The 70,565-nt window shown below is 39.6% G+C and overlaps 6 protein-coding genes and 2 pseudogenes across 7 annotated transcripts in view; 5 read left to right on the top strand and 3 right to left on the bottom strand.

Moving 5' to 3' along the window:
* Positions 1-1,223: 1,223 nt before the first annotated feature.
* LOC144635220 (uncharacterized) lies at positions 1,224-18,611 on the bottom strand. The gene is made up of 6 exons (XM_078494311.1): positions 18,066-18,611; positions 15,114-15,403; positions 14,672-14,786; positions 11,144-11,180; positions 9,949-10,081; positions 1,224-2,003 (listed from the first exon to the last, which is right to left on the bottom strand). Exons 1-6 carry the CDS (start codon positions 18,163-18,165, stop codon positions 1,503-1,505), a joined length of 1,176 nt encoding a protein of 391 aa, XP_078350437.1. The 5' UTR covers positions 18,166-18,611; the 3' UTR covers positions 1,224-1,502.
* On the bottom strand, positions 7,333-9,405 carry LOC144635609 (uncharacterized; annotated as a pseudogene).
* A 1,160-nt stretch (positions 18,612-19,771) lies between the features above and the next one.
* Positions 19,772-26,705, top strand: LOC144635227 (2-Hydroxyacid oxidase 1-like). Its single transcript, XM_078494318.1, has 6 exons — positions 19,772-20,026; positions 21,696-21,847; positions 22,963-23,465; positions 24,519-24,677; positions 25,889-25,958; positions 26,626-26,705. Exons 1-6 carry the CDS (start codon positions 19,893-19,895, stop codon positions 26,694-26,696), a joined length of 1,089 nt encoding a protein of 362 aa, XP_078350444.1. The 5' UTR covers positions 19,772-19,892; the 3' UTR covers positions 26,697-26,705.
* A 7,621-nt stretch (positions 26,706-34,326) lies between these two features.
* LOC144635257 (uncharacterized) lies at positions 34,327-38,915 on the top strand. The gene is made up of 4 exons (XM_078494362.1): positions 34,327-34,713; positions 36,434-36,500; positions 37,557-37,654; positions 38,579-38,915. Exons 1-4 carry the CDS (start codon positions 34,369-34,371, stop codon positions 38,750-38,752), a joined length of 684 nt encoding a protein of 227 aa, XP_078350488.1. The 5' UTR covers positions 34,327-34,368; the 3' UTR covers positions 38,753-38,915.
* Positions 38,916-43,337: 4,422 nt separating this feature from the next.
* LOC144635243 (uncharacterized) lies at positions 43,338-46,999 on the top strand. The gene is made up of 3 exons (XM_078494341.1): positions 43,338-43,736; positions 45,172-45,317; positions 45,922-46,999. Exon 3 carries the CDS (start codon positions 46,102-46,104, stop codon positions 46,981-46,983), a length of 882 nt encoding a protein of 293 aa, XP_078350467.1. The 5' UTR covers positions 43,338-43,736; positions 45,172-45,317; positions 45,922-46,101; the 3' UTR covers positions 46,984-46,999.
* Positions 47,000-50,282: 3,283 nt separating this feature from the next.
* On the top strand, positions 50,283-61,543 carry LOC144635162 (pecanex-like protein 4). Its single transcript, XM_078494226.1, has 7 exons — positions 50,283-51,430; positions 54,953-55,123; positions 55,887-56,374; positions 57,112-57,218; positions 57,558-59,380; positions 59,810-59,996; positions 60,579-61,543. Exons 1-7 carry the CDS (start codon positions 50,730-50,732, stop codon positions 60,840-60,842), a joined length of 3,741 nt encoding a protein of 1,246 aa, XP_078350352.1. The 5' UTR covers positions 50,283-50,729; the 3' UTR covers positions 60,843-61,543.
* Positions 61,544-64,006: 2,463 nt separating this feature from the next.
* On the bottom strand, positions 64,007-70,048 carry LOC144635610 (TNF receptor-associated factor 5-like; annotated as a pseudogene). Its single transcript, XR_013567384.1, has 7 exons — positions 69,874-70,048; positions 69,437-69,488; positions 68,600-68,698; positions 67,800-67,965; positions 67,222-67,298; positions 65,453-65,530; positions 64,007-64,885 (listed from the first exon to the last, which is right to left on the bottom strand). The product of XR_013567384.1 is annotated as a TNF receptor-associated factor 5-like (transcript).
* A 467-nt stretch (positions 70,049-70,515) lies between these two features.
* LOC144635260 (pecanex-like protein 4) overlaps positions 70,516-70,565 on the top strand; it is a 3,127-nt gene continuing 3,077 nt past the window's right edge. Inside the window, exon 1 of the mRNA XM_078494365.1 lies at positions 70,516-70,565. This exon is cut by the window's right edge and continues 588 nt beyond it. The gene's annotated coding sequence lies outside the window, so the exon portion shown is untranslated.

Raw genomic sequence — 70,565 nt, forward strand, 5'->3', positions numbered from 1 at the left:
TCAAACGGAACATCTTTAGTAGATGCTCTAGAGCGCAGAATTGTTGATTACAGTTTACGAAGTCATTTATACGATTACCAGTACACTAAACGTATGTGAGGTATATTGTTATTGTTACTTATTTTCGCGGGTACTTAATTTCGCGAAAATGCAACAGGAATATTTCGCGAGACTTAATTTTCGCGATTTGGCCAAAAATACGTAATTAGCATAAAAAATACAATAGAAATCGTTTAGAATTAATTTTCGCGGGTCTTTAATTTCGCGATTTTTTGAAAATCGCGAAAATCGCGAAAATTAAGTCCCGCGAAAATAAGTAACAATAAGGTATACATATATTTATACCATGCCATAGAAAATACAGCCAATCAGAATACAGGAAAGCCGTTGTATATTCGACGGTATTCAACCCAACCTTCCCATCGTGCGCTGCGATCTTATTCTCGATGAAATTTAGTAAGCGTATTTTCTATGGCATGGTATAAAATAGTTACACAACACTTTCTCGTGGTATACTATGGAATATCCCACTTGTCACTTGTATTTTCTTCGTATACACACTCGCCTAAAGGCTCGTGTGTATACCGAGAAAATACAAGTGACTCGTGGGATATTCCATAGTATACCACTCGAAAGCGTTGCATAACTAGTATATATATACCTGATTGAAGAATCGTTGACCCATGAAAAGCATAAACCATGAACGATGCGACCCAAATGTTTACTGTGAAATCAAATAAAATAGTCGTCGTTTGTGACAGAGTAAACATGATAATAAGACAGGCCGGTTCCATACATCACCCGGGGGGGGGGGCACTCAAAAAAGTTTTATACGGGGAGGCTCCGCCCCGAGCTCTGACCCCTTACCCTTTTATATACCATTTTTGACAGAAATTGTACCCCTTTCGTATACCTTTTACTGAAAAAGGGTACCCCTTTCATATACCTAAAAGACATGGCATAGACTTAGAACAGGACGTTTTCTTGTCATTTTCACGTAGCGCTTAATACATTAAAATAATACAGCCGTAAATTGCGTCTGTTCGAAATATTTTAATTAAAGGTCTTTTTAAATACCTAAATGACAGATTTCCATACCCTTTCGTATACCAAAACTTGTAAAATCCCTACCTTTTCATATACCTTAAGCCTGAAAAAGGTACCCCTTTCGGGCGGAGCCTCCCCGTATAGGCCATCATAGGGAGTACCCCCCCGTTTACATCACTCTCCAAGAAAGAAAATATCTTGATTAACAACAAAAGGAACATTACTAAACTTACCAAGGCTGTCTACCCATAATACCATTGGGTCTTATCGTTCATGGTTTATACTTTTCACGGGTCAAAGTTTCTTCAATTAGGTTTATGCGATTATCAGTCCACTTAACGCGTGTGAGATATATAAGTCAGCACCAAATCTAACTGTAAGAGTCTCCCCGTTTATAACACAAGACGCACACAAGTGAGAAGACATTCATTAAGGTGAGAGTAGTTCATTTCTTGTCACTGAACCAAAATATACCCCATGGCTTTGATAGAAACATTCGGAAATACAGCCTCGTTTCCACACGTACTGCCGCGCCATGAGTAAGTACCAAACGCAATCCTGGTGTCGCATGATAAGCAGTCATTCTGGTCGTTTGCTATGATACCGATTCTTGCTTGACCAAAATCATTGATGCCAGTATCAAAGTTAAACCCTTCCAAGTTACACTGCGTCTGCAGGATGGCCTGGGAGCCAATCAGCGTCTTCCACGTGTTTCCTCCCAGTGAAGTAGCGCGGTATTGCCCGTCAGCGATCAGTGAGTACAGAGACTTGGCCTGCTTGTTGATGACAATGAAGTTGTCCTGTTGGTCGATCTTCATACCAAGACAAATCTTGGAGAAGGGTGTGTTCCAGTAGGTAGGTAACTTGGTCTCTTGTAAGTCAAACCCAGACTCCCCTCCAGGAAGGTTGTATTCATTTTTATCACTCCAGTACGTCGAGTCATATTGAAATGTGGTCTGGGAAAAATATAAATAAATTTTTGATAATTCACTTCGGAATTTATGACAAGGGCATAATTATCCCCTTATTGTTGATCCCAGGGAGGGAGGAAGGAAGGAAGGAAGGAATTAGGAAGGGGGAATGAAGGAATGAAGGAATGAGGGAAGGAAGGAAGAAAGGAAGTTAGTAAGGAATGAAGGAATGAAGGAAGGAAAGAATGAATGAAGGAAGGAAGGAAGGAAGGATAGACGGAAAGAAGGAAGGAAGGAAGGAATGGAGGAATGAAGGATAGTTTCCCAAAATTTCTGTTCCTTCCCGTGTGCTGGTAAAAATCTCTTTTATGTAGATACGTCAATCTGCTTTTAGTCGCTTGTTGTGATAAAAAGGCACTAATATTATACTTGTTCTGTGTTTTGTTTCTTCTTGTTGTGAAAATCTGTTTTCAGAGAGCGTTTTTAAAGAAACTATGGGGCAATGAAACAGAAAGATAGGCCCAACAGTTCCCAATCTTGTTATTTCCGCAAAGTCCGGGAAATCCGCCGTAAAATAAATAATCTACCAACTAGCCAACTGCCATATCAAACCGGAAGTTGAAACAATTTCTAAAAAGATCCTAGTAGTGTGGAATTCACGGATATTGCGGAATTACTTGCCAAACTGTAATATCAAACTGGAAGTTCAAATCCTTTCGAGAAATGCTCATGTAGGGTGGAAATCACGGAACTCACGGATTCTTACTTATATATAATAACATACATAAATATATTATTATTATTATTATTATTATTATTATTATTATTATTATATAATAATAATAATAATAATAATAATAATAATAATAATAATAATTATATAATTATATTCTTTATAGAATAAAATCCGTTAAATCCGTAAAAACCGCTGCAGTGAGGAAATATTGGGCAACTGTAATGTGAAACTGTAAGTTGATTTGCTTTACCAGTGATATCCGATAAATCCGTAAAATCCACTGCTTATAGAGAATATTATCAACTGGCCAACTGTCAAGTCAATCTGTAAGTGCTCTTTTAAAAATCTGTGATAAGGGCGGTTTTCACGGATATTGCGGAAAGGCACGACAAATAAACTTCTGTTTTCTTTAGCTTGTTTTCTTGTAATAACTTTTGCATTTGTGAATTTTACTGTCGTTTCAGAAGATATTTTAGCGGAACAACCATTAAAGTTCCGAGAATGCTGTGTTTTTTACGGAAAGATCAGTCTATACACATTCTCTAATTAGGTATTCTCTCGTGTACAACATTGTTCCAACAATACATTTTACCAGTGTTTTTTTAAGTGTTAACTAAAGCCGCCATACCGAAGTCTTGATTATAAGGACGCATTTGTTTCATTGTTTATCTTTGCACAGTGATCTTGACCTTGAAATAAGGCAATCAGCCTCATCTGCTAATCGAGTCACAGCTTTTGAGCTTAAATGAGCGTCACTTGTTTCATAAGAAAAGGGGCTACCTAGTAGTTGTCAGTGATATGAATGCCTTTCATTAGGTCGTTTGTTTTCGCTGTTCGCATGCTAATAGCGAGTGTAACTCTGGACTTGAAATGATGTAATCGCCAAACAATCCTATTATCTAGATGAAGAACTGTTTGAGAAAATTAATGCGATGAACATGAGAAGAGTATTTTTAGATCACAGCCGTTGACGGGCCGCTCCAAAGTCATTGTTGGACTCAAAATACCCTCATACATTCGTTAACCAAATTAGCACTGCTTGTTTTCTCTTTGCATTTTGTGCGACTTTCAAATTATTCCCCGTGATATCACAGCTTTGAATCGTATAAATAAGAAGCATCATGTTCTGGCCAAATCATTGTCAACATGAACAGGACCAGAACTAGACTTCCGTGTAGACAACTAAATAGTCAAGCGATAAAGAGTTCGGTTTTATGCTACATCAGCCCAATAGTTGCTGGGAAGTGCAGTATTGTAAGTGCAAAATGCGTTTGCAAAATTACAGAGGAAGGATTTCAAAGGGCGTGGAAGAACGTGTGCAAGATACGAGAACTTTGCGACGAGGCAATTTTTGGTGGGTATTTGTTTTCCATGCGTTCTCGCAGATTTTTCGGTTGACGAAGAAGTGTCTCACTGCTTTCTAATTTCGTTTGTCTTTTACTTTTAACAGGAGTTCAAAACGTGGCATTCTTTTTTTCGGCAATAAGTGCACAAGGACCTCAGAAGAGCAGGGGAAAAAAGCAACCAAGCGCCGTGGAGCCCGAAAGTGATGACAACAACGAAGAACTCCTAACATCAAGTCAAGTTGCCAGCAATGCAAGTCAAGAGTGGCTTTCGAATCACTCGACTGTAGTAGACGAGAAACTTCGTCCCACAATCAACTATTGGATAGCATTAACTTCGCCAAATGGAGCCCCGGTAAACCCCATCCACATACACCGTGCGCTTTTAGATTGTGACGTGGAAACTACGGCAACTCAGGTACACATGGGCTTTAGAAGTGTTATAAGACACTGATTTCTAGGGAATAAAACAGGATAGATCTTGCACGGTATTGATTTCTTACTTAATAGCATACCGTACTTAGATTGTAAATCCACTGATATATGATTACAAAATAAAATGACTTATGCTCACAAAACTTGAACATTTCGATGAGCTTTTTTTTATCTAAACGAACAAAGATATGATCAACCGTAAAATTATAAATGGCGACTAATCATTTCAAATGTAACAGTAGATGCGTTAATTGCTGACACCTAAATTTCTGTCGTAGGTGCCCTGTTACGAAGGCAGAGAATCAGCGGCAATGAAGTCATTGTACAACGTTCTGAAAGATCATAAGAACCCGATGATACAAGACTTGGTTAATTCGTCCTATGAACATTGTTGCACAGAAGAAATCGAAATGTTGGTTGGAGACGGTGATTTGTTCGATAGTGAAAACTGTGGTACAGAGAGCGCCGCCAGAATTTGTCTTGTAAATCCTTCATTTAACACGGTTGTACAGCATGCAGTGAAAAAGATGGAAGATGCTAAGTTTGTGATCGACCAGTTTGGCTTTAGCATTGATCATCCAGACAGTGCACCAACGAACGATCGCGATGAAACGAGGCTTTCAGATAAACTAACGGTGCTAATAAACGACATTGGGATTGCCATGAAACGACTTGAATACGCATTGTACCGTGGCAAAATTTACAAGAAATGTCCAATGGCCAAATACACGTTCGCTTACAAGTGTGAGGTTAAAGCCTTCATCAATTGTTTAGCAGCCAACGAGTCATTCAAAGCGAGACTCTTGAAAGACATGAGGAAGATCATTGATGTTCTGGCCGACCCCGATTGTGAAGTAATCCGTCCAATATGTGTCGATTACAACTTGATTGAAGTTAGTGAAGGCCAATGCTGGTCCGTAAAGGACAGGTGCTTCTTATCAAATCCCATCCCAGAAGAGAAAATCGGACTTGTCACTCCGAGAGCGTTTGCAAAGTACGATCCGCGTAAACAACCAGATGGAAAGTATTTCAGGGAAATTTTACAGACCAGCCTGACTGAAGTCGAAATTGGTGCGTTCTGCGAAGACTTTCTGCGACTTCTGAACGTCAACAAGAAGTGCCACAAGGACAAAGTGCCTTGCCTCATTGGCGATGCCAACAGCGGCAAAACAAGTCTCTTCCAGCCAATCCTAGGCTTAGTTCATCACAGCAACATCGCCACTGTTACCAAGCAAAGAGTATTTAACAAGGCGATGATCTCTAAATCTACTGAAATCATCTTCATCAACGAGGCCTCTACGTCGACCATGGACATCCACGACTGGAAGATTTTGACGCAGGGAGGCTACACCGCTTGTGATGTGAAATATCAAACAGCAAAATCTTTCATTAATCGCTGCCCGATGCTCATCACTGCCCAAAGGAAACTTCTGTTCAGTGACGAAGACCAACCTGCCATGGATCGACGACTACGAAATTACACTTTCAAGAGCCTTGCAGCACCAAAAAAAGAGCAGCTGACTGGCTGAGGAAACACCCTATGGAATGTGTCGTCTGGGCCGCTGAAAACGCTCGTAGATTGGAAGATGAAGACGATTCGTCAGCTTCTTCGGATGAAGAAGACGATATGGAGAATGAGGATGGCACCCTGCCGCAAACCGAACGAGAAGCTCTCAGAAAGATGGTGCTCGCCGATGTTGTAATCGACCCTACTCAGGATAGTGGTGACGAGCTAGAGGATGTCATGGAGGGTGAGCAAAACAGCGTCGAAGATCACGATGACTCGAACGAGTGTCCAAGCATTGCAGCTCTGAAGAACATCATCGTGGAGTGTTCTCCCGTGTCGATAAGACACCGACAAGCCGCTAGAGTTTTAGAAATGCGCTTGGAAGAGAACGCCAGATTGGAAGAGTGGCAAAGGCAAGACTACGTGAGAAGACAGGAGCACCTTATCAGACGCGGAGTAACAAGAGAACACGTAGAATTGCTACCCGAAGAGGCAACAGATCCACTGCCCACGCCGATTGTCGCCGATCTATCCGAGTTCAGGCGACAAGCACTTCGAGACGAGTTGGTTGCGCGACGAAGGAAAGCAAGAGACGCATTCCAGCTGCCTTGGCTACAGTCGACAGAACGAGAACTTCACGAGACGACAACAAAGTTGCTGCAGGTAGACCTCGACGGGCAAACGAGAGCGTCTCTGGAGGCTTATCAAGATGTGCTCCAAGAAAAGCTGAAGAATCATCACCAGAATCTTGGCTTCAATCTTGACTGCACCATCGCGTTGGAAGAGAGAAAGAGAGCATGCGTCGCCTTGGGAATCTTGAGTAAAGAGCACAGAGACCTGGTCAAAACCCTCTTTCAGACCCTGCCCACAATTCAAGAGGTTGGCGAGCCATCGGGAGTGACCAAGGAGAACGACGCACCGCCTCTATCAGAAAAAGACGGGAGCAGTGACGAAGAGAATGCCATTTTCATCACACAAGTGCCAACGTCGCAGGTCGGCGAGCCGTGTGCCACGCCAGTCAGAAACACAGCTCCAGTACGTTCTTGCTCAGCCCCTAAGAGAAAGCGAAGGCTCGCAGCTAGCAAGGAAGGCAATTCAGGAAAGAAAGCTTGTAACGACATTAGGAACTATTATATTTCCAGTCAACGTTGATTTGTATTTATCGCTCACTGAAAGCAGTTAAGTTAAACAAAGTGAAGTGATAGTCGTGTAAACCTTAGGCAAAGGAACATTAAACTCTTCAGACAGTGCATTGCAATGTGGTTGTCATTTATTTGAGACAAGTTTACCCCTTTCATGGAATTTCAACTCGTTTTGCTTAGGCAAAGTTTCACGTACATATAGCAGAGTTCTTTAGTTGGTACACTTAAGCGCTGTAAATTTGAGTCCAGCCCTTTTCTTCAGAGAATCTGCCGATCTTTCTTTTTGAAATTTGAAATCGGAATCTCTCAAAATTGCCGTCCACTGTCCATATCCATGCCTGTGAATGCCTTTCTCGAGAAACTCGTCCTCGTTTGCAGTGAATTTCAACACCGAGCGGTGATTTCTTTGAATTCGCAATTGCTTTGTGGGCGGGGAATCCGGTCTTTCAAGAAGCGCGCTCTTTGTTTCTGTTGTTTCGACTGGTGCTTCAATACTTGCGGTTGAACTGCTAAACCTCGTTTGCACTTCTCTATCCACCTCCGAGCCTTTCGTGCCTTGTAGCTTTTGTAGACACTCGTGAGCCTTGACAGCAACTTCTCGCGATCTTTGCTTTTGATAGTGAACTTTCGCAACGGCAGAACTGTGTTTTTGGTCTTCTGACAAAATTCTTTGCTCCTTGCTTGTGAGCAATTCGAAGCTTTGCGTTTCCACAATTTGACGATAGCGCGTTGGGTGAATGTACTTTCCGATTGCATCGAACACTAGTTTACTCATGACGTCGCCCAATTTACTGTGCTGGCCTCCGTTTCTAGTGACAAGTACGAAGTCGCACTGGGGTTTCAGCAGTGGCCTTACGAAATTGATGTAGCTTTCGAGCACCTGCATGCTTGCATCGGTCAGAATCAATGAGTCAAATGCATATTTGCTGGCCGTCTTGAACTTTTTCTGTCAATGAATCCTCCGTTTACCTTAGCCGCTCTAACCATGTCCACTGTCAAATACTGATATGTCATGGGCCGAGATCCTTTCACCTTGATGAACAAATACACCGCAACAAATTTCGTGGAAAATGTTAAGTCCGAAGGATTCACTTGACCTGGAAGGGTTTTGCACGTCTTTACAGTGTTCTCGAAACGAGGCAAATGAAATGTGACGACTTCTAACAGTTCCTCCATAGTCGCCCAATGCCCTCTAGCATCCAAAGTTTCAATGTCTAGATCTTGTGTCCATTGCAGTCTCATCATCTTTGCAACCGTCTTGCGTGCTCGTTTGAGGTACAGCTCCGTTGAAGACAAATTTCGAAGAACTGTGTCAGATGCGCCGTTTATTTTTCTGAAGTCGATTAATTCGGAGATCGCATCAATGTAGCCCAATCGGCCACCGTGTCCGAGCTTGCATTCATCTTGCAGGTAGTCGATAAACTTGAACAACAAATTATGTGAACACAGGCTAAAATCGAGCACTTCAAAACTTAATTCCTCCTCGTCTTCGCAGCAAAATTTGAGAAATTTGAAACACCTCTTGACTATCTGCTGGGCTACGTGATCTTTCTTGCAACCTCCACCACGTCCAGTTAACCATCTCGTGAATGATTCGCCAATTTTGCTGGAAACGGAAAATGAAGGCAAAACTCTGGCAGTTTGTATTGTGATCTCACTCGATTTAACATCACTGGCACCTTCTTTTGCGCATGCAGCGATTTCTCCCAGGTCAGGTTTCTCGTCAAAGTAATAGAACCAACTGTGCTTGATATTCACATGTTTTCTGCACCCTCTCTGACTTTGAAACCCATCATGGTCACACACTTGTATTGGGCAATGAAACAATTGATCGATTTCATCTTTTTCCAAGTGAAGCCTTTTCGGTTTGGGCGAAGCTCCATCAATATTTGACCAATTGATTTTGGACTTCTTGTTCATTTTGCCCTTTAAATACAATGGCCAAAACAATCTCCTAGATTTGAATTTTTGCCAGAAACAAGGAACGAGTGAAAAACTAAAGGAACTTCATTCATGTTTAAACTTGGCAAGGCATGCCTCTGCTTGCCTACCTTTATTACTATTGTGCAAAATTCATGACATGTTGAACTTGCCCAAGCGGGTCTATGCGCGCCCCATTGTTTGTCTTCATTTTAAAGAACATTTTAATTTAGGAACAAAATGGACCAAGAAGTGAAAGGAATTCGGAACTGAACAGTCCTTAATTCGTTCCTAAATGAGCAATTTGGGAACAATGTGTTCCACTCACAGAAAGGAACTCGGAACAAAACAGTCCTAAGTTATCAATTTGGGAACAATGTGTACCATTCACAGATAGGAACTCGGAACAAAACAGTCCTAAGTTATCAATTTGGGAACAATGTGTTCCATTCACAGATAGGAACTCGGAACAAAACAGACCTAAACTATCAGTTTGGGAACAGTGTGTTCCATTTAGATTTGGGAACTCGGAACAAATAATTCCTATTTTATCTTAGAGTGAACGTTTTGTTCCTAAGTTTATAAAAATCTGATCCTCTTAGGTTCAATAGGAACACAAAAACAAGGAACAATCGATATTAAAGGAACGTTCCTTATGAAAAGATCGGAACATGCTACAAAACTTAAAACCAGTTAAAACTTAAGCAAAGATTCAAGTTAAAAGTCAAAAAATGGTAAGATGCACCCTCTAGTGAAATGAAAACAATCTTAAAAATTTGATCAACTTTAACGCACTCAAAGGCAATAAAACATTCAATGAAAAATATTGGGAAACGTTAAGGAAGGAAGGAAGGAAGGAAGTCGACAGTTCTTTTGAAGATCTAGGACTTGCACGTTAGCTGAATACCTTGTTTCCGTTGATCTTCATGACAGGCGTCCATCCACCACCTCCACAGTCTCCGAGGTCATCCGTCATGTGACAAAAGACCGGAAGTATAACTGAACCCATTTTCAGCGGATAGGCTTTGTTCCCGTCAGCCCTGTAAAGATTCAAGAACTTTAAACGCTTCAAAACGGAAGGTTTAACAATAAGGCGCTTCGTGGGATTGTAATATGTTACCATTTGTTATTCCCAGATACGTATACCAAGCAAACCTGTCCCTGTCATGTACTAAATATCTGATTTATTGTATGCTAGCCACGTGAGTGGACAAGAAGAAGTAAATTGTACGTTGTGATTGGGTAACCGATCGGGCAAGATAATTATATGTAGCCCGCTCGGGATTACCCGTTGCCTATTGTGCTGTTCTCAAAACGGCTCAATTCTGTTCAGCGCAACGTCTTTGTTTTTGTTGTCAGTGAAAAACTCGCTTAATCTTTAGAAATTTTGGGGGGGATTTGGCCAAAGAAAAGGACATTTGGATAAGACTGGGTGTGTTTTCGTTAAACTGTTTTAAATCGGTCAACATTACTTCATCCGAACATGTTTGGTCAATAACCTATAAAAAAATAATAGATTCAGACATTAGGTCGTGAAGAATGATCGTCCGGATGAGAGTAGTTCTGAGAAGAACTGTTGTTGGTGACTGACGTTTCGACAACCTGAGCGGAAGTCATCTTCAGAGTCAAGTGAAAAGTTGTTGTTAGTCGATGTTGTTATAAGTCTGGTCCGTTGATGTTGATTGGTCAGTTTAGCCGTGATGTTATTGGCTGTAAGACTCGTGTAAAGTTTGTCAACAGTCCTGGGTTCAAACCATTTACTAGATTCAGACATCTCACTTCATACACCAACACCCTTATAACGGGCCTAAAATTGTAATGAAATACAGAAAATAAAACGCATCTAAATAGCTTGCTTCTTGGAATATCTTGAGTAGTTTGCTCAATCACTCGTTTGGAAATATTTTTGTAGATAAGTTATTCCACGTGATATATTTTGCTATGTAACTCTGCCAACAATTCGAAAGATCTCTGTGCAGGGCATTTAACTAAATGGCAAAATGAATTCATCGCGTCATTTCATCTAGTTTTTCTTGAGGACTCCGTTATTTTGCCAATGCTGTGCCGTATAAGACTAAAACGGATCTGGCTTCGCTACTTACAAGTTGTTGTCATACAGTTCCTTGCAGGTCCTAGCCACTAAGGAGGAGAAAATAAGCATTATTTTAAATATATACGAATTTTAGTTCAATCTTCGGTAGGTAGGTATGTCATGAAAAGATGAGAAATAAATAATAGAGTTTTCAAAATTCACCCGTTTAAGAAACATTACCGTCCCCTTGCAACCACCATAAACAAGACAGGTTCAAATTACAGTGGAATCCAGATCTTTTAATCCTCAAAAGGAAACAAAAATTGGTTCGAGAAATAGGGGGTAAAATTGTTAGACTAAGTGAAGCAAATTTGATTTTCTTCTTCTTCTGTCTTACTGCCCTACACGCCATCGGCGCTAGGGGCAGTGGTGACAAAGTTCCTCCACACATGCCTGTCACGGGATTTCTTCTCGATGTCTTCCCAGGTATAGTTTAGGGTTTTCAGTTCAGTTTCTACCGTCCGTCTCCATCCTCGTGGTAGCAGCTTCCTTTCGGTTTTTACCGCTATCGCATAGTACGAGTCATCGACTCTGGAAGAACGTCACAACCATTTGCTGAAAATTTCTTTGCCGCTCAGTGTTTCCGTAACATTTTTCTTTTTGCTGATAGGCTTGTTGGCCCTATGCAAACCCCCTAACCTGGAGGGCCGGTGTGCCAGCTTCGTCTGGCCTCTCACTCTCAGACCTTTACGGGAGTTATATAACTCCCGCCGTCATAGCCCTGGAGATCCTAGGAACTCTAAAGCTACCCCGCCACGACAAGGCGCCAGCACATGGGGTAGGAAGCAAATTTAAGGGTAGAGAACTTCGGTTTGAGTTATTAGAAAGTACTTTTGGTCGAGGCTCGAGAAATCGAGGCTTCGAAACACGGTATTCCATTGTAAATGCGATCTTGGTTAGGAAACAACGATCTATCGCTAAAGACGGTTACTCTTTTTATAATATCTTTAGACTGCTTGCAGTCTGTTTTTCTCTCGAAATCACTGAGGAAGTGCGGGGTGAGGGTTTTAAAAGGCGCGCGAGGAGAGATTGGGGCAAGACAAGAGTACGCGAGGAAAAACCCTTTCATGTCCATGCCGCTGTTTGCGCTCGCGTTATCAATATGAAACCACGCGCTCGTTGGGTCGGACCCTAAGAAAAAATACCGACTACAATTAGTCTATAATATCTTTTAAAAACGAAAACCCATCGAACATTTTTAGCAACTTCACCTGCTTCCCTTGTTGGACAGAGTTTGAATGATAGGTTTAAGTTTTTTTTTAAATTTTTTTTTCTTAGTCAGGTGTCCACAATTAGTAGAGGGGACTTTTCCCCTCAGCTAAACATTTTTAGACACGATAATAAAGTTATTATTATTATTTCACATATGGAATGGACGTGTATGCCTTCGGATTCTCCTGGGTTCTTGGTTGCGTGTTTGTTTTGTTTGATTCGCCAGCTGACTTGATGGAGCTCTCGGGATAACCGTTAGCTTTTAAGTCATTAATAACGCGTTGTTTCTCGTTTTGTCTTTGCGCAGTAGTTGATGGAATGCACTTAGCTCGGTCCATTAAAGTCTTAACGACGGCTCTCTTGCTTTGCGCTGGGCTGTGTGAATGGAAGTCTAAATACTTGCTCGTATGTGTGGTCTTGCGGTATACACCCACCTCGATCTTACCATCCTGATTAACGGTGTTGTTGGTGTCCAGGAAGGCTATGCTGTTCTTGCCCATAGTTGTTGTAGGCATCTCCACTGTAAACTGAATGTTGGCGTTTATCGAGTTTAAGTCACCTCCATATCGTTCAGCGAAAACTTGAGGGATCTGACGATTGGAAAAATCATACACAGCTGACTAAAGGGCAGGTCATGGATCTACTCTCCTTTTTGCTGCACAACAGCTATTTTGTATTCGAAGGAACCCAATACCACCAGGTATCGGGATGTGCCATGGGATCGCCAGTCAGTGCGGTGATCGCAGAGCTTGTAATGCAAGAAGTCGAAGAGAAAGCGTTAGAAACTTCGACCGTTAAACCAAAGTGGTGGCGCCGCTATGTCGATGATTCGAATGCGTGCATTAAGAGCGACGGTGTTGAAGCTTTTCACAGCCACTTAAACTCGATAAACGCCAACATTCAGTTTACAGTGGAGATGCCTACAACAACTATGGGCAAGAAAAGCATAGCCTTCCTGGACACCAACAACACCGTTAATCAGGATGGTAAGATCGAGGTGGGTGTATACCGCAAGACCACACATACGAGCAAGTATTTAGACTTCCATTCACACAGCCCAGCGCAAAGCAAGAGAGCCGTCGTTAAGACTTTAATGGACCGAGCTAAGTGCATTCCATCAACAACTGCGCAAAGACAAAACGAGAAACAACGCGTTATAAATGACTTAAAAGCTAACGGTTATCCCGAGAGCTTCATCAAGTCAGCTGGCGAATCAAACAAAACAAACACGCAACCAAGAACCCAGGAGAATCCGAAGGCATACATGTCCATTCCATATGTGAAAGGAGTGTCGGAGCGCGTTCGACGGATTTTGAGCCGCGAAAACATCAAGACAGCGTTTAAACCAGTACGAACGTTAGGAAATATCTTCAAAAAGCCCAAGGACCGACCGAATAAAGATCAATTGAAAGGAATCGTATACAAAGTGACTTGCAGGATATGTCCATTTGCATACGTTGGGGAAAGCAAAAGAAACTGGAAATCGCGGGGAGCCGAACAAGCCCGGAACAAACGGAAATATCAACTCCGCGATTAAACATGCAGAAATCGGCCACGACATACATCCAAGTTACGCCGAAATTCTTGAAACAGGTGTAAGCAGCAAGAACGAAAGACTGTTTCTGGAATCCTTGCATTCCTTCCTCGACAAAAACACTATAAACGAAAGGGCGCCCTTCCCAAGGGTTTACGCATCGCTAGTTGCTCCCCAGGGGGACAACGAACAATAACGTCGATGTAGCTTATTAGAATTCTGCGAACCTTGCAAAATTCCATCATTCTCTGAAGAAGACCGCAGAAGGCGATCGAAAATTTAGAGTATCGTTTTATATTTTTAGATCTGTTGTAAACATTTTTATATTTTAAGCTAAATCTATTTAATATGTCATACATTATGTCATTAAGTAATAATACAATCTTGACAACACTGTAGATACTATGTTATGCACACTAATACAGCTCATGCAAACCGTGTGACTTACGGTTTTTGCTGTACTGAACCCCACCTTTCAAGCTAAAGCGGAAAGTTAATCATTAACCGCCCAATTTTAAGCTTCTCAAGCTTCTTGTTGGCTGAGAAAGTGGCACGATATTTTTGAGCCAATCAATGAGCGTAGTAATGCAAAACCCAAGTTAAAGCAGAAAGCAGATTACTTTCGACACTCAAGTGAAAATCGCTCTATAAAGCGCTTGATGCTTACATGAAGCAGCTCAGAAAACACAAATAACTCCTGATTCTAGTATTTTACCGAGCAGGTGTTCCAGGCCGAAGATTATTAAATACGGCTTAATTTAACAAAATCTATTAAAAAAAACTGTAGTGTACCTTTCTCACAATATTTTCCAATGAGACCTTTTTCGCAAAGGCATTCAAACGTGTCATGTTTGTAGTTCGGTAGACAGGTTCCTCCATTTTGGCACGGTGAGGAAGAACAAGGCGACTGAAGAGAGAAGAAATAATTTATCGTTGAAACAATGCTTGGCATTGTTATGGTATATATTGGAAGCAAGGCATCAAACCATAACAAACAGGAAAAATAAAGATGTTTGTGGAAAAAACAGGCTTGAATAGGCCATTTCCGAATTACCCTTTGCCCCTGTTTCAAAACGAGTCTACGTGCGAAAGAGTTTGATTTGCATGAAAATGGTCCTGTAGGTGAAACTCATTTTCATATGAATGGTTTCGCACTGACTCATTTTGAAACATTTGATTGCACTCATTTGTAGTAATTTTAAGTAATAATAACGTATCAGAAAAAAGACCCTACCATAATGGAAAGGTGATGCGAGCCCTTGTTTTCTTTGAAGTCCTTAGCGTTTCTGTACTTGTCAGAGGACAGTAACTCGCACCAAAGTTTCCCATCGGCTCCTTTGGAGGCGGCCAGGTTGACAGAAAAGCACAAAGGATTACGGAGGCATTTGAATGTACAGTCAAAGTCGTCAAAGGCGGTAAATGTTCCAACCCGGATCACCTTCAAATAATGAAACTCATCCAATGAAAACAGACGCCATCTTAACGTCTGAGTAGAGACATCCTCGTGTTCCACATCGGTACTTCCTATGGTGAAAAAATAATATTCTTAAATTTTGAAGATAAATTTTTCAACAATGACACGAGCATGGGACAAAGAAAACTTCTGAGTCCCAGAAAGGAATCGAACCCATGGCCTCCCAGATACCGGTTGGGCGCTCTAACCAACTGAGCTACGAGAGACTCGTGGAGAGCTGGGCCATTTACTAGGTTGATATGTGACACGCGTCCTGTATACTGCTAGGATCAGCAGTATGCAGGTAAGTTTTTGATAGTTTTTTGATAGTATCTGGGAGGCCATGGGTTCAATTCCTGTCGGGGACTCAGAATTTTTCTTTGTCCCATGCTTGTGTCATTGTTGAAAAAATTCAATAATTTTTTGAAAAAATTCATCTTCATTATTTATCACGGGGCTTAAAATTTACCATCTTTATGATTTACCACATTCTTAAATTTTTAGCTAAGACTGTTTTAGAAGAATTTTGGCCCATAACTGATAACTAGGTGTTTTATTGGAGAGATCACGAATGGTGTTGTTTGTATAAATTACAGCAGGCGCTATATCCAGACTGGGTTCTTAATTACGCCCGGAGTTCGAAAGGCCATAAGTCGTCCCCACTCCCCAGAGCAGCTTGTCCCTCTTAGCCGGCGAAGCCTGTGCACGAGAAGCAAGTGGCTCTGGCCATCATGTAAATGTAATAAAGGTTCTAATTGTAAAAAATTTTGGTCCTAAATGTAATAAAGGTTCTAATAGTAATAACTTTTGGTCCTAAATGTAATAAAGGTTCTAATTGTAATAACTTTTTGTTCTAAATGTAATAAAGGTCCTAAGTGTAACAACTTTCGTTCCTAAATGTAATAAATGTTTGTAGTGAAATAAAGGTTCGGCTTAACATGAAATCATGCGCGGTGCTAAACACAACGGTTCAAACGATCGAAAACTTCCTAAAATAATGTACTCTAGTGTTAAGTGATCGTTCACGTGTATGACGTTTCAATAGGGAAAAACCCTTTTCCCGGATGTAGGTTGTCATGTGAAAAGTTGCTTGCTTCATAACAAAATTAATTGCTCAAAAGAAACACAGAAAGGCTAAAAGGGGCATGGATGGGCAAAAGTCGCGAAGATTAAAACGCCGATTGCGTTCGGGTAAACTTAAAAACGTCGGCCCGACATTTTTCAAGTTTATTTCAATTTGCAGGAGTGTCCATTTACAATGCTCGAAAATCATCCTTGTTTGTTATGTGGCCGTGCTTTTACCAACAAATGACTTTTGCTCTGCCAATTTGAAGTTCAGAGCTTTTAATTAACGAAAATAAATAGAATTTCGTAAAATACCGTGACCTAGCCCCTCTAAAATTTATCATATTTCTTTGTTTATCACTGTAAGTTAAAACTGTACAGTGAGGGTTTCCCTTTACAATCTATCTTCCAGTTTAAAAAAGAGAAATATTGAACCCTCTATCAACTTTTAATCCTTTTAAGCGTAAATCAGTGTTCGAACAATCCGGCCCAGGCTTTACATTGTAATTAAAAATGAGATGGCCCTTCAATCTAACATAGTGAAAAAAAAAATGTTGCACTGCCCACAAAGTAAATACAGTGGAACCCCGATATAACATCCTCGATATATTCCCGGTATAACGATGAACATTCCATGTCCCGGCTAAAGTTACAGTAAAATGTATGGGACAGAACCCCGATAGAAAGAACTTCGATATAACGATATTCCCGATATAACGATAAGAATTTAGCGGAGGGAACGTAAAATCTTCCCCGATATAACGTTATTATCAGTTCACCGTCACAATTTAAGCACAACATTAAACTTAAGACAATAACATAACAGTAATCGAGTTATTTCTAACGTTTCTGACAACAGCTTCAGTTTATACAATTATACATGTATAAGAAAATGAGACTGTATTCTAAGCCTCTTTATCCAGTAAAAAAGTATATGTTAGGTTTACCCCGATATAACGATATTTTTGGTTATTTTACGGCCATATCGTTATATCGGGAGTCTCGATATATTGATTCTTCGATATAACGATATAATTTAACTGCTCCCTTGACGTATCGTTATATCGGGGTTCAACTGTATATCTGCACAGTAAACTAAAGTTTGACAGCGCTTTGGGCCTATAAAGACAGATATGTCTAACGAGAATGTACTGGTGTTGGTTTGTTACCCAAAACCGTAGGGTACAGGTAGTTTCTTCCCAGGGAATCAGCGAATTATTTCTACAATTAGAATCCTACAAAAAAATGCCGCGATAGCAGTAATTACTCATCTTTAAATACTCCAATATATTTGTGTGCGCCCGGCTATGGAACCTTAACTTATGGGCCGATGTTTTGTGTGACTCCCTAACAACAGGCCTTCTAACCCGACATTGAGTTCTTCACGTAAAAACACATCTCTTGCAAAGAGATTCGTCCTTAGTGCCGTGTAACACCTGTCTTTAAGGTTTGACTTTCTTAGTTTTTTTTTATTTTTCCTTTCCCGTTTTTTTTTTTTTTTTTTTTCTTTTTTCCCTTTTTTTTTTTTTTTTTTTTTTTTTTTTTTTTTTTTTTTTTTTTTTTTTTTTTTTTTTTTTTTTTTTTTTTTTTTTTTTTTTTCCTTCTTTTTCCCCCCCCCCCCCCCCCCCCAGGTGAATGTTTTTATAAGCCAAAGGTGAATAATCTAACCTGGAGAAGAGTTTGTCTTGGTAATCAGAGGAAACAGCAACAAGAAAACGCAACAGAAGGAAACAGCAGTCATGATGGATTTCTGACGCGGGGAAACCATGTGTCATTTGTTCGACTTGTAAAGGATATGAAAGTCAATATATAAACTGCTCGTAATAAAGAGTTTCTACCAAGTGATGGTGACTTTAATTAATTGGTAACTTAGAGAGAGAGCTATCTTTTGTTGTGGTTATTAAATAAATGTTTTTGTTTTTTTTCTCTGATCGGCTAATTGCACCGGACCCCACGTACGGATAGGCCTTGGCGGATTGTGCTAGCATAATTTTTGGCATAATTGGAGCAAAAAAGCATAATTTGTTAAACGAGCACTGCCACTGCATAATTAGCAAATTTTAGCACTTTTTTTGCTTCTTGGAGCATAAATTCATAAAATTTAGTAAATAGGGTGTATTTTCTACAGCAATAAATTAAATTTGGGTAGTATGTTCTTGCAATGCGTGTTTTAGCTGCGCTAATAGTAGTACATGTATTGACTTTGTTCTGACATGCTTAGTTACAAGGCCTCTAATTTAGACAGCTGACGGCCGAGACCGTGCCATAAAACACAAATAAATTTACAACAACAGTTTATTTGAAAAACATCATAATTTGGTGTCGTTATTGCGCGCCTCTATGTACAGCCGAATCTACGTCATTTTGTGAGCATAACTTCGGAAATCAGGAGCATAATTTGGGAATTCTGGCATAATTTTGGCATAATTTGGCAAAATTTCGAGCACTGTTAGAACGGACCGCTTACAGCGCGAAATCATTTTGCCGCGAGTCCAATGAATACATGAAAGGTTTGCTCTCCGAAATCGAAAAAGCTGCTCACCAACTTTTGTAAATGTGAATAGACAATAAAGCAGTATTTTTAAAATTCTTATTTGCTTTCGTAGTTTCTCGTTGTTTGTGCATTTCGCAATAATTTTCAGGCCCTTGCGGCTGATTTAAATTATGTTTTTTTTATTTATGATTTAAACTGCCTAACTTTTTGCCAAAACAAAACACTGTTTACCATCTTTCGTGAAAATGAGATTTTATTAAAAACAATAGTACGGTAAGCCGAGTGTAAGTTCTTGTTGTATGTCTTTATGTGTTGCAATAAAAAAAAGAAAAAAAAAACAGTCAAATCAATTAACGCACTGTTGTGCCTAGTTTATCCACAGGCGTCCCAAACTCACGATTCGAGAAATCGATCGAATAATTTTTTTGTTATGTAAGCGTATGAATCATTTATGTACGCGTATCGAGTGAGACGTGACTACTTGAGACACTTGATGCAGTGCGCCGTGTTGTGTTACATTTTAGGCCGTTGGAGATTTGAGCGCTCTATAAGACTTTGTATGGAGTTGTGGAATAAAAGCGCTGGACGAAATAAAATTTTACCTTCTTTTAAATAAAATAAAGAAAATGTACTCACCTTTCTTGATTTCTGTTGTCCTTTTCGGCGATTTCATCGTTTTTGGTTTTTCTTTTGAGGTTTTGTCGTAGCCAGTATGAAAAAAGAAAAAAGAACGCCTGATCGCAGGTTACGGTTTCGAATGTTTTACCTTGCCACCGTTAGTATACACTACAATATGCGATACATGAAGTACCTCCTGGTACGAGGTCGATCGGTCACTCACGCAAGCCAGTTCACTCGCTTCAGGTCTGTGTGTTGTCTGTGTGCCTTTTATAGCTGTTAACTTTTACTGTGTACAATTGCAGTTTGCAAGAGCAGTGTAACTGCTGGCCAGATTTGTGGCAGGTATTTATAAACATTACTTCAAGACAGAAGATTTTGATATGGCGAAGCCAGTGTGCGTGAGTGATTTCGAAGAACTTGCGAGGAAAAACTTGCCGCAGTACGCGTACGATTTCTATGCATCAGGGGCCAACGAAGAATTCACGTTGAAAGAAAACTGTCAAGCATACAAACGGTAGGAGCGATATCTTAAATGGCTTAGTATTAAAAAGGTTTAGCCTTTGAACAAAGGTGAGATTTATGTATCAAGCCATTATGTCGTTCTTGGAGATGAAATCCAGGCGTAGTCAATGGATAACCCTTTTATCCACCAAGTAATGCACCTTATGCCACCATAGTTAGTAGAGGTCACCTCTACTAACTATGATGCCACTGAAAGATGGCAGCGATCGAAACTAGAGGGCTACAGAATCCATGTGTTTATCGAAATGAGCTGGATTCTCATCTCCACGTACGTGAGATTACCACGAAAGAAAGAAAGCCAAAATGTAGCTAATAGCGCACAAATGACCCCTGGGTGGGTGGCTGGGGGGAGGGGGGTTGCTCCTACATGAAATCATAGGGAAATTTTTAATTACACCCTAAAGGAGACCAATCTGGGTGTTGCTCAAGCTTTTTGCAACCCCTAATAGATACAAAAAGGCACAAAATAATTTATACCTCTATATTTCTTTGTGTGCAACCCAAAGGAAACCTTAAATTTGGCAAAATATTGGCATTTTGTCTGGAACAACCTAAGTTAGACCCCGGGGCAGATACTCCCTAGAATGGCCTATACAGGGAGGCTCCACCCGAAAGGGGTACCTTTTTCAGGCTTCAGGTATATAAAAGGGTAGGGATTTCACAAGTTTAGGTATATGAAAGGGTAGGAAATTTTGTTATTGAGATAGTTAAAAAGGCCTTTAAATGAAATATTTCGAACAGACGGAACTTATGGCTGTATCGTCTTAGTTTATTAAGCGCTACATAAAAATGCCAAGAAAACATCCTGTTTTAAGTACCGGGGTATATGTTGTGTTTTGTAGGTATATGAAAGGGGTACCTTTTTTCTATAAAAGGTATTCGAAAGGGGTGCTTTTTCTATCAAAATGGTATATTAAAGGGTAAGGGGTTGGACCTCGGGGTGGAGCCTCCCCCGTATAAAACTTTTTTGAGTGCCCCCCCCTCCCCCCCGGGGGTGAGACCAAAATTGAAAATTTACACCCCCATCTCTTTCATATGGGGGTCCTCCCCCAGGGGAATGATGCAACACTCATGCCAAAATACTACTACAAGACCCTCTTTACAAGGAAGTCAGGTAACCCAAGTTCTAGGGTTATCCAAGCAAAAGGGTTACCCTAGCACTCGCACATTTCTTCTTTTTTTTTTTTTCAATGATGTGTTAAGGGGTGTCTTACATTTGCAGACTGCAGACTGTAGACTTGCAGAATCTACTCCAGTTAGCCTGAATAGTGTTCCAGTTATATAATTAGCCTGAATGACGATCCATTTAGGGTGAATAGCACTCCGGTTAGCCTGAATAGCACTCCTGTTAGCCTGTTTATGGTTAGCTCTCAAAAATGGTAATGGTAACATGATATACACTTAGTCTGCAGTCTGCAGAAGCAGGGGCAAGCACTTTTGTAAACTGTATTTTCAAAAACACATGTAAAAATCGAGTTGTTGAGTTTCAGTCTGCAGTCTGCAAATGTCAGACACCCTGGTGCTAGGGTCACCCTAGCTGAGTGCTAGTGTTAGTGCCTTGTAAATTCTCTGCTAGGCACAACTCACCTATCTGGGCTTATATATAGCATAATAAATATATTTGGGACACATAAATTTACTCTCTCTTTTTATTTCTCTAGGCTACTTATAAGACCTCAAATTTTGCGAGGAATTTCTGAGGTCGACATGTCATTGTCCTTATTTGGAGAGAGAATCAGCATACCTATTTGTATGGCTCCTGCTGGGTTGCAAGCCATGGCAAACAGTATGGCAGAAATGGCGAGTGCACAAGGTATTCATTGGAAGTTATTTTATGCATGTTTGTTTATTTATTTACTGATGAAGGCTGTGAAGTGTGTTGTGTCAGGTGATTAATCCCACCCACCCTGCCCACACCAATCTTCTCAGTCCCTTTGAACTTTGATACATAGTCAACTATATCTTAACAGACACCTCTATAAGATGGACAACTGTTGTTGGTTCTGTCCCTGCTGTTTTTCAGTCATTTTACTGTCAGCAACTAAACTCCCTACGAACACCTCTCTAAGATCGACAGTTGGAGCCGGTCACCATGGTGTCCTTTTTAGAGAGAGTTGACTAGCCTGTATCATACCTCAACTTTCATGCCTTATTTGCAAGTCTCACATCTCTGTAGATTGAAAGCACCACTCTACTTCTAGTGCTCGACACTAACGCTAGTACACTAGCCCAGGACTAGTAAAACTTCATGCTTGGCTAGTAAAAGTACGCTCCTACTAGCCCCTAGACTAGTAAGATTTGTGGAAAAATAAATTAACTACAACTCTATAACTTGGGAAGGTTTTCTCCTAGAAACCTTCATCAGGATCTAGTTTCCATAGCTTGAGTAATTTAAACCAGAGCGCTTGTGATCCATATTGCACATGATACAGGTTTATATCGTACGATCAACTCGCAAACCTGATCTTGGGAATTAATTGGAAAAGGGCCTCCATCCTCACTTCTATGCCACTCAAAAAGGACCTGGGAGCGGTGGGGCTAGTGACTTGTCCTTGTAGGCTAGTGATTTTTTGAACTACCGGTAACTAGCCAATTGCCTAGTATCCAAAAAAGTTAGTGTTAATAGCACTTCAGCTCCAGCTCACACTATTACAGCCTTTCCTGAGACACTTTTTAAAACACTGAGAAATACAAGAAAAAAAAGTACATGCGTTATTTTTTTTTTACATGCGTTATGACTGATTGACTGTGCTTTCCTGAATGCTTCAGGTATTGCCCAAAGTTAAAAAAAAAAAGAAAAAAAGGAAAAACTACTGAGACTGAGACTCTTGAGACTGGGATTCGGAAATGTTCTGAATATCTTTGAAAAATGTTCCAAAAGTCCTTGGAAATATTTGGATTAATTTTAATTTTTATTTGCCAACACAGCTGCACAAGATGCAGAAACATGCATGGTTTTGAGCTGCATGTCCTCATCCACCATTGAAGATGTTGCACGAGCAGCACCAAATGGCTTACGATGGTTTCAGATGTACATCTTTAGAGACCAAGAACTTACAAGGAGTCTTATAAAACGTGCAGAAGACAGTGGTTACAAAGCTATTGTTTTAACAGCTGATGCAATAATCCATGGTCGGAGATGGCGTGATTTAAGAAATCAGTCAATGTTAGTACCACATGCAAAGTTTGGTAATGTTGGAGGTCCGAAAACAGAAGCCAGCCCAAACGACTATGCACAGTATATCAAATCCCTTATTGAACAGGCAATCGACTGGAAGTCATTTTTGTGGTTAAAGAGTGTCACTAAGCTACCTGTTTTGATAAAGGGCATATTGACTGCCGAGGATGCCAGGTTAGCTGTAAAGCATGGTGTCGATGGAATAATTGTTTCCAATCATGGGGGCAGACAGCTGGATGGAGAGCCAGCCACTGTGAGTGACATATTGAAAAAAAAATTGTAAAAAAAGAATAACTGTTTTATCATTCATTCAGAATATTTCCAGAGCTCTGAATACACTAAATGCATTTAATAGGGTTTTTTTTAGTACACAAAAGTACAGTCTATACAATAACTTTTGCTAAATTGAATTTGATTTAAACTTGCAAAAGTAAAACTGGAATTATTTTTCAGAGGGGTGGGAATACAAATTTATCTGAGATTTTCCGTATATTACCATACACCAAAACAAAAGAATATACCAAATTTTTTTAAGGGTAAAATTAAGCAACAACAGATATTTTCTTGAAAAACACAAGATAATCAAGTTCTCAACACAAATGAAAATCTCACACTTACATGTAGTAAGTTTTAAAAACGACCCTTAAGTTTAATTTTATTTTACGTATGCCAAAAACTTCATAATTATCTATCAAAATCTTTCTTTCTTTCTCTGTCTGTCTGTCTGTCTGTCTGTCTGTCTGTCTGTCTGTCTGTACTCTGTCTGTCTGTCTGTCTGCCTGTCTGCCTGTCTGTCTGTCTGTCTGTCTGTCTGTCTGTCTGTCTGAGTGCCTGCGTGCCTGCTGGCCTGTCTGTCTCTCATTTTTTTGCCTGCCTGCCTGCCTGTCTGTCTTTTCTTTGCGTTCAGGAAATGGGAACGCAGTATTAATGCGGACGTTTTGGCCATACCATGGGTAAAAGACGCAAATTAAATTTTCCCTCCCCCTCCCCCCGAAGATTTTTTCAAGGGCAAATGAAGAATTAGTGACATAATGGCTACAAATGCATATTACCAATTAGGAATGTTTGTAAACAAGTTGAGAAATATTGAAACAGATAATTAGTGATGCATCTGTGACGTCATGAATGACTTTTACCAGTATTACTAGTTTATTTATTTGTTAACTGGGCATTTATGAAAAATAAACATTCATTAAACTCTTTAATTTGCTCGAATGCACTCCATAATCATTGATTATTACCACATGTAGTTTATTTATTTATTTATTTATTTATTATTATTTATTTATTTTTGTCTTTGTTAAAGATTGATGCTCTCCCAGAAGTTGTTAAGGCAGTTGAAGGTAAAGTTGATGTATTTGTTGATGGTGGAGTAAGAAATGGCACTGATGTACTGAAGGCCTTGGCTCTTGGAGCTCGTGCAGTTTTCATTGGAAGACCAGTTATATGGGGTCTAGCTTATCAAGTAGGTTCTGAACTCAATTTTTTTCAGACCCCTGTAATTACTCATCCTCACTCTTGGTTCTTCCCCCCCCCAACTAAAAAAATGCATTAATGTGAGTACTGTATTGGGTAGTATAGACCTTTATGGGCATTTCATAAAAGGATGGTGTGTATGTGTTAAAAGCTAATCAGCTTGTCGCTGATGGCAAATCGTGAAAACGGAGCAATAAATTTTCAAGTTCATCATTCAGCATTCTGTCTTATCTAACCCAATCCTGACCATACTTTTCTACGCTTTGGTTAAGGTTATAGCTTGCTGGACTTTGGATCTAGTGGCCCGGGGGGGGGGGGCACTCAAAAAAGTTTTATACAGGGAGGCTCCACCCCAAGCTTTAACCCCTTACCCTTTTATATACCATTTTGACAGAAATTGTAACCCTTTCGTATACCTTTTACTGAAAAAAAAGTAGGGAGGGGACTAGCTCATCCCCATCCCTATTTTTTCGCACACCATTTTCTTTTCACACAATTCCCTTTTAACTGAATGCCTGGAACAGGCTAGCCCTGGCCAAGGGTCATTGTGTCATGCTCATAGGGACCACATTTTATTCTAGCAGTTTTTCTCACGATGATTGGTACCAGCAAATTAAATACTGAGGGATAACCCAGGGGTGTAACTAGCATCCCATTCAGGGGAGATTAAAAATACTTCCAGTTTCTTAATGCTACAGAACCCAGGAAAAATTAAGCTCTTGTGGTACAGGGCACTTGATCATGACACGAGACAGACTTATTAATGACCCTTTTGGTATTATTCTACCGATTAAAACAACCTTCATGGTATCCTGTGTAGATTGCAAAATGATGACTTTATTAAATTAAAGCTGTTTTATGGCTAATAAATCGTGAGACTGACAAAATTGTCTGATTAATTGGTCTGGTGTAATTTTGGGTGATTCGCATTTGTTGGGAGGGGCGGTGCATAAACAGCAAATGCCATGCACGCATTTTTCTAGTAGAGAATTATCACTGTCAACTGGGGAATATCTTGAGTCCATGAGTTTTAAGTGCAGCGTTATACGAGGCCTTATGGTCCAATGGCGCTACAAGGACTGATGATGTAATACGCGACAGAGAGAGGGCCAGAACTGGACTAGGGATCATTGCGTGATAATGTCCGATAGAAGTGTTCCTCGTGAAGATAGTGAAATATTCATTGAATTTCTTTTTCAGGGGAAGCAAGGAGTTTCAGATGTTCTGGAGATATTGAAAGAAGAATTAAAAGTCGCCATGGTTTCAGCAGGTGTGACAGTGTTTGTGTTAGCTGACCTCTATCTTGAAAACAAGAAAACCTGAAATCTCGAAGATTTTGAATCAAACATGGAGTAAAAGTTGTATTAAGCCCCCTTTACAGCTTTTGAAGGGTCCCAGAAGAGTTTCAAAATTCAAGTTCCCTTAAGGTAATCAACAAGTAGGCAAAGTTTGGTTGAAAATCTATGTTCAGTTCTATTTTGTGGCATTATGACTTTAAGTGACACATTTTGACCAAAAAGTTACCATGAATGTTTATAAGTTGTTGTGATCTATCACATACGGATGAGGGAGGGAAGGATTAATAGAGAGGAGGGGCTTATTAAAAAGAAAAAAAAATTCCAATGGGTTCTTATTACAGAGGGGAGCTCAAAAAGAGAGGGAGGGGGGGGGGGGGGGCTCACAAGAGCTGTTACAGTACTTTCCACTTTGGCTCCAGTAGCTTGAAATTCTGTTCTTGTTTTGCGTTGTTCTTTCTCAACCCGGGGTTAAGTTCCTTCCGTTTGTTTTTGCACTTTTTCCTAGTCTGTAAGAGAAAGAGAACCTAACAATGCAGCTCTCATAATTAGGTTAGACATTTTGCGAAACGGAAAAGTCATCGCTATCCTGAGAAATTGAACCCCAGAAACACCTAAAACGTTTTTTTGGTTAATTTTCAGGTTGTGCAAGATTGTCAGACATCAAGCCTTCCCTGGTTGTAAAAGATGTCTTCTATCACTCGCGTTTGTAATCCGGCATTAAAGAAAGTTGACTTCTTTTCCTCCATTGTTTCGTTGGTGGAGGGGGACAAGGGGGTTTGAACCTACCGCTTCTTGTGCCTTTTACTCCCGCCTCCCATATTTTCTACTCCCGTCCCCCTTCCCTTTCCGTAGCCGTTCTCTCCTCTTTGTCCCATAATATTGCCAAATATAATGAAATGTTGCGAAATTTTACTCATTTTCTGCCGGTTCCCGCCATCTTAGGAGTAGTTCCCGCCCTCCGTTCTCCCGCTTCCCGCCCCTTTTCTCCCAGGCTCCCACCCCCTGTCCCCCTCCACTCGTTGGAGCAAGAACATGGTATTTTCCCGGTATCTTACACTTGCTAGACAAGCTTACAGGAATATTGTAGCCTATAAACTTTTAGTAGAAACTCAACTGTGTTCTATTGGAAATCCGCAAATCTGATTGGTTCTCCCACTGTTTTCTATTCGCCGATAGAAAACAGTCGCGCGCGAGTAGCACTTAAAGCGGTAAATTTTCTTGATTTTTGTCTTCAAAGTGCACAAAATTGTAGGTTTTGGACTGCAATCCTTTAGAGCTTCTACTAAAACAATTAGACTACTCGCCCTCGTTTTCTATGAGCGATAGTCAACTCGGCTGCGCCTCGTTGACTATTCGCTCATAGAAAACTCGGACTCGTAGTCTAATTGTTAAATAGCATTGAATTTGTTTACAACATTAACAACATTTCTCTTGTTTTCAAGGGCTTTTAAAAGGTTTTAATCTTAGTCATTTAAGGATGGGGATGGGTTCCAGGTCACACTTGATTGAAAATTAGTAGATCTGATTAATATAATTAAGTAGTTCACGATACCGTATTTATTCGAATAAACGCCTCCCGCTAATAATCGTCTCTTGAATAGACGCCGCACATAAGGGCAGAAATATTAATAAACGACGCCCTCGTATAAACGCCGCCCTCGAATAAACACCGCACTCGAATCACAAAAAAATTAATAAACGCCGCGGCGTTTAATCGAATAAATACGGTAATTACATAATCTGGTGAAAAAGTAGCCTACGAACGCAGACGTATTTCTGGCTGTCCTTGTCTCATTTTTCGGCGGATAGAAACGACAGCCGGAAATACTTCTGCGTTCGCAGCGGGCTAGTGAAAAAGCCGCAGATGTGATTATGATACAACACAACAGTTCACATAAATTTGGACTGTCCTTTTACATGTCTCAAGTTGCATTTGTATTAAGCAGATTTTGCTTTACGAAGAAAAAAACTGCGATTTCAGATTACGAGCGAAAATGTGTCAGAAATACTTTTTACCATCCTCTACAACTCTCTCACTTGATTTCATTTAAATCTTCTCCTCTGACATTTCAGTCTACCACAGTTTCTTTGAATTCACACCGTTTCAGTTTGTTGCTGAACTGTTGTATCGTGTCGATGAGATTGCATTAAGTAAATAGACGCCCGGTTTTATTGATTTATGTAGAGATAGCGCCACGAATATTATATATGATTCAATGTACCAAATGAAAATTATAAATTTTTGTAGTTAGAATCATATGCATCACTGTACAGTATAAATATTAAATATATTTAAATATTATTGCAACATACTGTTCAGATTAACGCCTGAATTTATTATCACATACGGATTGATGTAGAAATAGCACCTTGAATATTTTAATGATTCACTGTACCAAAACTATTAGCTTTCAAAGTTTAATAGATTTATATACATCACCGTACAGTATAATTATGTTAATTAAATATATTTTATTACGACATACCTTATTATAGGAATATAACGAGGCATTTTAACAATGCGAACAAAATTTACGCGTAATAAAATTAACGCGAATTTAGGAAAAGTTCTGGTCAAATGCTTATAGTAAAAAAGTTAACATACATAAAATTAACGCGAATTTTTGAAATTCGCGTTAATAACAAGCAAACCCAAACCCAGAAAAATACCAAGCTCTGCGGCTGGGCACGACGGATTATGAAATGAATATCGAATGTTGTGAAAATACTATTCCTTTATCTAACAAAATCAAACTCTTTGGTGTTACTATTGACAACAAGTTGAAATTTGATGAACATATTGTTTCTGTTTGCCGGAAGGTTGGCGGACAAGTAAATGCACTAAATAGACTTAAGAACTTTTTACCAGTTAAAACCAAAGAGGCGCTGTATCGTGCATTTATATTACCGAACTTTTACTATTGTGACCAAGTTTGGCATCATTGTGGAGCTCGCAACACTAAAAAATTAGAGAGGGCGAACGAGCGCGCCCTCAGATATGTTTACAAAGATAAAACAGCACAATACAAGGAACTATTACAGAGGATCGGTATTGGGAGCACTTTAGAGAGTCGCCGCATCCAGGATATGCTTATCACCATTAATAGCTGTTTCCAGGGCAAAGCCCCCCTTAGTATAATGAATCTAATTAAGACTAGAGACCACAAGTATAATTTAAGAGGAAAAAACATACTTTCATTACCTAAGGTAAATAGTACAAAATATGGTCTCAATTCATTTAAATATTATGCAGCGAAACAATGGAATATGCTTCCAGAAGAGGTTCGCGACAAGGCTGGCACCAAAGATTTTATTAAGCGAATACGAAATCTTGATTTTTAATCTAACTGATTTCAGTCTTGTAATACATTCCTGTAAATAGTTGATTTTTTGATTCGATTTTTTTTAGTATTTTTAGAATTTTTACGAGTATTCAATGTATTTCCATTTTTTTTTAAATTATTTAGAATTCTTAAATTATAAGTATTAATTGTATTTTCATTTTTAGCACTTTTAGGATTTTTACAATTATTTAATGTATTTTCATGGTGAACCTGGAAACTAGCTTTTAGCTAAGTGTTCTAACCATGTAAAATAAAGTTATCTATCTATCTATCTATCTATCTATCTATCTATCTATCTATCTATCTATCTATCTATCTATCTATCTATCTATCTATCTATCTATCTATCTATCTATCTATCTATCTATCTATCTATCTATCTATCTATCTATCTATCTAATAACATGTATCGTTAATTTCCTATAATAAGGTACTAAGCAGATTAGTTAGTTTTAGTTGTTAATTAGTGTAAATAGCAAATTTTTTGCCCATTGGGGTTTTCAACCCCTTTTTAACCACTCCTTGTGAACATCTTACCACTTGACGCCGACCAGTTTACTCCAGATTATTTTTCGTTATTTTTGTTTAAAATACTGTGTATTTTTCTTACCTATAAGTTTTTTTTACTGCACACCTTGTAATAGTTGGAATTTTCTTACATTCCTTTTCACTGTCTCCGCGTAGGTTGTAATTTTTATTTAGATTTTTCTTCACCGTTCTCGTTGTAGCTTTAGCTTATGCGGTGCATGAGTGCAACTTTTCAGTTTTCGCTGATATCTCTTTATTTTACTGATGTAATAAACCCGATCGCTGGCGGCTCCCTCCACAATCTCTGGTGTTGTTTGCGTCTTAACATATAACAGAAATGTTTATTATTCGGCCGAGCGAAGCAAAAGAGAATAGAACGCCCGATTTTAAATATCGCACGCTCATTGATGAATAGCTAGCACTATGAATTTTTAGCAAAAAGAGATTCTCTATGTTGAAATTTGATGGTTCACTTTGCCGAAGTTTTAATTGCCGCATACTGCGCATTTCAAAGATGGGTTTATTTGTTAACATAAACTAAATATTGTTAACACTGAAGTCGTAGTGACATTTTTGTTTTATCTGAGTATGTTATATTTGTTTCTGACGAAAAGACCCAAGAAGGGGAGGTAGGGTATAACAGTAATCGACGGACTGGAATAGCCTTGCTGCATTGCCAGGTTTCTTGGTCTGCTCCTTGTTCTCTACCTCTGTAGTTTCTAGGAATTAAAATGCCAGTGACACTAGGAAGGGGTTTCTGTATTGTATGACTAACACCTCTACCTTCTCTTCGTGGTGTTTTTTTTTCGACTATTTTGCTTGTTTACAAGCGAAAGTAGGAGAATAGCAGTTATGTGGGGCAAAATTTGGAACCACATTCTTGTTAACTCTCAAGGGACTTTTTTAATTTCTCAAGGGACTGTTTTAATTTCTCAAGGGATTTCTTTCCGCTGTGGGTGATGAAAGGGTCTCTTATTAGTATTGCGTCAACACTTGCGATCTCGTGTTAAAAACGTGACTTGTCACATGTATAAACGTTATATAACAATTATTTTTATGCGTGAGTATCTCAAATCAGATATGACACAACTAATCGAGAATGTGAGTGGTTCAGCCCATGAAGGCAACGTATAAGTCTTTCACAGTCTAAAGCGACGCTAATATGTTAACCTTAAACGATTAAGAACGCAAGTTTGTATTGGTACAAGCGCTCACACACTAAAGGGGCGCTAATATTTAACCTAAAATGATTAAGAACGGAAATTTGTACTGTTTAATACAAGTCTTTCACATACTAAAGCCGCGCTAATATTTAACCTAAAGGATTTGTTTTCGCGACAATCGATTGCGTTAGTCACGCTAAACACGAGTAAATAATCATTCGCGTTCTCAATTCAAGGGATTTCTTTTCGGTGTGGGTGAACAAAGCGTCAGTCAACACTTGAAGGCAATGTATAAGTCTTTCACAGACTAAAGCGACGCTAATATGTAACCTAGAACGTAAGAACGCAAGTTTGGACTGGTACAAGCGTCTCACACACTAAAGGCCCCGGGGGCGCTAATATTTAACCTAAAACGATTAAGAACGCAAATTCACAGGGGACCCAAACGCTGTATTAGTTATACATAATCTTAAAATAAAAATGTTCTTATTTACCTGCGTTCCAGTGTCTTTTTTTGGCCGGTTTGGGGTCGATTTGAATTTGAGCGAAGGCTGTTTACGTTGCGAGTTTCAAACGTTAACCGGTCTGTCGCAATGTCAATACGACGCGCCTCAAGTTTCAGTTATTATTAACTCAAGTTACTAACACCATTAACTATTAACTCTCCTCGCGGGGAGTTTCGTGTTTCAATTTAACGGTCACTAGAAGAGAAGAGAGACAAGGGGTGAAACCAGAAGCTTATCTTATTATTATGATAAGCTTCTGGTGAAACTCACTACGAGCGGTCGTACAATCTGTGACTACAGTTGATGTGACCAGTCTCGCGCGTGGATATGCGCGAGGAAACACGAGCCGACAGCCGGCAGCCTTTGACGGCGATTACCACGACACGTGAAACATGTGAAAATCATGGTTCAAATCCATTTAATTTCAATGTTGTTCACTAATGACTATTTGGATTTCCGTTATGTTTCGCTTGGCTTTTTTCGAGATAAAAAAGCACATTTATGTGTACAAGTAGAACATATTTTACCTTTTGTAAGCTTACCTTTTGCTACCGGGCGCGATTATAGAAAGTAAATCAGTGAATAAGCAGTGAATAAACATTTCTCCTTTCAATGTTACAAAATTTTGAATTTGGATTAACGGTTTTAAGATATACTAGAAACGGATGTCGCCTCTTATTATCCTGGTTTAAATCAATATACTCACATACCCACCGTTGGCAATTCATGATCCACAGCGTTTATTGCCGTATGAGAAAGTTAGCAGTTATATTTTTACTTTTGATTGTTTGTTTTGGTCGCTGTTGTTGCCACTTTTTTAAATGTTTCACAATTCCGCGTTTTACAATATTCAGACATTCCGCGTTTTAAGATAATACGTCACTCCGCGTTTTACAATGTTCCTCCCATCCACCGTGGCGTTCCGCCGTTCCGCCATTCCGCCGAATAGAGTCACCCAAATATCCAAGAAGGCAGAAATTTTCATAGTCTGATATAGGGCTGCCAAAACAACTAAAAAAGGTCTGGTATAAGGCAAACGTTTCAAAGTTCCAGCAACAGACCCCCAACTAGAAATATACAAAGTACAAAGGGATGAAAATCCATTACCAACCATGGCTAAAAGATACAGGAGCTTACCCTCAAGGGAATATTTAGATTTCAAGACTTCCACTCCTAAACAACATGAAAAGCCTCTTTCACCGTTTAGCAAAAGACTACTCCATACCACAATTGACTGCCAACAGAAGACCATAGCAAAATAGTCGTAGTCTCATAGAGACCTTTGATTCGTTGTTGGACTAGTCTTAAGGGGGCGGAGACCTTTTTGCCCGAAAAAATGGCATGGGTTGAGCCGAAAAAGAGGCATATAAAATAGAAAATAAAACGTGCATTGAAAAAGTTGTGTACAAACTTCACTTGCTCTTTTTTTAAATTAATTTTTGTGGCGTCGTCCGAAGGTGTCAATACACTGAATCCTTTTTCGGAAATATTTTATTTATTCACTCTAGTTCAGCAAAAAATAATTTAATTTTTGGGAGCCAATTTAAAAAGTTTTCCCCCCATTTGAAAGTAATATAAAAGCGTGTAAAAAAATTCAGGGATGTATGGGTTTTAAAACATTTCGTTGAAAGTTTTAAGCTAGCCCGGAGAACTAAACATCTGAGTCTAAAGCATTAGCTTCATTACATTTATTACAGCTTTGTTTCAAGGTCTTGCACTAAATCCACTGTGCGCAAACGCTCAAGCTATGGAAAAGCTGATGCAACTAAATCAAACTGAGGGGACACGCAGTATTTGCGAGAAAAATCGAACATGATTATAGCAATTTGCGAAAGGAAACGAAAGCAGATGAATGAGAAATTTGGACTTAAGAACCACAAAGTTCGGTATATTTTTAATACTTTTCCTGTTGATATAATTCGTTTTGAACGTAAGGTTGACTAAATTTTTCGGCTTATTTTCTATTTTTTCTCTAGGCTAATTGCCCGAATTCCAAGCATTTTGCCCGAAAAATTTTGGCACTGGGGGGGCTGCAGCCCCCCCTCAACCTCCGCCTCGTACGCCTATGGCTCTTTGTGCTTGCTGGTATCCGACCATCTTCTGTTGTCAAGGAAAGATTGCGAGACCAGCCCAAAAAATGTCTGTGTAGCATGTTAGTGTTGCAGTTACCATTCGGCTTCCCTCCTTCCCCGCTCGTACATGTAGCCCTGAGTGTTATTGAAGTTTGAGGAGATAACAAGCATCAACGTAATACGAGCTAAAACTGATAACAAAGGTCACATAAAGCCGTTGCGTTACATAGTCACCTGCACAGTTTTGGCGCGAACAATAATTTTATGCCCACGTATACATCCTTGATGGGTTCTCGTTATTTCTAGCCGTGATTCGCCTTTAAACGCATTTTTATATGCTTAGTCTGCATTTCATACCGTACTCCGTATTTTATACCTAATCCGCAGGTTGAGGCCACATTTTATACCTCAGTCCGTGTTTTATACCCAGTCCGTAGTCCGTAGTCCGTAGTGCGTAGTCCGTAGTCCGCAGTCTATATTTACGGACCGTTTTGTGACACGTCCGGCTGCGACGCAGGCTAAGCTGTACTTTGTATTATATTTACCTTCAAAAGCCATGTTTTGAGATTTTGACAATAAAAGGGTATTAAAAAACATCGGTTTCACTCCTCGAATTCCGTCAATCCTCCTACTACCGTACGCCCCTTCCCCTTTCTACGCGTGCTAGGCAGGCTGCCCCGCCTAATGAGCGACTTGAGCCCGTGATCACCCAGACACGCGTACGCATCGCGCATGCTTTGTACCATTTGAAACCCTGATAACAACAAACATGGAGACCGTAAGCAATGTAACAACAGAGCAAACGGCATTAACAGGGGAAAAACAAGACGATTCAGACGACGAGGATAAAAACAACGTCGATTTAGGAGTTGCTGGCTTGCCTCGTGTTGACTTTTCTGGGTCTAAAAACGAATTTGAGACGATAAACTTGGACGGAGATGGCGACGACGAAGAAGAAGAAGACCCCTCGGATCGTGATCTCTCCGACGATAAACGGAAGAAAAAGTACAGAAAAAAGAAAAAGAAGAACCAACCGTTAGAGGATTCATCAGATAGCAGCTCAGACGATGACAGAACGAGCATTAGAAAGAAAAAAGAGACTGAAATTGACCCGGTAAATACGTTGCATTGTTATAAAGGCATTAATCTTCGTTAATGTTTTTATAATTATGTGTAATAAATGCACACTTTTACTAATAGCTAAAAGCGATCACCTAAAGAATTTCAGTTATATATTTTCCTGTATTTTAGTTGTATAACAAATTTTAGTTGGGTTGGTGAAAGACTTTTCAGTAGACGAACTGATGCAATACAAGTGTTTTTACAATTTTCCAGAGTTGCAGTTGTGCAATATCACAGACTGCATATTGAACGGGTTAAAATTTTAACAAAACAAATTAATGCCACATGTGCTGACTTTGAGTAGATATTTACTTCCAATTGCTATGAAAATGCAGTCACAGTGTTTGAGCCTGGATACTAAAAAAGGGTATACTGACTACTAATAGCAGTGATTTTTATAAGTTAGTCAGTCTAATACTAACTTTTAAAAAATCATTGCTTTCTGTCACATGACTTTGTCAGTAATAAAAATAGTTGCCAGCACTATATAAGTGCCAGAAATAAAAGAAAAAGCACAGCAAAATTGGTAAAAATACTACTTTGAAGACCCGAGTAATGATTAAATGTGAAGTTAAGTGTGCACAATTCATTTTGAACAAGCATAGGATTTGTAGGGTAAAAAGGACCTAAAAATAATTATTACTGGTTTAAAGGCCTTTCTTTGACACTTTGCTTCTTCAGTCTCAGCGCTCTTTTTCACCTATGATGAAAAATGAGCAAGGTCTAGGTATATGGCATCTGCAAAGGGTCTTGATAGTCACTAAGTCATTCAAGTGGGGAAGCTAGGCTGATGAGGAAGTTGATTTCTGTGTCTTTTATAAGCATGCAATACTTTAAAAATTCAATATCCAACCAACTGTTGCATTTTATACAGTGTAAAGCACTATCCTAGGCTGAATAAGAGGCAGAGTAATGCAGACTTACACTGTATGTTTTTCTCGGTCATAGTTTGTACTGATGTCACTGAAACAAGGTATCTGTATTGAAAGAGAGAGCCAACATGTACAATGTGCATGTATACCTGAAAGAACTGTCTGTAATAATAATCTCTAAGGCATTGAATTACAGTGGATTTAGGTTGAGCATTTAACAGTCTCAGTTGTCATGTTCATTGTCACGGTTGATTGATTGCATTGCGAGGCAAAATGCAGACATTGCTTGGTGGGAATGACAACTTTCTGTCTGGGAAAAAAGCATGTTGTCACTGGTCCAGCGACTATTGCTAGAAGAGGTATAAATATTTTGTTTCTTGGATCTTATTATCACAATTGAAATACTCGTACTATTCAACAAAAAAGAATAGCTCCAGTATTTTACGGTCCACATTTTCACAATGCACTTTTTCCAAGACAGAGTACTTTTAGGTTGTCATTCCTGCCTAGCAACGTCTGTCATTTTGCCTTGCAACGTAATCAACGCAACAACTGGGACCGTTAAACTCTCAACCTGAATCCACTGTAAAAGTTAGTTGCACGATAGAGAATAAACAGGGCTTTCAATAAGATTTAATTAAAGTACATGTACAAATGTAAGTGGCTGCACCTTTCAAAAAGCAAATAAAAGAAGGGAACATCTCTTCTTTATGGGAAGCTGCATAAATTTTAGCAAGCGATCCACAGCAGAAAACCTGTTGATGCTGTAGTGAGTGCGGACAAGTCTAATTGAAAGGCCTGAATTTACATGTAAAAGTGTTTTACCTTGTTGTATTTCAGTCTGATCTAACTTGGCCTCTTTGGGTATGGTACTACATAGTTGCAGTATCAACTGGAGCATTTAAAGGTACCCTTTTATTTTGGCTTTGTTATAGGAAGTAGAAAACAGTTTCTGTGTTTCTGTTCAGTTTTTATTGAAACACAGGTGGAAGTTTGGGAGAATGAAATATGTTGTGGGAACACAGGCAGTAAGCGAGTGTTTCCACAGCTTTGTTTGAGTTCTTCTAGACTTTCATGAGTGTTTTTTTTTTTACTTTTATTAATACCGAAAAACGGAGAAAACATTTTCTATTTGTTTGGAAACTGTCTCAAAGAAGGGAAGGTGAAATATGTCAATTCTGTATGCTTGTAAAATGTGGTCAATAGCTGGTGCTAGTTCTGTTTTTTTTTTTTAAGACTTTCAAAACCACATCTTGTGCACTTTCTTACAGAAGTGTAATAATCACCAGTAATTTTTGTTTGCAACTGTTTTAAATGATTTTTAATTTTATGATCCCAAGTACTGGTAATAAAATAAAAACTTTACAGTATTAGTATAACCCAGTGGCTTGCTGTTAGCAAACTCTCAATTTGGTTGGATACAGGCACTGTTAGTATGGGTCCTGGAAATCTGGAACTTTCCTGGACTTTCCAGTCCAGGAAAGTGCCACAATACTACCGGTCCTGGAAAGTTCTGGAAATCTGTTAAACTCATAGTTATAACTGAATTCTCAAAACAAATATTTAAAGAAATGTACAGACAGTAAGGAGAAATAATATTGAGATCTTGGGAGTGATTAAAGGGTTAATGTGAATTTTGGAGTCCTGGGAAAATCAATCTGAGTCCTTGAAAAGTCCTGGAAAAGTACTGGAATAGGGTACAAATCCTGTGGATAAGCAGGCACTGTCTGTGAACAAATTAATTATAAAGGCTCTCTGAGCCCTTGCTTTTTTTCTCTCATGAGTCATTGTGAATTAATAATTTCAACAAAATCATCAGTGCATTGGATATCACATCTCTCTTCATAGATCAGCCACTGGGTTACATTATAATAATATTATAATTACATGTAAATCATGATATTTTAACTGTCAGTTGCTGCTGTGGCTAACTCAGTGGTTATTAATTAAAATCTTTTTGCAGTGGCTGAGTATCTGGGAGAAAAGTTAGCAGCCTTCTTTGGGATTACTACTCCAAGATATCAGTATGTAATAGATGAATTTTACAGACTAAAAGAACAGGTTAGTACACAAACTTGGTGAAAATGAAAGAGTGGGAGGGCCTACATAGTGGTTAGTGCATTGGACTCCGAATTGAGTAGTCCAGGCTTTAGTCCTGGCCAGCATCACTGTTTTTTGTTCTTGGGCATAACACTTTTCTCACAATGCCTTTCTCCACCTAAAGTATGTGTATAAATGGGTACCAGCAATCAAATGCTGGGGGAAATCCTTTAATGGACTAGCCTATCACCCAGTGGGGATTAGAAATACTGCAAATCGCATCATGCTATGAAAAACAGAGATAAACCCACCCTGATGGACCAATAGACTAAGGCATGGGTTGCACTTGGAAAAAATTGGAAAATCTGTCATTGGGACACTTTTTTGTTTAGTGTGATGCTAAGTGGGCAAAACGTTGCAAATTGGCAAAAGCATCAAAGACATCAAAGTAGTTGGCTAGAGCAGGCCAAATCAAGCTAAACAATAGGAATCACAGCACTAACTGTCAACAGTTGTCAACGAAACATAAAACAACGTCAATATGGACAGGCGCAGTAATTTTCAGTCGGTTCCTAACATTGCAGACATCATCCAAATCAAATACAGCAGTGAAATAGTAATGTCATTAACAACCAAAGATACATGTAAGAGGGCATGCTTCCTTAATAAGTAGACTCTTATTATGGATCCCAGCCCTATTCCCCACCTAAGGGCAAGGAACTACATGTAAGCCAATATGGACCAAGGGATGCTGGATGTCTGATATAATATTTTGATCCACTTATTACAATATTTTACCCAAAAAGCGGGGGTGACTACAATAATTTGCACGCTACCTGCACCACCCTGCATTTTCATGGTGTCAGAGTTGTTAAATTGTTTTTTGAACTTTTACGCACTGCGTTTTTAAATCAAAGTGTAACTTTTTTATCATATTTTTTTCAGGAAAAAGAGGAGGAAGAACAAGAGAGAAGAGAAAGAGAATATGTCGAAAGAATGGCGGCTGAGAGATTAGCTTCATTAGAAGGTGGTGACAGCTTAAACCTTCAACAGACTCAGGAGTTATTGAATGGCAATGTAGTCGAACAAAGTCCGCAAGACATGTCAAACAAACTTTGAAGTTTTTATCAAAAATCATTCTCTAGTGTAATCGCCAGTAATAAACAAGTTAGTGAAAAAATGTGCAACACTTTTTTTACATACTCTGTAGCGTTAAAGAATGTTTCAGTGACTTTTTTTTGCCTGAGCTGCATAGTTAATTATAAATGCTGCCACAGCAGTTTCAAAAATGTTACTTTACTCATTAATAGAATTACCTGTTAATGTATCATACATGACTATGTATGTATGAAAAGATGACATAATATTATTCTTTTAAAAGGTGACTTTAGTGAACTGGTCTGCTCCAGAGGGTCAATTAAATTTGTAAGTTTGTACTTTATTGTTACTTATTTTTGTGGGAACTTAATTTGGTGAAAATGAAACGGCACATTTCGCAGTACTTAATTTTCATGATTTGTCCAAAAAATATGTCAAAAGAATGAAAAATACTTTAAAAAACGCTAAAATTAAATTTGCGTGGTCTTTTTTTTTTGAAAATTCCCTAAAATAAGTCCTGTGAAAATAAGTAACAATAAGGTACATACATATGTGCATGTCATGTAGGTATGGTGCAAATGTTGCATTTAATGTACAATATACATAAAATGTACTAACTTGCATTGAACCCACAGAAGATAAAGTTTTACGGTTATTTTTTACACATCATAGGCTAATCTGAGCTAAGTTTTGTTACCATAAGGCAGAAGTAAATTACATTTGATACTGCAATGTGCCAGTTCAGTGTACAGCTGTAACATGGAAGGCTTTAACTGGGTGTCGCAGTTTTCAATAGCCGATTCCCTCTATAGCGCGCGCCTGCAGGGAATCATGGTATTTGTATTCATCAAACCCTGCGCGAGACTCAGCAACGAGGCACGTTGCTGAGTCTCACGCATGGTTTGATGAATACAACTACTGTGATTCCCTGCAGGCGCGCGCTATAGAGGGAATCGGGCATTAAACAAAGATGCAAATACACTGTAGAAGGTGATATGATATCATTTTGTCAACAGTCTTGTATAGCAGGTACATGTAAAGGGTGTGGTTAAAATTGAATTAATTTTTTTTTTGGAAAGTGTGGGTTCCATAGGTGATGGATTGTGAATTTACCACTAGAAACTTGGGTGTGTAAAATTATTTGAGAGTTTGTGATTATGCATATCTCACAAGAATATTTTTAGATATTTTTTCTATCCAGTCTTGTCTCTATGTAAGCAGACAATACATCTTTTTTTCATGTTGGTTAGCAAATTGTGCCCAGCTTATAGGTAATGTACTGTAGAAGCTCTCTTAAGCCTCACAAGAACTACAAGTTTTTGAAACCTTTAGTCCCTCCTATCCTAAGATGTTCAAAAATGATAACTCAAGACAATTTGTTTGAAGGGATGCAAGCAGTCCCCCATTCAGATTTGTGCTTGCTTTTCTTTATACTCACTCTACAGTGGCAGATCTAGGGGTGGGGCCCAAGGGACTGGCCCCACCTTATTTTTTACGCCAAACTGAGGCCTCGGGACTGAGGCCCAAAGGGGTGAGAAAATTTATTTTCGAGAGCGCCCTCCCTTTTTCCAGGGTCTGGATGATCCCTCCGCCCCCCCCCCCCCACTTACCTGAAGGTTTGGATCTGCCACTGCTCTATAATTTTCCTGAAGGAGGGTACTCTGACATTAATTTTCTTGAAGTTGTTTAAAACGAGAATATCCTTAGAGATAGATAACTTTATTTATAGCTAACTAGTAAATTTCCTTCAGTACTATGTACATGAATATATTATTTACCAAAGCTGCTATTTTATTCAGGGGCATCTTATGCCGTAAGGTTGCATCTTAATGTTCATGTGTGCTATCTGATTAACAATTTTAACTCCCACATTCCTCTCAGAAGATCTTGAAACAGGTCTCAAAAATAAGGCCTTGGGGGACTTAAAAGACAGCTTTTACTTTAGAGAGTTTTCACTTGAGTGTCGAAAGTATATTCTTTTTTTTTTGTTTTTTTTTTTTTTGTTTTTTAAAATTTCTCTTTTTTCCTAATTTTTCCCTTTTCTTTTTTTTTTTTTTTTTTTTTTTTTTTTTTTTTTTTTTTTTTTTTTTTTTTTTGTTTCAACTATCTAAGCAATGCTGGTTGATTATTATAAAAGCTTATACTCTTCAGGCATGTATATATGCATGAATTAAATTAGCTTTTATTAGAGTTTAATAGTATTTGTTACAGGGCAGCTATGATTATTTATCATTTTACAGCGCCGGTATTATTGCAAACTACAACATTAAACTAGAAAAAAAATAACTTAAGGGGAACTGAGCTTAGTCATATAAAGATTTTTTTCAAGTTTTGGTCCAGTAAAAATTGAAAAAGTAAATACTCATTTTGTTATTTTTAGAAAATAAATGACTTTCAATAGAAAGGTATCAGTATTGTTTTCTGTGATGTCATAGACACAGTATTTATGAACAATGTCTATGCATCACAAGTTTTTAATAAAAGAGAAATTAACCTGTTTTCATTTCCAGTCTAAGATATCATCTTTTAAGTGTTATATGTAAAAAAAGCAAACAAGTCTTATCCAAAGTGGTATTGTTACTGCCACCGGAACTGTATTTAATAAAATGTGGCTTGTGAGTACTGAGGTGGGTACCCACCAATAAGTTGGCTCTCCCAGAGCTCTTCCAGGGGTTTCAGGGACCAAGGGAACATGGGAACAAACGGAAAATAAAACCGGGAACAGGGAGGAGGAGCAGATTTTAGGGAACAGAGACCCCTAAAGCGAAATAATTTCAGGAAACACAAGCAAAATTTGTTGGGAACATAGACCCCCCTCCTGGGAGGCCCTTGGAATTTCATAAATTTTTTATAAAGGCCCGCCCCTGCTTGCGCCAGCCCAATACTTCCTGGGAGTTATAGCTGAATTTTTTTTTCTGTGGCAAATGTTTTGCAAAAATTATAATTAGCACGCACCAAATTAAATGCCTCGTATACTTCCTTACAGATCCACACACAAAGTTGTTACTCAGCCTACCCCAGTCAGGTCCTCAGTTGTTCCGAGTCCTCAACCAATCAGGTGTCCACGGTTGCTTTGACGTCAATATCAACTTACTTTTGTAAAGAACATGTACATGTCCACTTGTAAGACCATATGGGAAATCAAGATAATTTTTGAAAATTTTCCAAAGAGAGGATTTTTGTGCCCAGCGACTTGCTCAGTTTTAAACAAATGTAGTTAACTTTTGTAAAATGTTGTTTTTCCAGTACTTAGTAAGTAATGAACGGCCATTACCGGCTTTGCATTAGTGGTGAATGTGAAGCATAAATGGCATTTGTTTTCAGAGCAAATATGACCAAATTCGTACATATGCTCAGTCGGTTCAGTCGCTCCCTAGGCATTACAAAGACTTTAAATGTTACTGATTGATTATGTAATAATTAATTATCTTTATAGTAGTAAGAACTTTCTGAAGCACGTAGAACTTTCTATTCTGCACGTAGAACTCGAAGCACGTAGTTACGATCCAATCTAGTATATAAGTATTTAGTAGTAATTAGAAATTATTATTTATAGTATTTAGTAATCGTATAATACACGACCCCGCAAGCATTGTGCTTTAAACCCCTATCGTGTGTATGAAAGGTATGATGATGATGATGATGTTGATGATGATGATGATGATGCGGAAATTACCCCATATTTGTTACCCTACCGTTTGTGGTACAAATGTGTACTTTCAGCACACATTTACTGTGCGCGTAAATGACATTGCAATCTCTTCATTTACGTAACATTTGCTAGACTTGCCACAAGTCGACCTCACGAGTTTTCACAGTGAATGAGCGAGGAAGCGAGCCTTTTTCGCTGCATTAGCAAAAAGCAAGTAAAAACGGCCATTACCGGCTTTGCATTAGTAGTGGTGAATGTGAATTAAATATGACATTTGTTTTCAGAGCAAAACTGAGCAGATTCGTGCAAATGCAGAAATTACCCCACATTTGCTACCCTACCGTTTGTGGTACAAATGTGACTTTCAACACATTTACTGTGCGCGTAAAGGCATTGCAAATGTGTTCTTTTACGTAACATTTGCCCCTTTTACAAACAGCTAGTAAAAAGGGCCATTACGGGCATTGCACCTTCAGTAAATGTGGGCTAAATATAAAATTTGCTTCAAAACAAAGTTGGTCAAAGTTGCGCAAATGTGACCTTTACGACATAATTGTACAGATTTGCTAACCGGGAAAATCCATATTTTTCGTCGTTACAAATCCTTCAGCAACAAAATTTCATCAGAAAATTGTTAGAAATCTTGCTGTTGTATAGAAGAAAGAGCAGATTTAAAAAACTTCGTGGAGTTTTGAGCAACTTTTTGACAAATTTCGAGCCACTTTTTGAGAAATGTCGAGCAACTTGTGGACAGCCTTATCCATCCCCTCCCCCCACCCCCCCCCCCCACTAAAGTTCTTGCTTGATTGACAGGTAAGGACCTTTGCCGGAGGATTCTTGATTGACAGCAAATATACTTGCTTCTGATTGGCTTTTTAACTTTTTACCAGTTACTTTGCACTGAGTCGGCGCGTTTGAAAATGACTTTGAATCACTTTGAATCAAAAGCAAATCGCGATGGCAGAGGTTCAAATATCAGGCGTCGGAAAATTAATTACAGCTAGTTCAACTACAATGTGTTCAGCTTCCAGGTTGTGGCTTTGAAAGAAGCCTTTTGGCCAAAGTAACAAAGAATTCTTCCTATCAGTCGGATGAAAATGCTGTTTCTGGTGGCCGCAAATCATGGATTTAGGGGCTGTCTTCGTTTACTTTCTGGTTGGCAAGAAGGATTTTTTCCCCTCGTTTTAATTAGTTGGGACAAATACATCAGTATTATTAGAAAACAGGCGGACAACGAAAATTTATAAGAAGCCCAGCCTCAATGGGAGCTGAAAAGACGGATTCAAATTAGAAATATTGACAGGATCTTACCACGTAAATTGTCACACTGCAGAGCTAATGCCTTCATAAAAGGTGAGTTTTTTAAAATTAAAATTTTATTGGAGACTGTGAATTAACTTCTCCACTGAGTTGTACGTGATATATTTGTTATAAGTTTATAAGTTGTTGAGCTAGTTTGGAAGGAAGTTTAACAGTCTGAAACAGACGTTAAAACTTATTTTTTTCTCGAAAATTGTGCAGCAAAACTGTGCGCGTGCAATCGAGCAAGAATGACAAAACCAGCGCTGTTTATGACGAAACGATCGAAGACGGTTTCCATGGAATTGTGAGAAAACTGAATCATTTGCTTCAGCTATCGATGCAGTACGTGAGCATTGAGATTTGGAGCAGGAGGTATTGTGATATTTTTCGCAGTCAAACAAAAGAGAAAATTTCCGAAACAGGGCAAAACTGAGAAACAAAAACACAGAAAAGGTTTAGAGAAACTTGTGGTTCACACCGGTGTCAAAAACTGCCGTAAAAAAGCGATGGCGTCCTGTGACAAGAATCGCCTTTCTCCAGTTCAACAAAAATCTAGAATACCAGTCCGCACAGTAACTTGTTTGAACAACGACAGCGGAAAAAGTTCCTGGTCAAAGGACGAAGCTAAGGTAAAAAGCAGCAAATTCAAAGTGATCGATCCATGGAGAAAGTTTCAAAACAAGCGGCCACCACGGCTCCCGATCGTGGTCGGTCAAACAAACAGAAAGACTGGCAAAGACAAATCCCCAAGATGTGAATCTGCGAACGACAAGACCTGGGAAGAGACTCAGGATTGCCTTGTTGTCAGAAATTTTTAATTTATTCGAATAAAGAGTAACAAGGTTAAGTTATTTTATTTGTGGTGTCTTTTAATAGTGTTAACTTGTGAACAGAGTTTATAACTTTGTTGGTTTTTAGTTTTGAACATTTGCAAGTACATTTGGCTCCATATGTCACTTTTTATAATCAGAGCGGACAAACATTTTTTAGAGATATTAAAGTGCGAATCGGTTTAAAGAGTATTTAATAAAAACATGACTAAAAAAAAGGTGCGAGCGCCGAAAGGATTAAAATGGCGAGAGGATATAAAATTAATAAATATATTAAATAAATTACCTTTATTTAGACACGGTGAGGATTAAAGCTAAAAACTTGTAGGCGGTGTATTCCCGATCGAATTGGAATGTGGAAGTGTTGGTTTTTATGGAGGGAGGAAAATCGGAGAACCCTGAGAAAAACCCTCAGACCAAGGATGAGAATCAACAACAAACTCAACCCACATATGACGCCGAGTCCGGGAATCGAACCCGGGCCACATTGGTGGGAGGCGAGCGCTCTCAACACGACACCACCCCTACTCCCCTAAAATTGCATTTAAAGTGATGTCTTTTTCCCATTCTTTTCGCAACTCAAAGTGAAATTCAGGGTTTAAGTCGAGTTAATGATTTTCATTTTTTTAAAACTGTCTTTAGACTATTTCATGCAGGTATTAACCTACAAGAGAAACAAGAAAAACAAGCAGCAAGGACTAAAGCTACTGTCAGCCCTCCAAATGCTAAGCGTGTCGCAAAAACAACACCGTCATTGAGGCGAAGTGAACAAGTCACGTCATTACATGTATATACAGAACAGGTAAATAATTAAAAACGCCGATTTCTTACTTACAATCCTTCCAGAGTAGTTCTATTGATAATAGTGACGTCTCTCAATGGTGCCAGGGTTTAGTCTTAGAAGCGGCGAATTGACGTGGATATGAATAAGGTGTTCTTTACCAGACAGAAACGAATTCGAAGGTTTTGTTCCCTAAGTACAGATCTTGAAAACTGTAAGCTTTTAAAAACACGACGAAGCAAAAAAAAATCAGTCGACCATCTGCACAAAGGGACCAAAAAAGAAAATCTGTTGATACACATACAGAAGCTTTGTGAAAACGTGGAATCGAGCCTCGATTAACTCCATGCCTTTATTACGCGAAGAAAGTGATCCAAGAGTCCCCCCCCCCCACTTTTCCCAACTCCATGCAAAAACAACAAACAAAAACTCGATTTCCCACCCCCACCCAATAAAAGCGGGACCACGAATATGCCCATCGGTACCATCTAAAGAATCCCCCTCCCGCCCTATTGGGAGGGGGGGGGGGCATATCGCGTATTGGTGAAGATTTCCTCCTGTCTTCAACCAAATGTTTCTTGATCTTAATCTTACAAACATCAATCTTATTCTTTAATGTAAACAGGCCCCCAGTTGTGAGGAAATTCATAAAGAGGAACTCGAACAGCTTGAAAAGGAAAATACAGAAATAATACAGGAACTGCAACTGTGGGTTGAGGACGGAGACCAAGAGAATAAAACTTTGAAAGAAATAATTGAAAAAAACAACGAGGAAAATTCAAAGCTCTTGGTTCAGATCAGTGACATGAAGAAGGAAATGAAAGATTTTAAGGAGAAGAACGACAATCTTCAAGCTGAACTGGAAACGAAGACAGCTGACGTAAACAGTTTAGGATTTAAAGTGGACGCCTTGGAAAAGGAGTTAGCTCACTACAAAACTTGCGAGCTAATGGACTACAAAAAGGTTGAGGATCAACTAGCGTCGTTAACTAAGGAAAACGCCCGAATCACCTCGGAAAAGATTCAAGAAATAGACAAGCTTAAAATGGAGAATTCGGGGGTTATTAACCAACTTGAGGAACAGTTGGCGACATTGATGAAAGAAAACGCCAAAATCATGTTTGAGAAGGACAACTTGAAAGAGCTTAACGAACGACTTCAAGAGGAAAAATCGAGGGTTTTTGACCAGTTCAAGGATCGGATAGCGTCGTTCATGAATGAAAACGCTAAAATCATTTCTGAGAAGGACAAAGAAATGAACGAACTTAAAAAGCAAAAGTCGAAGGTCATTGAACAACTTGAGGGAGAAAAGTGGAGTATTATTGGCCAATTCAACGAACGGCTAGCAGAGAAGGACAAAGAGTTGAACAAGCTTCAACAAGAAAAATGGAACATTTTTGACCAATTTAAAGATCGGCTAGCGATGATAATGGAGGAAAACGCCAGATTTATGTCAGATAAAGATAAAGAGATTAAAAAACTTAAAGAGCAAAAGTCGAAGTCCATTTGCCAACTTGAGAATCAGCTAGCTAAGCTGAAAAGAGAAAATTTCACGATGAAAACAGAACTGTCCAAGGTATCTGATAAGAATAAAAAGTTGGCTGAACTGCAAAGGCAAGTGGACAACTTGAAAGAACAGAAAAACTTAACTCGATCTGTCAAGATTGAAAAATTAATGAAGAATTAATGAGAGAAAACGAAAAGATTTATAAAGATAATTTTATATAAGGTCGTAACATTCAGAATTGTAAATATATATGCCCGTTCTCTCCTTTTACTAAATAGAACGAGTAAAGAAAGTAGCTGATTGTGTAAACAATACTTTATATATGATAATATAATAAAACGTGTGGCAACTTATGACTCTACTGATGATTCTTCTGATTACAGCAAGGAACCAAAGAGTGTGACCACTTTAAATTACCACACATCCTTTGGTGCAGGTTTAATCCAATCAGAAGTAAACTGATAGACGTCCCGAAGCTTCTGATTGGATAATGTCTGTATGAAAGAATTTGAATAAATTAAAATGATCACAGTTTTTAGCCTGCGAATACCGCCGCCTCTCATTCGCTCCCGCTACCACGTGCGAAACGCGTTTCGCACGTGGTAGCGGGAGCGAATGAGAGGCGGTTGTATTCGCAGGCTACACAGTTTTGGGCTCCTTGCTGTAAGCCCTTATCTTAAACCAACCCACGTGCAAGGTTGTTTTTTTGCTTAGACCGTCAGGTCGTGTGAACACATTCTAAAGCTTGCATTCTAAGCATGTGCGCGGTCCAGGGAGCCACCTTATTTTTTTCGTTATTCAATCTCATACAAAGAGCCCGCTTTTCTTTGGTCAGCACCAAGAATGCACTGGTCAAAACCGGATTTTTTGAGCATGCGCCGAGTGCTTCTTTTGAAGAAACAGAGTCATTGAAATTAAAAACTTTTTCGAAGACAAATATCTTATCAGATATCTTTCCCCTTCCCATAGTGCTCCGCGCTCGTTACCAGTCACTCGTGCGAAGCGCCTGAGAAGGAGACTTCAAGATGCCGGGAGTGGTGCCAACAAAGCTTATATTTGATTTGTTCGTTTTGAGTTTGCACATGCAAATTATCCTGGTCTCGACTCAGGCTCTCTCTCTTCTCTCGCCTAGGTTCAATTCTTTCAGAGGTGGAGCTGCCAGAGGGGAGCAAGTCATCTGGACTATATCAACCACAAAGAAAACGTGTTTAATTCGATTTTGACACAGCACTACGTCACCTGCAATCTTTGACTTCTTGCAAATGTATAACGGTCTCCGCTTGCAAACGATGTTGATTTGTTAGTGTCTTGAAACTGAATCCTACCACTCACACCCGCCCCCCCCTTCCCCAACCCCGTCTTAGGCCAATTGGCAAATAGACGATCCTCGCCGCTGACACATCAGAATTTATTTTGTTCAATCTCGTAGCTATTCTTATTTGTTTCGCTCGTACTGCGTCCGGTAGGGGAACACAAGTAGAGAGTAGAGCCTGTTGTCTGGCCATGGCTGAGATAAAAGTCTAACAGACATACCCCTAACAACAACTGAATAAATATTTCTGTTAATGGAAAAGTGATTCAATCACTAATTGTTTCACAGTATTTAGCTCAACCTTTTGTTGTTGTGTTCGGTCCTCCAACTTAGTTAGGATTATAGTTAAGGGTGTCGTATTGCGGGAACGTTCGGCGCATAAAATGGTATGAAACGATATCGATAAAATCCAGGCATAACTAATCGATGACATCAATGACATCAATGAATCAAGAGTAATCCATGAGTAATCGATGGGTAATCAGTTGATTAGTCTTGATTGCCGATGATCAAGAGTAATCGATGACTAATCGATAGGCCACAAATTTTTGGTCATCGATTAGTCATCGATTGCATTGATGACATCGATATAGTCTTGTGGTTGAAAACCGAAACTTGTAAAAGTATTTAATACTCAAGCTTGTACACGCCATAACAATCTAACAATATCATGGTTACACGTGAAAAAAGTACAGAAAGTAAAAGTGCTAGCCTGCGAATACAGCCGCCTCTCACGCGTCCCGCAACGAGGCGAAACTTCGCAGGCTATAAAAGTGCTTGCAGCTGTTCTGGTGCGTTTTTGTGAGGGCGTAATTTCGTCAACAAGAATGCCAGTTACTGAAGCAAAATATGACTAACATAGATAAAAAATCACAAAAAATGGTACAAGAAAGCAAGAAATGTGTTTTTGTGTGCAGTATGATAGTTGATGAGTAATCGATGGGTCATCGATGACTAATCAATAACATCAATAGATAATCAATTAAATCAATGAGTAATCGATAGGCAAAAAAATTTTTGGGCTTCGATTACTCATCGATTAGTCATTGATCATCGCCAATAATCAATGACTAATCAACTGATTACGCATCAATTACTCATTGATTACCAATTGATATCATTGATCATCGATTAGTTATGCCTGGTAAAATTCACGGAACAATGACAGTTGATTGACTGACAAGGGTTCTTGAATAAAAGCTATATTTATGTTTTCAGTGCGCTATAAAAACAACTCAAGGCAGACAGAGTCCGGAATCCGGGGAAAAATTCTCAGCTGGTCCGTGGTCATTTCACTTTCAAAATCCGCGAGTCCGCAAAAGCCTCTAATCCGTGCGTTTTTGGCTAACCCGACCCGTCGATCCATGTACCTATTATATTCAACCCCATCATTAACACTACTACTCCTGGGCCAAACTTATGAAAAGATCTGTGAGAGTAAAGTGTGTACTGTTGCCCAAGAACACAACAACGACCCCCCCCGGGGGGGGGGAACTCGTATATGAAAGTGACAGGGATACTCGTCGTCTCGCTTAGGGGTGTAAATTTCGGATTTTTGGTCTCGCTTAGGTGTTCCGGGCAAAACGCCAATATTTTTAGCCATAATGGTCCCGTTTAGGGTTACAAACGAAGAAATATACAAATATAAATTCTATTCTTAGTTTTCTGGCATCTTTTAGGGCTCAAGAAAAGCTTGAATCACACCCAGATTGGTCTCTTTTAGGGGGTTCTTTTTAAAATTTCCGACGAGCATCCCCGTCCGTTTCATATAGGAGTCCCCCCCCCCCCCCCCGGGGCAACGACCCCGGCAGGTCTCGAACATACATGTAGTATTGAAAAACGTCTGAATCGTTTGTTAGCAACCTCGTTCCCAGGGCTTTTCCATTGGTAATTTACCGCCCGTTCCAAATCACCAAGTGAAAAGCCCTGGGAACGAGGTTGGTTTGTTGTTTTTTTTTTCTTCTGTTCTGGGCCAGGTTCATTTATGAAAATATGTGTTTATTTATCTCCTTTGTAGGCTCTTAGTTAAATAAAGCAATTTAATAATTTAGTCTTGCTCCAAACGAAATCCAACGAAAGAAAGTTGTTGCTCAGCCTACCCCAGTCAGGTCCCCAGTTGTTCCGTGTCCTCAACCAATCAGGTGTCCACGGTTGCCTTGACGTCAATATCAACTTACTTTTGTAAAGAAAATAATGCAGAAATGTACCTTTTGTGAAATGATTTAGCAAAAATACCAAATATTTTTGACGACATTATGGATATGGACTGATTTGCTGCACGAAAATCCTTCAGGTTGTGTTTTACATTACCGGATCAAATCCGATGGAAATCTTCTTTGCCGCCATTCAAAATGGACGACTTTTTGCCTCTCATTTAGCATCGAAGATTTGATGGCGCCTGGAACACCATGAAAGCACTTGAATACATCGGGGAATCGGCTAAAGCTTTATTTTACAATTCCTCCGTTTAAGAACAGAAAGATTACTTGGAATGAACTAACCGAGCAAACGATCGATGCGGTACAAATTCTACACATTTTGCTGTCGATCGCGGAAAAACCTGCATGCACGTCTTCGTTTAATTTGATGACAATTTCTTCGAGTGTTTAATGTGATGGGCTCTATGGAGGGTGGTGGAGCACCTTTACTCAACGATTATAAACTTGAATTCTTCTGGAAACGTTTCCCACAGACCTTGCTCGGCGGACTAAAGGTTAAACTGGGATACGAGGCACCATTTTATGTCTATTTGAACCAAGTGTTGGTGTTTCTGGTTCCATTCGTTCTTGGAGGTTTGCTAACAATTTGCGCGGAGTTCGAAATTATCACCGATGTGTACACTAATGGCTGTATTTATGGTGGCCTTATGGTTGTATTTGTAGTAAGCATGCAGATGTTTAGCTGGTTTATGCGTCGAAGTTCGACAAGTCTTGCCAAATTTCAAAAGAACCTCTTAGCTCAAGACGACGAGGTCGACTTCGTTTCGTGTTGTGGTTTAGAAACTGTTGACTTTATTTTTCCCGCGAAGAAATTTGTGGCTAATATGGTTATCCATGGACTGATTTCAGGGATCGTGTGTGGGTTATTGTTTTTATATCTTTTACCGTCGTATTTGAATGCACTGTATTCGAACACTGGAGCAACAGTGGTTCTGTTCATTTTTGGATGGTGGACAGTTTGCATAGCTCAGTACTCTTTAACCTCGACATCTCCACCCGAGCTAGCTATATTCAGGGCCCTTGATACCTTGGAAATCACGCCAATTATGAGGCCATTTTATGTGCTTATATTTGGAATTATTGGTGTTTTGGCAAGGTAAGTTCATAACTGGCTTCTGTCAATCAAAAGTTTTGTTTCGGTCAAAGCCTGATTGACAGATTCTATCATGTAGTTTAATATTTCTTAACCTCATTCCTATGTCTGTCTATTTCCACCCTCTCTGGATCGACAAAGAGATTATAGGAACAAGATTGTTCTGGTGCATGATTTAAATATTCTCTCAAAATAATCTTGTAATTGAACGGTGTATAATAGCATGAGGGATTGGGATAAGAAGGGACTCTCCTATATACCCCGATTTCACTCCAGATAGGGATACCATATTTCCTCAAATGATAGCTGTCACTTGATTAATCAGTGGATGGGGACACGGGGGCGGGTGCTCAGTAGAAAAAAGGCAGGAAGAAGGGGAGGCGAGGCTGCGAAGCATGCGAGGCAAGACAGCGAGGCATGTGAGGCAGAAATCCCTACTCCAAATAAAAAGGCTAACTGCAAGCTACCTAAGCTAAGGGACCGATCGTTTATTACGTCCCAAGGGGGGGGGCGGTGGTTTTGGAGGGGGGGGTACAATTTTAAAACAAGCCCCTTTTGGGGGGGTTAATTTTTCTCTGGTAAAAAACATGAGGGGGGTCAAATTTTATGACACAGCAACAGCAGTCTAGGGAATTTGACGTCAGTGATCTATCCTCGATCCCAAAAGAAAAGAATTTGACGCGATTTCAGGTCCTGAGGTAAGGGTTGTTTGACATGGTCGCGCTTGAGCCTGGAACCTAGCTCTCAATCCGCCATCTTTAAAATTACCCAGACGGCTGCTCGCCAGATGCTCGCCAGTTTGCTCGATCTTTTCGCGTTATTTGCCACTACACAAATGCCTCTCTACAAAGCATGGGATGTTCAAAGAAAAGAAAGAAAGGCCGTAGCGGCTGGAAGCTTTGTAGAATTTGCTGAAGCAGGTGAGCTATTTTGAGGGGGGGGGGTACATTTTTCAAACAAGAATTGGGAAGGGGGGTATAATTTTTACCTAAAATTTTTTTGGGAGGGTTCAGTTTTGAAACACTACACTTTTTTGAAAACCACCGCCCCCCCCCCCTCCCCTGGGACGTAATTAACGATCGGTCCCTAACTGTAGGCTAACTGGGGTGCTATTTAGGCTAACCGTAGTGCCTTTTAGGCTAACCAAAATGCTACTAGGCTAACCGGAATGGATTGCATGCCTCGCTGCCTCGCACTTTGTGATGACCCACAGGGGAAGAGAAGGTGGGAAGAGAGATTCCTAAGGTGGTGGAACCGGGAGAAAATGAGGAAAATGTTGCGACATTTCGCAATAGTTATGGGACAAAGAGGAGAAAACTGCTATGGAAAGGGGCCGGAGGTGGGAGTTAAAGGCACGGGAGGAGGGAGGGTCAGACTCCCCTGTGCCCCTCCACTAATCACCACTCTCAAATGATCACCCAGGTGTACATGGTCTGGGTACATATCAGAGATTGGATAGTGGATAGCGTTGGGGGCACTTATGTGTACCTCATTCCCAGCCTGTCTTCTCCACTTAGAACCCTCTCCCCTCCCAGCAGGGGATGGGAAAAAGAAAGACTCTGGGAATGAGGTTGATGGGAACCACTGGAGCACTTTCCATTTGTGTGGAAACACTGGGGAGAATTTTGGGGCAAATACAACAGTGCAATTTTTCAGATAACACAATGGTGCGTGATGAGTGTGTACCATTTTTAAACTTTCTGGTAAAAAAGACTGTTCAGTTTTATTTCCACTGGAACTGCTGGATATTTTTATTGAGGAGTGCGAAAAAGCAAAAATTATGATACAGTAACATTCCCTCGAGCGAGAAAGGAGGAATACCTTTGAAGGTACTGGTATTCCACTTTTCTCCTGAACATTTTCCAGTGGGAAGGACCATTCTGACCATAGCCCATGGGGGGTACTCGGGATTTCAAGTGACGGGGATGATCTAATGTGGGCAAAAATCGAGACCCAAAAAAATCCCCAGGGCTTCCAACAAAACCCAAAATTAATCCCTCCCTGGCCTTTGACCAAAAATCAACCCCCAAAAAATCCCATGCCGAATTTCTGACCCATGAAATTTTTCAGAAAGGGGGAATGATCTGTAGATATAACACAAAGAAAAACATTGGTTCAGTGTTGGTACTTTATTTGCAGAATTTCCGTATTTATTGGAATAAACGCTGTGGCGTTTATTAAATTTTTCATGATTCGGGTGCGGCGTTTATTTGGGGGCGGCGTTTATACAAGGGTGGCGTTTATTTAAAATTCAACTTACTTCTTGCAAACAATAGCATGGTAACTGAACATTTGAACTTTAAAAAATAGGAACATGTTGTAGTGCTTGTCTCAAAAGTCATTTCCAATATCTTAAAACATTGTTACAATCAAGGAAAATAATTATTTTAGGCTTGCTCAAATTTGATAATATATTACATTTGCTTTTTGAGTCTATTATTCCAATTTAACGCTGCATCATGATGCGGCATTTATTCAAATGGCGGCGTTATTAATATTTCTGCACTAAAATGTGGCGTTTATTCAAGGGCTGCGTTTTTTCGAGGGAGGTGTTTAATCGAATAAATACGGTATGAAGCCAAGGCACTTCCATGAATCTTAAGATTGTTTTTTAAACCCATGCATAAAAGAACCCTAATTAAATCAAGCCACCCAAAAAAATACTTACAGACTGAAATTTTCCTACCCAAAAAATTCCCTGAAGTAAAAACTTTAAACCCCCTAAAAATCCTTCAGTCATCCCCATCACTTGAAATCCCGAGTACCTCCCTGGGCTCATAGCATCCTATCTAGGGGGAAGTAGTTATACCCCCCCCCCCCCAATAAGCTCCAGCCTAATGGGCCACTTGGCTTGTATATGTATGCAGACCTTACCTTTATTTTGACCATAGATTGAAATGGAAAACACTCCTTGCCCCACGCTCAGACATTTGTGCAATATGTCCTAATTGGTTTCCATGCATACACAGTTTGCTGTTTTATGATTACCTTTTAATTTCATACTTTTAATTTCATACTTGATACCTTATTACATGAAATTTTCACGACACGTTAATTTCGCGATTTTGAGGTGCACATATTTCGGGACACTTAAATTTCGCGATTTTGCGAAAATTTTGTATTTTGAATCACTTTAATTTTGCGTTTTTGAGTGAGACACAATTTACATTTTCTTGGCAATATATTTTGACAATAAATAAATGCCTTTGAATTATATAAAACGACTTCATCGAAGGAACAATAACGTCAAAATTAACAAAAATGCAGGGGGGACTTAATCTCGGCAATAGCAACAACAGAGCAGTTCTCACAATGTCTACAAGTGAGTCAATTGACGACAACATCCATTTACATTGATTACTAACATATGCGAGTCACTTAATATTCGTGCCGTGTTATGTGCGCGACACTTATTGTTCGCGTCACTTTAATTTCGCGATTTTTTTAGAATCACGAAATTTAAGTGTCGCGAAAATTTCATGTAATAAGGTATATAATTTTCTTTTTTTTATATTTCAAACCTAGGAATTACTCAGAGCTGGCCTCACTTGACAAGGCACTACATAATGTGTTCCCCTTTCTTCCTTTGTTATGGATTATGGGTATCTTACCTCCCCTTGATGCACTGCTCCCATGGCTGGCAGAGCAGGCCCTGGTACTAGTGCTAGGAGGCTCCCCACTAGCAACTGATTTAAGGTAAGTAAATGTGTATTTCAGATATTTTACAGAAACTTATTATTGCTGGTTAGTGGATTCCCTGTTTATAATAGTAAATAATAAAGATGGTAAATTTTAAGCTCGGTAATAAATAATAAAGATGAGATGTTCAACATGACACGAGCATGCAGGGACAAAGAAAAAATTCTGATTCCCGACAGGAATCAAACCCATCTTTATTAGAAACTAAATAGGAACTCAGTGCTTTCAATAAGCACTGCCAGCCATTGAAAACTATCGTCTACTTCACTCTGCTTTGTTAAAAGAAATCAGCTACTTTTGACAGTAAAATCTCACGATAAACAGAGTCACAAGCTGTAAGAATACAATTTCTTGTATAAATAATAATGTCATTTTTGGCTTAGTAAGGCGATTGTCTTGCACCAATTCTGTGTAAATCCGTAGTCAGCAAAGGAATTTGTTCGCCAGACACACAATCGATAACCATATATAGAAGACACAAGCTGTGAAAATAACGTTAATTTTTGTGTTGCTAAAACAGGAAAAAAAAACTCTTTCTCTTAATTAGCACCTGTTTTTGAGTTATTTTTGTCCGTCAGTTGATAAATCTCCCGGTTTTTTGACCTTGAACTCCAGATTTCTGGTTCTTTGAGGTTGAGAGGTCTGCTGAACTACAAACCCCTAGTCCCCCTCATCCAAAGTGTACCCCACCCAGTCCCTCTTAATGTCCAATAAGCAAGTCACTTGATTAATTTCCTACACGTTTTCCTTATTCTTTCAGGTTACTGGTGATGTTTATCTTGTCAAGCCTGGTGGTTGTCATGGCAACATTCATTGATAACAGAACTGCCATTATCATAATTACAGCCTGTTTTGGCTTCATTCTAAGCATGGATGTTTTTGGATTTGCGCTTCAAGCAAAGAACACAGTGACCAAACAGAAAAAAGCAAAGCATGAAGTGTCACAATGGAGATTGAAAGAGATTATAACTTTTGTTATAATGCTGTTATTAACAGCTGCCATAGCAGGTGTCTCAAGCCATTTCTCATCTGATATCAGCCCTGAGATGTTTGACGCCTTTGGTATTGTATTTGTGGTGCTACTGGTTCTGTTGAAGGTTATGGGAGATGTCCAGTGCATCAGCATTTTCTTTGGTTTATTTAGAAATCCATTATATCCAGCAAGTATTGAGTCATCTGGGGAATTTAAAAAGAGAAAGAAGACTTTGAGATATGTCGGTCTTTTGCGGCAGACATTGCTTTTTTATGGTGAGTACTGAGGCTGTTATTGTAGTAATGATGGTACCATAATGCAAGCTTTGAAACTAGACTGTTCTGAGCCCTCTATTTTGTCGTATTTTTTCAATCGTTGAGCGCGGGGAAAGAACGGTGAGAGAACTGGACACTAGCGCAAAAAAGGGTTAAAACATACAGATAGAAACATTGTTTGTTTGCTGTGGTATAAGGTAGTGTCATACTGGCTAAAGGGTGTCCAAACGAGTCAAAACTCAGACCCGATCAGGGGTTAGTAGAGTATTGCTACTGGACTCCTGGATAGCATATCTTGCCGTGGCAGCAATTTTCAGACCTTGGATGGAGAGCTTCAGTACAATAATTACATTTTAGTACAATGTGCCAAAATGGATGACTCATTATCATTGTTAATACCGGTACCTGTAAAGTTACTTGTAATCAGTGTCAAATTATTGCTATATTCTCATCACTGATGAGAAATTAGCATTACATCAAAGTAGTTGTTCCCGTGATCAATCTGCAGGTAAACCATTCTCGCCCCCAGAGTCCACGATCCTTCTGGTCTGCACCAGGGATCAAGACCTCTGGCCGTTCCAGATTTGTCAGATTTCGGCCAATCAGATTTGTCAGATTTGACAATGAATCCGTGAATTGTGGTCTCGATCCCTGACCAGAAAAGGCTTGTGGACTCTGGGGACAAGAATGCAGATAAACCTGATTTTCTCTGACCATTCATTTGCATTTCTTTCCAGTAATACCTCTTCTGCAAGTTGCCTTTCTCAGTTTGTTCCTTGCTCCTGAGAATACAAACATTTCAAAGTTTGTTGTGGCCATTGGTACTGTGAGAGCACTTAGGCAGGTAAAGAAGACTTCATCTGAAATGAACCGAAACAAAATAAAGTAAACTGAGTAACTAAGTGTGCCCTGATGCAAACTTAACTCTTTCCCAAGGCCTTGCTTTTATTTTGGTCAGTACCAAAAAAGCCAGACATGTATTCTAGGTGCTGACCAAAAAAAGCCGGCCCAGAGAAGAGATTGGATGCAAACACAGGAGGGTCCATTTCAACCTCGTTCCCAGGGACTCTCTCTCCCCGCTCTGGGGGGTGGGGAGAGAGAGAGACCCTGGGAACGAGGTTGGGTCCATGTTTAAGTGGTAAGAACTACTCTCAATCCTCACCAAATTGCGTTTGCATTGCAGGTGTGGCAGAACACCTTTAACTCTCTACTGGAGGTGTCTGTTGTTTGTCTGAGTGGGACAGCTCTCGGTACTGATGTGGCCGCCTGGTGGGCTACTGCTGGACTGGGGCTACAGCTGATGCTGGTGGGAGCCTGCCGTGACAGGCTGCAGCAGCTACTCAACAAGATTGATTTTATGGCGACCCTTACTGTCACGTCGTGGAAGCTGCCGAAACAGAGACATAAGTCAACAGTACCCATCTTAGTTTCATCCGCCATATTTTTTCCTGTGGTTCTAGCTGTTCTCGGGACCTCAACTGTATTAGCAGCTCCACTGCTGCCTCTTTTTTGCCTTCCTGTATTCCTGATAGGCTTTCCGCGGCCTCTGCGTTCCTGGCCCACAGCCTCTAGTACCGCTGCAGCGACCTGCGCCGACTCCGTGTTTTACAAACAGCTGACACCTCAAGTAGCCTCCACCCTGAGCGTTACCATGGCAATGGGCACCCTGGGGAATTCTACACCAGGGGACCATTACCTGGTACGCTTTCAGGATCGGTTGATTTGGGTCCACGTGCTGGAATGCGGTTATAAATTTTGCACCATGGTAATGAAGGGCCTAGAGCTGCAGGAGACCTCGTGTCATACCGTGGAGGCCACGCGCGTAGATGACGTATTTCAGGATATTTTTGTGCATGAAGGCAAGTGGCCTTTGGTGTCATTAAACCAACATGCAGGAAACGTTCTCCGCCCGTGCGACTCGCTAATACTGAATACTTATTCAGACGCCAAAAATGTGCTGACTGGGGTGATAGACCAGCCGGAGAATTTGCGAAAAAATTCGGAAAATTTCCTCAAGACGCTCGTTTGGGTTTTGGTGAACTATTGCAGAGACTGTAAGTTTGAAAATACAGAGAACACTACACAACAGGTCTCAATTGACGTTACAAAGCAAGAAGTGGTGATGTCTGTGGAGGCTATACCTGCTACCCAACCGAAAGAGGCCTCATTTGTGAGGCAATTAACTCAAGATGATGTGGAGATACAGAATATTCCAAAGACCTCGTTTTCGCAAGATCGAGAGCAACCCACAAGAGTTGCTTCGGCTAAGCGCCGTCGAAGCGGATCTTTACCAAGTCTGAGCGACAGCGTGTGGTCCCAGGAAAGTTTAAAATTGGACGAAAGCTTCACGAGCCTTGGAAAACACAAACATTCTGTTAGCTTTGGTGGCCTTCCTGCAGCTGACGAAGGTATAGACGAACTAGAAGAATCTTTCAATCTTGGTGGATTTCCGGCGCTGGATATCGGCCAGTCTAGAGCATCGAAAAACCAAGGTTCAAGAGAAAATCTCATCAAAAAAGGAGATCCAGTTTTGAGTGATTTTAATTATGACATTCCAAGCTATGGAGCTTCCAATAACAATGCAAAGCCAGGCGCAAGCAATGCTGTGAAGCCAGCGGCATTCACATCAGAGCATGCCCATAGACTTGATTTGCCATCTCAGTGGAAATTCTCCATCCCTGTTGAGACACATCATTTAGACTCTTTATCGTCAAAATTTCCAGATTTCTGGTTTAGACATGTTGTGAAAAGTTTAAACTTTGGAAAGGACAGCGAAGCCGTTGCTCAAAGTATTCTCGGCGATTCGGCGCTGGTCGGCTTCTACAAACAGTTAACATGTGCTTGTTATGCACTTGTGGAAGTGCTGGGATTCCCAGGATCCTCTGCGGTAGCAGCTGGTCCTGGTCACGTGCACAAGGTGTACACTGGCGACGTACCTTGGTCAATGTATGTTGATTGGCTGGAAAAGGAGTCCGAGCTTAAATCTCTGGTCCTGAAAGCTTACAGGTATGAGGCAATGAGCTGTAAAAGAATCATTCAATAATTACATTGTAATGCTATTTTTTTTATTTTAATGGAACCGGGAAACAACCAACTTGGGGATCAAACTTTCAAAAAGCCCTTAATATATTTTTTTGCGAAATTTAAAAAGTATTTATCTCTTCAAAGCTCATTGGTATTTGCGTTACGCGTTATGCAAACATTGTGCTGGATTTTTGCTTTATAACGAGCACTTTTTTTAAGCTGTTGTTTTACTATCGTGGTTTGACCACTCTGGGAATGGCACAGTCTGATAGGTGAAAATATCCTTGCAAGTAGAGCTCTGAGGGAGTCCCCACGTTTTATTTAAAAGGGATTCCCTAGACTAGATGTTGATTTTTGCAGGAATACTTTTAGGCATACAATGTAGCTTATGTCTGGGTGTTGATCGTGTAGGTATGCATTCAAGTTAACTTATGACGAAGCTGTTCTTGGAGAAGTGACAAGTGAAGAGGAACTAGCAGAATACATGACAGAGTATGATAAGGACTGGTACCTAGGCTCTGAGACAGACCACGATTGGCAGCTGTCAATCATGCATGAAAAGCCATTCCTTTTCTCGCTGGGTAGAGACAAAGGCAAGGTAGGGTCAGCAATAGTTTCTGTTTCATCTTTTTTTCAGTTTAATCTTTGAATATGTATATGTTTCTTTTAAATACATTCTGGTTTCTAGTCCTTTCCCAGAAAAGCGCGATTACAATCTTTTCCGAAAGTGAAAGTATAAGCCTTCGGCTGTCCTGCAAATGATTAAAGGCTTGGATATCAGTTGTTAGAAATAAAGATTCGGCTTGTAATCGGCAGTGCAAGTCATTGCGTTTAAAGCCCCATCCGGGGCATTAAGTAGCTAAAAGCTACTTTATTAAGTTCTTGTGCACTTTCTACAGTTGTGTGGCTCACATTTACCTGCCAAACATGAAAACAAGGTTTATATAGGCCGACATGTATTTACTTGAACGTCAATAATTGAATGTTCGATTTACAGTGCAAGAGTATTCACATAGCACGTACAGAAACGTACATTCTCTGATAAATGTTGTAAGATTGTAACTTAAAAATACATAAGTTCATGTTCTATTCCTTTCAAACGTTTTAAATAATCACAGACGTGCAATTTGTCGATTTGAAATCGCTTTAAATAAAAGAAATTTTATTTATACCTCTGCAGGGCACATACACCAGCCGTGTTCTCACAAAGCAAGAGATCATGGCCCCAGTGGGGCGCCTTAATGGAGAGTGCGTGCGGGGTCAGTGGGCCTCTCTGGCGCTAGAGCTTCTGTACTTCACAAATGATGACGAGGAGCGGTACAGTATCCAGGCTCATCCCACGCTACTCAGGAACCTCACCATTCAAGCAGCGGACCCTCCTCTGGGATATCCTGTGTACTCGTCTGGCGCTGTATCAGTACCTCTCGCTGTACCCCCTCTGTAATGGGCCCTCTTAGTGTCAACATATTATTTAACAGCAGTTTTTGGCTATCCATCAATAACTATGTAGTCATAATTTATGTTTCCACTGAGTGTTACGAATGCAGTGTGACGTTTTTAAGGAAACTTGATGTGATCATCATAAGGCACCGCTAAGTAAAGCGGACGTGTGTTATAAACATCGCGTGACAACCATATTGTAAAATACATTTGGGTCGAAAACAGCACATAATGTTTTTAACGTCTGACTATGTTATGGAAAAAGCGCCTACAAGTCAAAGGGCAAAGATGTTAAGTTCATTGATCCAATAAGAGCCAAGAATGATATCAAATTTTACAATTAATGCAATGAGTATTCCAGTGTGACAATCGATAGAGCGTTGTATAAAGCAGGATAATGATATGCAGTACATCCCATAAACGCACTAAACCGATTACGGGAATTGGAGTAAACAGTTGCTGCGGTCAGCAGGTTCCTGGTTGGTTTTTTTTTCAACCAGTCGACACAAGTCGTAAGACTTCGCAGGAAAATTCGCGACAGTTGTAGGCGCTTAATTCTCACTGGCTAAGTGGGAAGCTACTGTACAAAATACAAGTTACTTTTAATAATAGCTTGATGACAAAATATTTGTAAATAGGATTTATCGATGTTGTGTGCCGTACGTAAAAAAGCAATGTGTTATTTCAGTGTCGACCTGTTTAATCCCAAGACTATATTTATATATTTCCTTTTATTTTCCTCCGAAAAATATAATTTTAATCAGGCCGTTTTTCTTGTGATGACCAGATTTTGGACCTCGATTTTCAATTCTCTTGACCTGCTTAGTAGCTTTGTTGTAAAACGCTGAAGAGAAGTTTTAATTACATCATTTTCGAGAAAAAACATTCAAGTTTTCATTTACTTATTACATCATGATTTCCTGTAAAGCACTGTAAGTTTTTAACTGTACATAATACAATTATGTTTTAAAATGCAGAAATTACTGTCAGGCAGTGTAAATGAACTGTACATCTGGATCTGTAAAGCATTCACTAGGGCTTATGGGGAAAAATCTGTAAGCCCCCAAAAAAGAAGGAGAGTGTGAGAATGAAATACTGATGTGAAATAAAAATGAGAGAAAAATAGAAACGGCTTTACGGAGTGCAGACAATGAAACTGTAGGAACAACTAGACTAGCAGACTATGTAGCAGAATTTTTTAATACTCATTACCTTATTCATAGCCTGAAGCATAAATGTACTTTCCCTCGATAATTTTCTTGCCCAGTGGCTATAGACCGGCTGAAGCTGGGCGCCGAACATGGATTTATAACAGCAGGCTGGAGATGTATCAATTTGGCAGGTTTGTACTATTTCGAAGTGTGTGCTCTAAAACAACTTTTAATACCCCCTCCTTATAATGGGAGGTGCGATTTCAAGCCGTAGTAAGTGCATGGTATAAAAAAATCGCATTACGCGCATGCCATGAAAACATGGACCAGTTGGCCCGTGCCTGAGTCTGCGGAGTTTACCTTTCCTTTCCTATCATGTTGCTAATGTACCTTTAGAAGGCGATATTGTATCTCATGCAATGCGGAATTAGAGACTGGCATGGAAAGCCAACCAATAAGTTGTATTCAGTTCTCGGTTGGCAAGCGTAGAAAGGGGAGGGAGAGGGTCTTCCTATGTGCATCGCGTTCCGTCTCGATTCTCTTACTCCCTCTTCTTGCTACGCGTGCCATTGAGGCTGAAAGGTAAGTTAAAACCGATTGGCAGAGTTTCAAACGTGTTCTGAATGTACTTTTGGCTCTTCCTTGAAAATCAAACCTCCAAAAATGTTTGAAGTATAATGATTACGAATGACTGACGGAAACTTGTTCGGGCGATCATTAGAAATACAACAGGGCGCAAACTGCCTCCTCCACAGGCTTTTCCAAGGCCGATTGAGCGCGGATTCTAATAGAGAGTCGCGAGTGGGATAGCCTGCGTAGCTGGCGGTATTGTTGGGTTAAGCGCGCACAGGCGAGCAGCGAAGCCGCGACAAACGAGCGGCGCAGCCGCGAGTGGCTTCGCAGCTGCGTCGCTCGTTTGTCGCGGCTTGCGCTAAACCGAACAATACCGCCAGCTACGCAGGCTACGAGTGGGAGAAAATAACATTTCTTCCAGCTGCCGTGTAAGTTTCTTTGTGTTATGTAGACAAAAACTGAAATGAACCGATGGCACAAACTTAGTGTCTTTATGTGTCGTCTGCAACTCTTTGAATAGTTTAATTTCAAGTAACTTGGGTACCTTCACGATTGTTCCTAGTGAAAAAAGACATAGTTTTTGTTTTCAACACATTTTAGCCTTAAAAAATGGTATTTGCGTATTTCTGTTTCAGTTAAATTGCATGAAAATGCTTAAAAATCTTACCTTCAAAGGAGAATCAGCATAGGCAAAATTCCTTTATTTGAAAGCAACATTTTTGGATTTCAGAGCAACTTTAGAGCAACCTTTTTATTTCGAGCAACTTTTTGGGAAATTCCGAGCAGCTTTGGGACAGCCCTTAGTCAGTTTTTTCGAGGCACGGAAAGTCACTATCTCTGTAAATGTACCATTTATAATTTTCAGTTTATGATTCTAAAAAGTGAGCTCCCACAATATAGATTCCCCCATCGTACAAAAGCCAAACCACACGACTGAAACATGTATCATATTTTTTTATATTTTTATTTATTAGATCTAGATTGATAAACAAGTCTTAATACAGCTATGTTTACAAAATTAAACCTATTACTTTTTTTAAGAATGCTGATTGGATTTTACAAAACTTCAATCAATCAAAAGCCATACAACAACCAAAGTTCAAGAAAAAGGCGATAAAGGACAAACATTATTTCTTGACAGGCCGTGAATGCTACCGATTTATCATATTCCTGATTACAGTGCAGTTACTTTAAAACCGTATAAAAATATGTTTTACAACAAAAAGTGTCAGCCGAGCTTTAGTGTAAGTTTGTACACTATGCTACTATACTTGAGAAACTTTAAGAAACTAAGCAACAGCTAACCGTTGACTTTGTTTATGTTTCTTTAAAGCATAAAAAAAATGCTGGAAAATATAAAATTTATATATATTTTTATGACAAACACGCTAATGACAAAGGGCAAACGCGGGAGTTTTGCCAGAACAAACGTTAACTGATCCGTTTATTCTTTGCTGACCATTATGAAAGCGATATTATTCTTTATATATGATCGAGATTTTAACGTATCACTACTGAAGTTAGCAATGAAGCAATCATAATTGCATTTTTTTGCCGCCTGGCTTGATTCCACTTCCTCAATTTCAAAGTCAACAACATGTGATATGTTTTCTTTCTTATCCTCGCATGGGTCTTGATCAATCAATGTGACACGCACCTTTTCTTTGCAAGGCCATGTTAACAGCGAATCAAATTCTCCAGGAACAACTTTAATATACAGGGAAAAAACAACTGGTCTGAAACACTCCTGCCCCTGATTAAGGTAACAGAACTTGTATTCGGCCATTTTCATTTTCAATAAATACTTATAACTGTGCCTACTGAAACTGAATTCTTCACTAAGTGAATGAACATCATCACCTGCTATGCGCCGTTTTCTTTCGAGTTCTCTTTTAGAAAAGGATTGGAACGGATTAATAGCTATTTTCCATACGAACGGAGAATAACTGGGAGAATGCTGCAGCTTCTCTATCTCTTGTAACTGTTCCTCATCCCTGGACATCAATCGCTGAATCTTTTCTGACTGATCTTTAACGAGACTGACAAGATCATTGACTTGAAGCTGAGTGGCTTGAAGGCCCTCTTCGGCCAAGTTTAAACGGCGTTCTCCTTGAGTTTCCTTCTCCTTGGACATCAATCGCTCTATCTGTTCTGACTGTTCTGTCTCCTTGCCCAGCAATCGCTCTATCTGTTGTGACTGATCCTAAACCAGATTGACAAGCTCATTGACTTGAAGATGAGTGGATTGAAGGCCGCGGAGGGCTAAGTTCAAATGGCTTTCGATTCGAGTTTCCGAGTGAGATTTGGCGTTTGATCTTGGAAACTGTAATCAGAGAAATAAATTCTCTCAAAATCTTAACAACGGTTGAAAAAGGTCCAATCACGTTCAAATTGTTGCTAATGTCTTTAGCGCAGCGTAAAATTGGCATATCAAGATGTTCACTCTCGTGTTCTTTTCACAAATCGTTTTATCAGATCGTGCTTGGCGAAATAATATGGTGTAGGACTTTCAACTAAACTCCTCTCCCAAAAACGCTACTAAGAGTGGTCCGCAAGCTGTTAGGATTGTATTTGACATTGTCTGTGGCATCGGCGACTTTAGACGTCTAAAGGACAACCCAAAAAGCACCATGAAGCTGGATCGTCTGATCTGCCTAGTTATGCATTGTCACAAATCGATTACGGACTTGGTGTACGACAAGGCCACCCACGTTTCAAAACGCGGCTCCGCCACCTCTGAATTAGCGTTCACGAAACATAATGAATTTTGATAGAACAACGGTGAAAAGCTCCAAACACATTTATACTACTGCGTGGTGTCCTAATAAATTTCTGTATTCACAGTGATGCTCGCTTTAGGAACTTGACTATATATTCAAAATATCCTTACCACTTCTTCACATCCCAGGTTCTTGTATTCACACTGAACTTCGGTTGCAGGACATTCATCACGAACATTAACATCAAGCTAAAAAAAAAAAACAACAACAACAAAAAAAGCAAAAAAACAGGAAAGTTTAAGATTATAAAAGAAACTCCACCTCGTCAGTCGCAATCAGTGAACAACATCTGAACGGTTCCCTGGAGTATGTGTATTCCACCCTTTAGGATTAGATAGCCCCTCTCCCCTACCCGGGCCTGTACTCAGCATCCTCGTAGCCCACGTCCACACCTTAAAAACAGATAGTCTTTTCTCATGGATAGTAAAAAAAATCTTCTTGTACAGTGGAAAATATTTGTCGCTGGCTAGCGTAATGAAGCACTTCAGGGGCGTAGCCAGCTTTCTGAAGAGTTGTAGGCCTGGCCGCTTCTAGAGGGAGGGCTCGGGGTTATCCTCCCGATAAAGGCCCTCAAAAGTGCAATTCGGCAGCACCTAGATTTTGGCATTTAATCACCGAGAATGGGCCGGCAATTTTCACTCATTGCTAAATATATAAACGCACTTGTCCTTAACGACACATACCTATCACTTGGTAGAATAAAGTTCTCGTGTTCGAGTATAAAGCGCCAATTTAACAATAAATCGTTCAATGTTTCGTTGAGAAACTTGCTGGCGCCAAAGAGATTAAAATTGCTGGCGAAAAACAGATTAAAAGTTCTAAGCTGCGCGCGATGAGCGCGCGACGACTTATAGATAAAGTATTTGAAATCTGCTTCAGTCCGCGCGGCTGACTGGTTCCCAGTTTAAAGATGAGTCGCATTTCCTGACGTTTTCGTTGTTTTAGTGCTCCCATCGCACAAGTACCACTTCAGCTCATTTGCAGACACCTTTTAAAGGACTACCCAAATTATGGCAATGTGCTAGTGTGGCTGTCAGTTATACTGGGCCAGCCCTTAGCAATTCTCTTTTACGTTCATGATTATTATGTCTCTAATGGCCAGTGATTTACGATGCTATTTTCTGACCTTCACCGCTCGCAAACAAATACAATACTGTCATGCATATTACAATTGTTAATATATTTTTGATTCAATAAAAATCTCTACTTGTGCATCTTGAATAGTGTGTCAGTTTGTATGAAAATGCTCTGCGACAGGAAAGCCTGGTAGGTTCTTTTCGATGCTGCGGAGGTGCTCAACCAAGCATTGCCGTAGTGTGCGGCCAGTTTTGGTGATAAAGATCGCAGAACAACGGCAGTAAGAGATGCCATACACTAAGCCAACTCCCACCTTGCCGCAAGGACACCACGCTATTACGGACACCCCATTATTACGAACGGGAGTTGAAGTCCCAGCGAATAAGAATAACTGAAAACATCTCCCGCTACTACGGACTTTCTCTATTACGGACACCAATTTGTGGTCCCGAAGGTGTCCGTTATAGTGAGAGTTGACTGTAACTTTAAGGGTCGAGAAAGGGTAGTTGCGACATTTTTAATGCATATTGCTTTCTATTTCATCTTGAAAGTGGTTCAACCTCAATTGCTATCTTGATAGCACATTTTAAAAATTTGAGTGGGTAGCTAAAACATTTGTAGGCCCGGGCCTACGGGCCTATAGGCTAGATACGCCCCTGCACTTAACACTAGTAGATGGAAAGCTATGAGATTGTTTTACACCAAATACTGTTTAAACTACAGTGCATGGAGTAGATAAGCCATACAGTGATAAGCTGTGCTTAGCAGTGCCTCTCTCACGTGTTAGTAACTTAAAACAAACCTTTTCCCGTGGAATATCTCTCAAACCACACTTGTTAGTACACTGAACAGGAAACTTTCCACAAACACCATAATGTTCCTGAAGTAAAACACACAAAATTAAGTTAATTAATAAGAGCACTTTCGAATGTCAACACTTTATCGCGCCACATGTACCACACCACGGAATGGTCAAACTGTCATGATAAGCCAGCTTACAAACGTAAAAAGTAATAGACTTAAGTGGAGATAAACTAAGCTAAATTGGCAGCTAAACTGCCAATAAATTAAATGCCAATAAACTGCTAATAAATTGACACTGAACATGAAGTTGAGCGAAAATAGGTTAAGAACCTTACATCGTGGCAAATTCCAAAAGCTGACGTTTCGCTTTTCGTTTGAAAGCTACAATTTTAGAAAAACGTTGCTCGGTGGGTCTACCCACAACAATGTCGGAAAATGTTGCGTGATCATGAAAAAACTGAAAAACAACAGTAACAACAACGACATCGACGTTGACAACTGCTGCATGCTTCCCAGCATTCTAGCTTTTACTGATATTTTAACTTTGTTTTTGAACACATATTAATTTTTTGCAAATCTGTTTCTGAATCATGATGATGGATTCTTGACAATATTCACAGTTTATTTTCCTCCAAGAACATTCAAATGCCATGTGACCTTGCAGGTCTTGCTTGATGACCTTCTCTGTACAGCCTAGGTTTGGACATTTGACCACCTTGAATGGACATTCTGACTGGTGTTCCTTCAATGAAATAATAAAAAAGGAAGAAAAAAGCGAACGCTTTTCAAAGACACGACTTCGTAAAATGGTTAGCTTTGGTACCCTCGAAATTGAACGGAAAGATAAAATGCTACAAAAATGGTGGTAAGTGGAAAGCCCAAAGTCGGAGAAGAAAGAGGAGGATGAGCAGCAGCAAAAGAGCCACCCCACGAAATGGGCAAAGGCCGGAAATTAGTGATAAATCTAAACGATGTCATTATTCTGGATAGGCAAATTATAAAAAGCTCTAACAGTCTGTTTTATATAATTAATTTTATCCATACTAGTACGATCTCAATAGAATGTATGAAGTAATTTTATGCGTTATTCCAACTTTTTCGTTACAATTTATTTCCTTTAATTTCATCATCACGTTCAATTCAGCTTGATTGCCAGACAGGGTATTTGTAATTTTGATCAACTTTTGTCTCTAGTCTCAGAGTTGAAGTGCGTTTGTTTTGCTTGTCTGTGTGTATTCGATCTTGTGACGGACAGAATGGACACCAAAAGAACGCTATTTTAATCAAGTCTTAGATGCTTATCTAATTTAGTGTTGCTTGCGATGAAGTAATGTGATCTTTCGGCGGTACAAACAGAAAAGGTCAAATGATTATACCTCCACAGCAAGCAGTTCTCCTGTCCATGAACATCCAGAATATGAACACTTCACGGTGAAATTCAGAATTTCGCGATGACAAGCGTTATCTAGAAATATCTGCCATTTAAAAACATTAACGCGGTGAATTAAATAAAGGCCAATTAAAAAAAAAAAATTAAAAAAAAAATGAAAATAACAAATGTTTCTCGTCCGGATTTCAATAAAAAAAGCTGACGGGTGCCTCGGTTATTCCGACTTTTTGTTATTTCTAGTTGAGTGCTTTCTTTACAAATAATTACCCTCCCCCAAGGATAAGTTGGAATTCGTCGGTCAAATATTAATAAAAGAAACGTCAGATATTGATTAAACACAAATTTGGTTTATTTTGATACATGTTTTAAACAACAACGTGATGCGTCATACGACATATCTCAATAAGAAGGAAGAGTGCATTAAATACGTCAGTAGGACTCAGTATTTAATAAATGCTTCGTTTTATGATATACACTGCCTGAAAACTCTCGTGAAAGTAGCGCCTGTTGGTTCTTGTTCGTTCCAATAACAAATAATAAAGAAAGAGAGGCGGCCTCCAAAAATGAAGCGCGCGGGGACGAGAAACAATTTTTTATATGGCCTAACTTATAGCTATGTAAACACATTTTAATCTTACATTTAGTAAAATTATAAAGCAGCTTTCACTCATGATGTAGATTTGTATAGGATTGTAACATTTGGGAAGCTTGGTGACCAACGGTTTAAAATGCGCAGCTTTGAACTAAGTCGGGCATTTGCCTACCTCCCGCTGGTTTGCGTGACTAGTGAATACCACGACACAAAAGTGATTTTAAAAAATACCTTCTCACGTGATAAAGGGCTTCTGTCTACTGGACATGTCGGCGAAGGACGTCTGAACAAAGACAAATTTACATAAAAATAAATCTTATGCATGGAAGGAAATATCGTTGGATTAATTGTTCTTTCATGAAAGTCCGAAAACCCTTAATGTACAGCACTGTTAACGTAATAAATAACATATAATATGTTTTTTGTGTATGGATAATAATTTGATCAACAAGAAAGACAAAAAATACCTCCGTTGCTCAGAATGAAACAGCATGCTCTTACTCTAAACAGATCTAAACACACTGAATATTTTTCCAAACGTAATGATCACACGCTCAATACCAAACTTATAAATTCTTGACCGTTACATTTAAGACACTGTTAATTTTGTAATCAAAGTTTAATTTTCAGTGCGCTCGGAGTACTAATCGAGATTATTGATGTCTTACCTCAGCCAGGATTCCATGCAGATACTACAAAGTCTGTGTCCACATCCTTCAATCTGCACAGGATCCTTCATTGTGAAAAGACACACAAGACATTTCCTATCCTCTGGAACTGTACTGATGAACTCGAAATGGTACCCGCCAAGCTCGGGTACATTTCCGCCTTCCGCCATTTTAATCACTTTCGCTTTCTGAGTAAAACAGGAAGCGCGTCCGGCACGTCCGACCAAGGGTGCAATTTAATGTGCTGTTATTTCTTGTCCAATCAGGGCAGGAGAACGCAAGCTATGGCTGATAGCGTGACTGGAAGTCACGACCACCCGGAAAATGGATGTCGTAGACAAACCCTCAGCCCGCGCTTCATCGTGCTTACAACACGATTATTTCGTGACGGAAAACATTTAGCGTTTTGCAGTCGAAGTAGTGATTTCAGTGGAAGCTTTACTGGCTACAAAACAAACAGAGGCCTCATTTGGCAGGCAATTAACTCAAGACCTTGAATTCGCAAGATCGAGAGGAACCCGCAAGGGTCGATTCGGCTAAACGCTGTCAAAGCGGATTTTTACCAAGTCTGAGCTATAGCGTGTGGTCTGAAGAAAGTTTGAAACTTGATGAAAGCTTCACGAGCCTTAGAAAACACAAGCATTCTGTTAGCTTTGGTGGTTTTCCTGCAGCTGACGAAGGTATAGACGAAC

The sequence above is a fragment of the Oculina patagonica genome, chromosome 13 (genome assembly GCF_052425735.1).
Source record: "Oculina patagonica isolate OP01 chromosome 13, crgOcupat, whole genome shotgun sequence".
Lineage (NCBI taxonomy): Eukaryota > Metazoa > Cnidaria > Anthozoa > Scleractinia > Oculinidae > Oculina > Oculina patagonica.

What these genes read in the sequence shown, in the direction of transcription:
- LOC144635162 (XM_078494226.1), top strand. Translation starts at nt 50,730, where the DNA reads ATGGGCTCTATGGAGGGTGGTGGAGCACCTTTACTCAACGATTATAAA. An exon ending in ATTATTGGTGTTTTGGCAAG is followed by an intron (nt 51,431 to 54,952) that starts GTAAGTTCATAA and finishes TTTCAAACCTAG; the next exon opens with GAATTACTCAGAGCTGGCCT. An exon ending in CTGTGAGAGCACTTAGGCAG is followed by an intron (nt 57,219 to 57,557) that starts GTAAAGAAGACT and finishes TTTGCATTGCAG; the next exon opens with GTGTGGCAGAACACCTTTAA.
- LOC144635220 (XM_078494311.1), bottom strand. Translation starts at nt 18,165, where the DNA reads ATGGTTTCCCCGCGTCAGAAATCCATCATGACTGCTGTTTCCTTCTGT. An exon ending in TGGAAAATATTGTGAGAAAG is followed by an intron (nt 11,181 to 14,671) that starts GTACACTACAGT and finishes TCTCCTCCTTAG; the next exon opens with TGGCTAGGACCTGCAAGGAA. An exon ending in TGAAGATCAACGGAAACAAG is followed by an intron (nt 2,004 to 9,948) that starts GTATTCAGCTAA and finishes TATTTTTCCCAG; the next exon opens with ACCACATTTCAATATGACTC.
- LOC144635227 (XM_078494318.1), top strand. Translation starts at nt 19,893, where the DNA reads ATGGCGAAGCCAGTGTGCGTGAGTGATTTCGAAGAACTTGCGAGGAAA. An exon ending in TGGATGGAGAGCCAGCCACT is followed by an intron (nt 23,466 to 24,518) that starts GTGAGTGACATA and finishes TCTTTGTTAAAG; the next exon opens with ATTGATGCTCTCCCAGAAGT. An exon ending in TATGGGGTCTAGCTTATCAA is followed by an intron (nt 24,678 to 25,888) that starts GTAGGTTCTGAA and finishes TTTCTTTTTCAG; the next exon opens with GGGAAGCAAGGAGTTTCAGA.
- LOC144635257 (XM_078494362.1), top strand. Translation starts at nt 34,369, where the DNA reads ATGGAGACCGTAAGCAATGTAACAACAGAGCAAACGGCATTAACAGGG. An exon ending in AAGAGACTGAAATTGACCCG is followed by an intron (nt 34,714 to 36,433) that starts GTAAATACGTTG and finishes GTTGTATTTCAG; the next exon opens with TCTGATCTAACTTGGCCTCT. An exon ending in ATCAACTGGAGCATTTAAAG is followed by an intron (nt 36,501 to 37,556) that starts GTACCCTTTTAT and finishes ATCTTTTTGCAG; the next exon opens with TGGCTGAGTATCTGGGAGAA.
- LOC144635243 (XM_078494341.1), top strand. Translation starts at nt 46,102, where the DNA reads ATGAAGAAGGAAATGAAAGATTTTAAGGAGAAGAACGACAATCTTCAA.